At 48.7% G+C, this 72089-nt stretch overlaps 1 protein-coding gene across 1 annotated transcript; it reads left to right on the top strand.

The window, feature by feature from the left end:
• Window positions 1-36607: 36607 nt before the first annotated feature.
• Window positions 36608-54852, top strand: LOC309543923 (kazal-type serine protease inhibitor domain-containing protein 1-like). The gene is made up of 4 exons (XM_082276334.1): window positions 36608-37337; window positions 40002-40162; window positions 42454-42601; window positions 54274-54852. The coding sequence occupies exons 1-4, from the start codon at window positions 36887-36889 to the stop codon at window positions 54375-54377; spliced, it is 864 nt and encodes a 287-aa protein (XP_082132460.1). The 5' UTR covers window positions 36608-36886; the 3' UTR covers window positions 54378-54852.
• The last annotated feature ends 17237 nt before the right edge of the window (window positions 54853-72089 follow it).

Below are 72089 nucleotides of genomic sequence, written 5' to 3'. Positions count from 1 at the left end.
TTGAGGGTCATCCCAGTAATTGTCAGTGATGAACAGACTCATTACATTCGTCCCGCCATCTCTCTGCTCACACTCGTCTTTTATTGAATCTTCTGTGCTGAGTAATTGGATTATGTCTGTGTGTCCTGACTCTGTGTGATGAGGACCCCCCCCCCCCATCTCCCTGCTGCCAGCCGATGTCTCACGCCAACACTGGGCCTACCGAGCCACCCTCCCCCAATGTCCGTATCCCCCCAACACTGAGACATCCGAGCCAGCCCCCCAGCCTCCGTATCCCCCCAACACTGAACCCATGAGCCACCCTCCCCCAACGTCCGTATCCCCCCCAACACTGAACCCACGAGCCACTCCCCCAACGTCCGTATCCCCCCCAACACTGAACCCACCAGCCCACCTCCCCAACATCCATATCCTCCCAACACTGAACCCACCGAGCCACCCTCCCCCAATGTCCGTATCCCCCCAACACTGAGACATCCGAGCCAGCCCCCCAACGTCTGTATCCCCCCAACACTGAGACATCAGAGCCACCCCCCCAACGTCTGTATCCCCCCAACACTGAACCCACCGAGCCAGCCCCCCAGCGTCCGTATCCCCCCAACACTGAACCCACCGAGCCACCCCCCCCCCACGTCTGTATCCCCCTAACACTGAACCCACCGAGCCTCCCCCCCAACATCCATATCCCCCCAACACTGAACCCACCAAGGCATTCCCCCCCCCCACGTCTGTATCCCCCTAACACTGAACCCACCAAGCCACCCTCCCCCAACGTCCGTATCCCCCAACACTGAACCCACTGAGGCACTCCCCCCAACATCCTATCCCCCCAACGCTGAACCCACGAGCCACCCCCCCCAACGTCCGTATCCCCCCAACACTGAACCCACTGAGCCACCCCCCCAATGTCTGTATCCCCCCAACACTGAACCCACCGAGCCACCCCCCCAACGTCCGTATCCCCTAACACTGAACCCACGACCCACCTCCCCAACATCCATATCCCCCCAACACTGAACCCACCGAGCCACCCTCCCCCAAAATCCGTATTCTCCCCCAACACTGAACCCACCGAGCCACCCTCCCCAAACGTCCATATCCCCCAACACTGAACCCACTGAGGCACTCCCCCCAACGTCCGTATCCCCCCAACGCTGAACCCACGAGCCACCCCCCCAACGTCCATATCCCCCCAACACTGAACCCATCGAGCCACCCCCTAACATCCGTATCCCCCCAACACTGAACCCACCGAGCTAAACCCCCCAGCGTCCGTATCCCCCCAACACTGAACCCACTGAGCCACCCTCCCCCAACGTCCGTATCCCCCCAACACTGAACCCACTGAGCCACCCTCCCCCAATGTCCATATCCCCCAACACTGAACCCACCGAGCCACCCTCCCCCAACATCCGTATCCCCCCAACGCTGAACCCACGAGCCACCCCCCCAACGTTTGTATCCCCCCAACACTGAACCCACCGAGCCACCCTCCTCCAACGTCTGTATCCCCCCAATGCTGAACCCACGAGCCACCCCCCCAACGTCCGTATCCCCCCAACACTGAACCCACCGAGCCACCCCCCCAACGTCCGTATCCCCCCAACACTGAACCCACCGAGCCACCCCCCCCAACGTCCGTATCCCCCCAACGCTGAACCCACGAGCCACCCCCCCCCCAACGTCCGTATCCCCCAACACTGAACCCACCGAGCCACCCCCCCAACGTCTGTATCCCCCAACACTGAACCCACGAGCCACCCCCCCAACGTTTGTATCCCCCCAACACTGAACCCACCGAGCCACCCTCCTCCAACATCCGTATCCCCCAACACTGAACCCACATAGCCACCCCCCCCAACGTCCTTATCCCCCCAACGCTGAACCCACGAGTCACCCCCCCCCCATGTCCGTATCCCCCAACACTGAACCCACCGAGCCACCTCCCCAACATCCATATCCCCCCAACACTGAACCCACCGAGCCAGCCTCCCCCAAAATTCGTATTCTCCCCCAACACTGAACCCACCGAGCAAACCTTTCCATATCCCCCCCCCCCCATCTCCCTGCTGCCAGCCGATGTCTCACGCCAACACTGGGCCTACCGAGCAAACCTCCCCTGACGTCCATATCCCCCAACACTGAACCCACGAGCCACCCTCCTCCAACGTCTGTATCCCCCCAATGCTGAACCCACGAGCCACCCTCCTCCAACGTCTGTATCCCCCCAATGCTGAACCCACGAGCCACCCCCCCAACGTCCGTATCCCCTAACACTGAACCCACGACCCACCTCCCCAACATCCATATCCCCCCAACACTGAACCCACCGAGCCACCCTCCCCCAAAATCCGTATTCTCCCCCAACACTGAACCCACCGAGCCACCCTCCCCAAACGTCCATATTCCCCAACACTGAACCCACTGAGGCACTCCCCCCAACGTCCGTATCCCCCCAACGCTGAACCCACGAGCCACCCCCCCAACGTCCATATCCCCCCAACACTGAACCCATCGAGCCACCCCCTAACATCCGTATCCCCCCAACACTGAACCCACCGAGCTAAACCCCCCAGCGTCCGTATCCCCCCAACACTGAACCCACCGAGCCACCCCCCCAACGTCCGTATCCCCCCAACACTGAACCCACCGAGCCACCCCCCCCAACGTCCGTATCCCCCCAACGCTGAACCCACGAGCCACCCCCCCCCCCAACGTCCGTATCCCCCAACACTGAACCCACCGAGCCACCCCCCCAAGGTCTGTATCCCCCAACACTGAACGTACCAAGCCACCCTCCCCCAATGTCCATATCCCCCCAACACTGGCCCCACTGTGCAATCCTCCCCCGACATCTGAAACTCCCCAACAGTGCACCTACTGTGCCACCCCCCCTTAAAATCCGTATCCCCCCACACTGAGCCCAACAACCTCCCCCCCCCAACGTCCGTATCACTGAACCCACCGAGTCACTCTCCCCTCTCCATTTTCCTACCACCAACATCTGTACCCCCCATAACTGAACTCACCAAGCCATACTCCCCCCCTCCATCTCTCTAATAAATGTGTAGGAAAAATCAGGTGCGCTAACCCAAATATATAAATATAGATACAACATACAAAAATGTGTAACCACGTCACTTATAACTAAGTGAAATGTAAGGAAAATCAATTCAAAATCTTGGTGACAAAATGAAATCCAAAATATAACTAGTGAATCACCATTATATTTTGGATTTCATTTTGTCACCAAGATTTTGAATTGATTTTCCTTACATTTCACTTAGTTATAAGTGACGTGGTTACACATTTTTGTATGTTGTATCTATATTTATATATTTGGGTTAGCGCACCTGATTTTTCCTACACATTTATTACATTCACTCTAAGGTAGCAGCACACCCAAGCCGAATCAGCGCACTTTCCTACCTATCACATCTCTCTAATACCAATGTCCATGCCCACTGAGCTACCCTCCCCCCTCCATCTCCTTACTACCAACGTTCGTATCCCTCAACACTGAACCCACCAAGCCACCCCCCATCTCTCTACCACCAGTGTCTATACCCCCCATTACTGAGCCCACGAGTCACCCTCTCTGCTACCGACGTCCATACCCCCCCCCCAACATTGAACCCACCGAGCCATCCTTCCCCCTCCATCTCTCTGCTACCAAGGTCCATACCCCCCCCCCATTACTGAACTCACCAAACCACCCTCCCCCCTCCATCTACCTACTACCAACGTTCGTATCCCCCAACACTGAACCCACCGAGCCACCCTCCATCTCCCTACTACCAACGTTCATATCCCCCAACACTGAACCCACCGAGCCACCCTCCATCTCCCTACTACCAACGTCCGTATCCCCCAACACTGAACTGACCAAGCCACACCCCTCCCATCTCCCTACTACCAACGTTCGTACCCCCTATTACTGAACCCACCAAGCCACCCTCAATCTCCCTACTACCAACATCCGTACCCCCTACTACTGAACCCACCAAGCCACCCGCCATCTCCCTACTACCAACGTTCGTACCCCCCTATACTGAACCCACCAAGCCACCCTCCATCTCCCTACTACCAACGTTCGTACCCCCTACTACTGAACCCACCAAGCCACCCGCCATCTCCCTACTACCAACGTTCGTACCCCCCTATACTGAACCCACCAAGCCACCCTCCATCTCCCTACTACCAACGTTCGTACCCCCTACTACTGAACCCACCAAGCCACCCTCCATCTCCCTACTACCAACATCCGTACCCCCTACTACTGAACCCACCAAGCCACCCTCCATCTCCCTACTACCAACATCCGTACCCCCTACTACTGAACCCACCAAGCCACCCGCCATCTCCCTACTACCAACAATCGTACCCCCCTATACTGAACCCACCAAGCCACCCTCCATCTCCCTACTACCAACGTTCGTACCCCCCTATACTGAACCCACCAAGCCACCCTCCATCTCCCTACTACCAACATCCGTACCCCCTATTACTGAACCCACCAAGCCACCCTCCATCTCCCTACTACCAACGTTCGTACCCCCTATTACTGAACCCACCAAGCCACCCTCCATCTCCTTACTACCAACATCCGTACCCCCTATTACTGAACCCACCAAGCCTCCCTCAATCTCCCTACTACCAACGTTCGTACCCCCTATTACTGAACCCACCAAGCCACCCTCCATCTCCCTACTACCAACGTTCGTACCCCCCTATACTGAACCCACCAAGCCACCCTCCATCTCCCTACTACCAACATCCGTACCCCCTATTACTGAACCCACCAAGCCACCCTCCATCTCCCTACTACCAACGTTCGTACCCCCTATTACTGAACCCACCAAGCCACCCTCCATCTCCTTACTACCAACATCCGTACCCCCTATTACTGAACCCACCAAGCCTCCCTCAATCTCCCTACTACCAACGTTCGTACCCCCTATTACTGAACCCACCAAGCCACCCTCCATCTCCCTACTACCAACGTTCGTACCCCCCTATACTGAACCCACCAAGCCACCCTCCATCTCCCTACTACCAACATCCGTACCCCCTACTACTGAACCCACCAAGCCACCCGCCATCTCCCTACTACCAACGTTCGTACCCCCCTATACTGAAACCACCAAGCCACCCTCCATCTCCCTACTACCAACATCCGTACCCCCTACTACTGAACCCACCAAGCCACCCGCCATCTCCCTACTACCAACAATCGTACCCCCCTATACTGAACCCACCAAGCCACCCTCCATCTCCCTACTACCAACGTTCGTACCCCCCTATACTGAACCCACCAAGCCACCCTCCATCTCCCTACTACCAACATCCGTACCCCCTATTACTGAACCCACCAAGCCACCCTCCATCTCCCTACTACCAACGTTCGTACCCCCCTATACTGAACCCACCAAGCCACCCTCCATCTCCCTACTACCAACATCCGTACCCCCTATTACTGAACCCACCAAGCCACCCTCCATCTCCCTACTACCAACATCCGTACCCCCTACTACTGAACCCACCAAGCCTCCCTCAATCTCCCTACTAGGAACATCTGTACCCCCCACACCTGCACACTAATCCATATGGACATAGGACAGTGATCTCAGGACTGTACAGTGCCTTGCGAAAGTATTCAGCCCCCTTGAACTTTGCGACCTTTTGCCACATTTCAGGCTTCAAACATAAAGATATAAAACTGTAATTTTTTGTGAAGAATCAACAACAAGTGGGACACAATCATGAAGTGGAACAAAATTTATTGGATATTTCAAACTTTTTTAACAAATAAAAAACTGAAAAATTGGGCGTGCAAAATTATTCAGCCCCCTTAAGTTAATACTTTGTAGCGCCACCTTTTGCTGCGATTACAGCTGTAAGTCGCTTGGGGTATGTCTCTATCAGTTTTGCACATCGAGAGACTGAAATTTTTGCCCATTCCTCCTTGCAAAACAGCTCGAGCTCAGTGAGGTTGGATGGAGAGCGTTTGTGAACAGCAGTTTTCAGTTCTTTCCACAGATTCTCGATTGGATTCAGGTCTGGACTTTGACTTGGCCATTCTAACACCTGGATATGTTTATTTGTGAACCATTCCATTGTAGATTTTGCTTTATGTTTTGGATCATTGTCTTGTTGGAAGACAAATCTCCGTCCCAGTCTCAGGTCTTTTGCAGACTCCATCAGGTTTTCTTCCAGAATGGTCCTGTATTTGGCTCCATCCATCTTCCCATCAATTTTAACCATCTTCCCTGTCCCTGCTGAAGAAAAGCAGGCCCAAACCATGATGCTGCCACCACCATGTTTCACAGTGGGGGATGGTGTGTTCAGGGTGATGAGCTGTGTTGCTTTTACCCCAAACATAACGTTTTGCATTGTTACCAAAAAGTTTGATTTTGGTTTCATCTGAGCAGAGCCCCTTCTTCCACATGTTTGGTGTCTCCCAGGTGGCTTGTGGCAAACTTTAAACGACACTTTTTATGGATATCTTTAAGAAATGGCTTTCTTCTTGCCACTCTTCCATAAAGGGCAGATTTGTGCAGTATACGACTGATTGTTGTCCTATGGACAGAGTCTCCCACCTCAGCTGTAGATCTCTGCAGTTCATCCAGAGTGATCATGGGCCTCTTAGCTGCATCTCTGATAGGACAGTATATGGACATAGGACAGTGATCTAGGACTGTATATGGACATAGGACAGTGATCTAGGACTGTATATGGACATAGGACAGTGATCTAGGACTGTATATGGACATAGGACAGTGATCTAGGACAGTATATGGACATAGGACAGTGATCTAGGACTGTATATGGACATAGGACAGTGATCTAGGACAGTATATGGACATAGGACAGTGATCTAGGACTGTATATGGACATAGGACAGTGATCTAGGACAGTATATGGACATAGGACAGTGATCTAGGACTGTATATGGACATAGGACAGTGATCTAGGACTGTATATGGACATAGGACAGTGATCTAGGACAGTATATGGACATAGGACAGTGATCTAGGACTGTATATGGACATAGGACAGTGATCTAGGACTGTATATGGACATAGGACAGTGATCTAGGACTGTATATGGACATAGGACAGTGATCTAGGACAGTATATGGACATAGGACAGTGATCTAGGACTGTATATGGACATAGGACAGTGATCTAGGACAGTATATGGACATAGGACAGTGATCTAGGACTGTATATGGACATAGGACAGTGATCTAGGACAGTATATGGACATAGGACAGTGATCTAGGACTGTATATGGACATAGGACAGTGATCTAGGACAGTATATGGACATAGGACAGTGATCTAGGACTGTATATGGACATAGGACAGTGATCTAGGACAGTATATGGACATAGGACAGTGATCTAGGACTGTATATGGACATAGGACAGTGATCTAGGACTGTATATGGACATAGGACAGTGATCTAGGACAGTATATGGACATAGGACAGTGATCTAGGACTGTATATGGACATAGGACAGTGATCTAGGACTGTATATGGACATAGGACAGTGATCTAGGACAGTATATGGACATAGGACAGTGATCTAGGACTGTATATGGACATAGGACAGTGATCTAGGACAGTATATGGATGAATGATTAGAGGTGGAGAAGACTCGGAAAGGAGCCCAGTTGTTGGAGGAGTCGAAGGGCAGAGAGGAGGCCTCATCTCTCCATGGCAGAGTCTCCGTCAGGTTGGAGCCGGGATAATGAGTCTCAATGTCATTACGAAGGGAAGGGAGACTCTGTACAGAGAGATAATTAGAAGTAACGTCTCATTACTGCTCTAATTACCGCCTAATAGCTTGTTATCCGCAGCAAGTGATGCCTGGGGAGACCGTCCACTTAATGTCAGGATTAACATCTTCTTTGCTGGTGGGCTATGCAGCTCTGCCGGTCAGCAGCCATGGTGAGGGCCCCCTGTGTTCAGCAGCCATGGCGAGGGCCCCCCGTATTCGGCAGCCATGGCGAGGGCCCCCTGTGTTCAGCAGCCATGGCGGGGGGCCCCCTGTGTTCAGCAGCCATGGTTAGGACCCCTGTGTTCAGTAGCCATGGCGAGGGCCCCCCGTATTCAGCAGCCATGGCGAGGGCCCCCCGTGTTCAGCAGCCATGGTGAGGGTCCCCTGTGTTCAGTAGCCATGGTGAGGGTCCCCCTGTGTTCAGCAGCCATGGTGAGGGTCCCCTGTGTTCAGCAGCCATGGTGAGGGTCCCCCTGTGGTTAGTAACCATGGTGAGGGTCCCCCTGTGTTCAGTAGCCATGGTGAGGGTCCCCCTGTGTTCAGCAGCCATTGTGAGAGGCCCCCATTTTCAGTAGTCTGGGTGTAATTCTCCCTCTTACTGTGGAAGTCCCTGTACCATAAGGCAGGGTGGCGGAGCGGCATTGACAGCCTCCTGCTCTCAATGATCTAGGCCTAGTTCTCCTTCGGACTATGTGGAGAAGGATCTGGGGGAGACAATGATGGAGAAGGATCTGGGGGAGACAATGGTGGAGAAGGATCTGGGGGAGTCAATGGTTTGCGAAGGATCTGGGGGAGACAATGGTGGAGAAGGATCTGGGGGAGACAATGGTGGAGAAGGATCTGGGGGAGACAATGGTGGAGAAGGATCTGGGGGAGTCAATGGTTTGCGAAGGATCTGGGGGAGACAATGGTGGAGAAGGATCTGGGGGAATCAATGGTGGAGAAGGATCTGGGGGAGACAATGGTGTAGAAGGATCTGGGGGAGACAATGGTGGAGAAGGATCTGGGGGAGACAATGGTGTAGAAGGATCTGGGGGAGACAATGGTGGAGAAGGATCTGGGGGAGACAATGGTGTAGAAGGATCTGGGGGAGACAATGGTGGAGAAGGATCCGGGGGAGGCAATGGTGGAGAAGGATCCGGGGGAGACAATGGTGGAGAAGGATCTGGGGGAGTCAACGGTGGAGAAGGATCTTGGGGAGACAATGGCGGAGAAGGATCTGGGGAAGTCAATGGTGGAGAAGGATCCGGGGGAGGCAATGGTGGAGAAGGATCCGGGGGAGACAATGGTGGAGAAGGATCTGGGGGAGTCAACTGTGGAGAAGGATCTTGGGGAGACAATGGCGGAGAAGGATCTGGGGGAATCAATGGTGGAGAAGGATCTGGAGGAGACAGTGGTGAAGAAGGATCTGGGGGAGACAATGGTGTAGAAGGATCTGGGGGAGACAATGGTGTAGAAGGATCTGGGGGAGACAATGGTGTAGAAGGATCTGGGGGAGACAATGGTGGAGAAGGATCTGGGGGAGACAATGGTGGAGAAGGATCTGGGGGAGACAATGGTGTAGAAGGATCTGGGGGAGACAATGGTGGAGAAGGATCTGGAGGAGACAGTGGTGGAGAAGGATCTGGGGGAGACAATGGTGTAGAAGGATCTGGGGGAGACAATGGTGGAGAAGGATCTGGGGGAGTTAATGATGGAGAAGGATCTGGGGAAGTCAACGGTGGAGAAGGATCTGGGGGAGACAATGGTGGAGAAGGATCTGGGGGAGACAATGGTGGAGAAGGATCTGGGGGAGACAATGGTGGAGAAGGATCTGAGGGAGTCAACGGTGGAGAAGGATCTGGGGGAGTCAATGGTGGAGAAGGATCTGGAGGAGACAGTGGTGGAGAAGGATCTGGGGGAGACAATGTGTAAGGGTTCAGCAGCAACTAGGGAGACCAGACACATGTAGCTACAAACCAAAACAATATAGATAGCCTAAAAGTAAAATTTATTATAGTGAACCACAAAACAAACACACACAGCAACAGTGAACAAAGCAAATACCAGTAAACAAAAACCAACCCCAAAGACACAATAACTAAAGAACCAACTATCTACAAATATATACACTATACAGGACAAGGGGAGCAGGGTAGCAAGGAAGAGGGCAAACTAGACTGGATGACTGGATACTAGGCAGAGAGCAGGAGCAAGGGGTACAGGATAGATCAGGGTATGGATCAGGATCACAGACAACTGGTTCAGGCAGCAAGGAGGCATTCAAAATAGTGACGCGCCTGGGAAAGGGAGGAGCAGCCTTAAATAGCCACCTGGCAGCTGAACACAGTTTGGGTGATCATAGAAGCCTGCTTGCTTCTGGGAGACACCTGCTGGTGGACAATGGAAGTGCAGCATTCAGTCCAGGGCAACACAGTGTCACCAGCAGGGGAACTCAATCCTAACACAATGGTGTAGAAGGATCTGGGGGAGACAATGGTGGAGAAAGATCTGGGGGAGTCAATGATGGAGAAGGATCTGGGGGAGTCAATGGTGGAGAAGGATCTGGGGGAGACAATGGTGGAGAAGGATCTGGGGGAGACAATGGTGGAGAAGGATCTGGGGGAGACAATGGTGGAGAAGGATCTGGGGGAATCAACGGTGGAGAAGGATCTGGGGGAGACAATGGTGGAGAAGGATCTGGGGGAGACAATGGTGGAGAAGGATCTGGGGGAATCAATGGTGGAGAAGGATCTGGGGGAATCAATGGTGGAGAAGGATCTGGGGGAGACAATGGTGGAGAAGGATCTGGGGGAATCAATGGTGGAGAAGGATCTGGGGGAGTCAATGGTAGAGAAGGATCTGGGGGAATCAATGGTGGAGAAGGATCTGGGGGAATCAATGGTGGAGAAGGATCTGGGGGAGACAATGGTGGAGAAGGATCTGGGGGAGACAATGGCGGAGAAGGATCTGGGGGAGTCAATGGTGGAGAAGGATCTGGGGGAGACAATGGTGGAGAAGGATCTGGGGGAATCAATGGTGGAGAAGGATCTGGGGGAGACAGTGGTGGAGAAGGATCTGGGGGAGACAATGGCGGAGAAGGATCTGGGGGAGTCAATGGTGGAGAAGGATCTGGGGGAGACAATGGTGGAGAAGGATCTGGGGGAATCAATGGTGGAGAAGGATCTGGGGGAGACAGTGGTGGAGAAGGATCTGGGGGAGACAATGGTGGAGAAGGATCTGGGGGAGTCAATGATGGAGAAGGATCTGGGGGAGTCAACGGTGGAGAAGGATCTGGGGGAGACAATGGTGGAGAAGGATCTGGGGGAGACAATGGTGGAGAAGGATCTGGGGGAATCAATGGTGGAGAAGGATCTGGAGGAGACAGTGGTGGAGAAGGATCTGGGGGAGACAATGGTGTAGAAGGATCTGGGGGAGACAATGGTGGAGAAGGATCTGGGGAAGTCAACGGTGGAGAAGGATCTGGGGGAGACAATGGTGGAGAAGGATCTGGGGGAGACAATGGTGGAGAAGGATCTGGGGGAATCAATGGTGGAGAAGGATCTGGGGGAATCAATGGTGGAGAAGGATCTGGGGGAGACAATGGTGGAGAAGGATCTGGGGAAATCAATGGTGGAGAAGGATCTGGGGGAGTCAATGGTAGAGAAGGATCTGGGGGAATCAATGGTGGAGAAGGATCTGGGGGAATCAATGGTGGAGAAGGATCTGGGGGAGACAATGGTGGAGAAGGATCTGGGGGAGACAATGGCGGAGAAGGATCTGGGGGAGTCAATGGTGGAGAAGGATCTGGGGGAGACAATGGTGGAGAAGGATCTGGGGGAGACAGTGGTGGAGAAGGATCTGGGGGAGACAATGGTGGAGAAGGATCTGGGGGAATCAATGGTGGAGAAGGATCTGGGGGAGACAGTGGTGGAGAAGGATCTGGGGGAGACAATGGCGGAGAAGGATCTGGGGGAGTCAATGGTGGAGAAGGATCTGGGGGAGACAATGGTGGAGAAGGATCTGGGGGAATCAATGGTGGAGAAGGATCTGGGGGAGACAGTGGTGGAGAAGGATCTGGGGGAGACAATGGTGGAGAAGGATCTGGGGGAGTCAATGATGGAGAAGGATCTGGGGGAGTCAACGGTGGAGAAGGATCTGGGGGAGACAATGGTGGAGAAGGATCTGGGGGAGACAATGGTGGAGAAGGATCTGGGGGAATCAATGGTGGAGAAGGATCTGGAGGAGACAGTGGTGGAGAAGGATCTGGGGGAGACAATGGTGTAGAAGGATCTGGGGGAGACAATGGTGGAGAAGGATCTGGGGAAGTCAACGGTGGAGAAGGATCTGGGGGAGACAATGGTGGAGAAGGATCTGGGGGAGACAATGGTGGAGAAGGATCTGGGGGAATCAATGGTGGAGAAGGATCTGGGGGAATCAATGGTGGAGAAGGATCTGGGGGAGACAATGGTGGAGAAGGATCTGGGGAAATCAATGGTGGAGAAGGATCTGGGGGAGTCAATGGTAGAGAAGGATCTGGGGGAATCAATGGTGGAGAAGGATCTGGGGGAATCAATGGTGGAGAAGGATCTGGGGGAGACAATGGTGGAGAAGGATCTGGGGGAGACAATGGCGGAGAAGGATCTGGGGGAGTCAATGGTGGAGAAGGATCTGGGGGAGACAATGGTGGAGAAGGATCTGGGGAAGTCAACGGTGGAGAAGGATCTGGGGGAGACAATGGTGGAGAAGGATCTGGGGGAGACAATGGTGGAGAAGGATCTGGGGGAATCAATGGTGGAGAAGGATCTGGAGGAGACAGTGGTGGAGAAGGATCTGGGGGAGACAATGGTGGAGAAGGATCTGGGGGAGACAATGGTGGAGAAGGATCTGGGGAAGTCAACGGTGGAGAAGGATCTGGAGGAGACAGTGGTGGAGAAGGATCTGGGGGAGACAATGGTGGAGAAGGATCTGGGGGAGACAATGGTGGAGAAGGATCTGGGGAAGTCAACGGTGGAGAAGGATCTGGGGGAGACAATGGTGGAGAAGGATCTGGGGGAGACAATGGTGGAGAAGGATCTGGGGGAATCAATGGTGGAGAAGGATCTGGGGGAATCAATGGTGGAGAAGGATCTGGGGGAATCAATGGTGGAGAAGGATCTGGGGGAATCAATGGTGGAGAAGGATCTGGGGGAGACAATGGTGGAGAAGGATCTGGGGGAGACAATGGCGGAGAAGGATCTGGGGGATACAATGGTGGAGAAGGATCTGGGGGAGACAATGGTGGAGAAGGATCTGGGGGAGACAGTGGTGGAGAAGGATCTGGGGGAGACAATGGTGGAGAAGGATCTGGGTGTTCTGGTAGATCTTAGGCTTAATAATAGCATGCAATGCCAAGCTGCTGTTTTCTATCTTGTATAAGAGAGACATGGACTCCGGAGAGAGAGATATTCCCCCTCCCCCCCCCCCCCCTCTGTACAAATCATTAGTAAGACCTCATCTCAAATCCATGCATAATACCAAAGAATGGCGCCCTATATATAAGTTAGTGATATGTAGCGGCCCCTTTGAATAAGTAAATAAATCGCCTACAAATGTTAAAAACAATCAAAATAAAGAATGGCGTTCACAATGCTAAATACAGAGAATCCGGAAATATTCACAGCGCTTCACTTCTTCCACATTTTATGTTACAGCCGCATTCCAACATGGATTCCATTCATTATTTTCCTCAAAATTCTACAAACAGAAGAGGAGAGAAGTTTGTTTGAAATCTTTGCAAATTTATTAAAAATAAAAAAGGAAATAAATCCCATGTACATAAGTATTCACACCCTTTGCCATGTACATAAGTATTCACACCCTTTGCCATGACACTCAGAATTGAGCTCAGGTGCCTCCTGTTTCCACTGATCATCCTTGAGATGTTTCTACAACTTGATTGGAGTCCACCTGTGGTAAATTCAGTTGATTGGACATGATTTGGAAAGGCACACACCTGTCTATATAAGGTCCCACAGGTAACAGTGCATGTCAGAGCACAAACCAAGCCATGAAGGCCAAGGAATTGTCTGTAGAGCTCGGAGACAGGATTGTATGGAGGCACAGATCGGGGGAAGGGTGCAGAAACATTTCTGCAGCATTGAAGGTCCCAATGAGCACAGTGGCCTCCATCATCTGTAAATGGAAGAAGTTTGGAACCACCAGGACTCTTCCTAGAGCGGCCGCCCGGCCAAACTGAGGGATCGGGGGAGGGGGGCCTTAGTCAGGGAGGTGACCAAGAACCCGATGGTCACTCTGACAGAGCTCCAGAGAGAGGAGAACCTTCCAGAAGAACAACCATCTGTGCAGCACTCCACCAATCAGGCCTGTATGGGTGTGGCCAGATATATAATGAATTTGCAAAGATTTCAATCTTCTCTCACGTTGTCATTATGGGGGAGGGGTTTGTAGAATTGAGGAAAATAATGAATGGAATCCATGATGGAATGCGGCTGTAACATAAAATGTGGAAGAAGTGAAGCTCTGTGAATATTTCCGGATTCTCTGTATAATACCCCTGGAAACCTCTGGAGGAACTCTGGCTGAGGACAGACATTGATAACGATGTCAGTACAGAATGACAGAGAAGGAGATCTGGATGAACCCCCTCTCCAGTTTCCCCTTCACCCCTCCAATCAGAGGAAGGAGAACCTGTAGCAACCTCTCCAACACACATGAAACATGCGTGTGTTAAATCAGCGCACGGCACTGGCGCCGGTCACTTATAGGTATCGGTTGGGGTTGTCCTCCTGAGGTTGCGGTTGTCCTCCTGCGGTTGGGGTTGTCCTCCTGCTGTTGGGGTTGTCCTCCTGCGGTTGGGGTTGGGGTTGTCCTCCTGCGGTTGGGGTTGTCCTCCTGCGGTTGGGGTTGTCCTCCTGCTGTTGGGGTTGTCCTCCTGCGGTTGGGGTTGGGGTTGTCCTCCTGCGGTTGGGGTTGTCCTCCTGCTGTTGGGGTTGTCCTCCTGCGGTTGGGGTTGTCCTCCTGTGGTTGGGGTTGTCCTCCTGCGGTTGGGGTTGTCCTCCTGTGGTTGGGGTTGTCCTCCTGTGGTTGGGGTTGTCCTCCTGTGGTTGGGGTTGTCCTCCTGTGGTTGGGGTTGTCCTCCTGTGGTTGGGGTTGTCCTCCTGCGGTTGGGGTTGTCCTCCTGTGGTTGGGGTTGTCCTCCTGTGGTTGGGGTTGTCCTCCTGTGGTTGGGGTTGTCCTCCTGCGGTTGGGGTTGTCCTCCTGCTGTTGGGGTTGTCCTCCTGTGGTTGGGGTTGTCCTCCTGCTGTTGGGGTTGTCCTCCTGTGGTTGGGGTTGTCCTCCTGCTGTTGGGGTTGTCCTCCTGTGGTTGGGGTTGTCCTCCTGTGGTTGGAGTTGTCCTCCTGTGGTTGGGGTTGTCCTCCTGCTGTTGGGGTTGTCCTCCTGTGGTTGGGGTTGTCCTCCTGTGGTTGGGGTTGTCCTCCTGTGGTTGGGGTTGTCCTCCTGTGGTTGGGGTTGTCCTCCTGTGGTTGGGGTTGTCCTCCTGTGGTTGGAGTTGTCCTCCTGTGGTTGGGGTTGTCCTCCTGTGGTTGGAGTTGTCCTCCTGTGGTTGGGGTTGTCCTCCTGTGGTTGGGGTTGTCCTCCTGCGGTTGGGGTTGTCCTCCTGTGGTTGGGGTTGTCCTCCTGCGGTTGCCCCCACAAGGAATACATTATTATCAGGGATGAGAATTTCGCTCAGTGATCTCCTATGGAGAAGTTACTGATTTGAGGTTTTACAGTACAACAATAGGAATGAACATGACTCCAACTTGGGGCATAAGTGTCAGGGTTCTGGATACATGTACCCCTGTACCCCTCTACCCCTGTACCCCTGTGGTATCAAAGAAAAGCTTTACATCATGGGTGTCCTACCTTTTGGCTTCTCTGGGCCACATTGAGTGTAGAGAAATTTTCTCGGGCCGCATATAAAATATATACTATAGTTAACCACTTAAGCCCCGGAGGATTTGGCTGCTCAAAGACCAGGCCCTATTTTGCGATTCTGCACTGCGTGACTTTAACGGACGATTGTGCGGTCGTGCGACGCTGTAATTAAACGAAATTGATGTCCTTTTTTTCCCACAAACCGAGCTTTCTTTCGGTGGTATTTGATCACCTGTGCGATTTTTATTTTTTGCGCTATAAACAAAAAAAGAGCAACAATTCTGAAAAAATAACAATATTTTTCACATTTTTTTTTATATGAAATTCTCAAAAAAAAATGTAAAAATCAAAATTGTTTAATATTTTAGGCCAATTTGTTTTCTGCTACATATTTTTGGTAAAAAAAAATCACAATAAGCGTATTTTGATTGGTTTGCGCAAAAGTTATTGCGTTTACTAACTAAGGGAAAGATTTCTGTCATTTTTATTGTTTTTTTTTTTTAACTAGTAATGGCGGCGATCTGCGATTTTTTTTTTTTGCAGGACTGCGACATTGCCGGGACAGATCGGACCCTTGACTGACATTTTTGACACTTTTGGGGGTACCAATGACATTACTGCAGTAATCAGTGCTATATATATGCACTGTTACTGTAAAAATGACACTGGCAGGGAAGGGGTTAACTTTATTAGTGATCAGTGCATTAAATGTATCCCTAGGGGCGTGAATCTAACTGTGGGGGGGGGGGCGTGGCTTGTGGGGTAACCACAGAGACACACGATCCTACATAGCAGGATCGTATAGCCTCTGTACTTACACCAGGGAGAATGACAGGCGGCTGCGGGAGATTGCGAGTGGCCGGCAGACATCAGAGCAGCCAGTCACACTCGTGGAGATGCCTGTGGATGAGTGGGGGCGGGAGTGCACCTCCGGCAGCACGCACTCGCCCCCCTACATGCTCCTGGGCGAGTGACGTAGTACTACATCACTTTGCCCAAGAGCGGATGACTGCCACAGTAAATGTACTAGTGGCGGTCGGCAAGTGGTTAAGGTATGTAAGTAATAAAACGCTGCCACGCCCTTCCCACGCTGCTGCGCCCCCCCCCACCAGCACTAATTTAACACAACTAGTGGATGATCCCCTCTGAGGCAGCCTCTGCCTACAGTTAGTTGGAAGCTGCTGTGGCCTTGCCCCCAACTTCCTTCCTCCCCAGCAAAAACAAAATAAACAATTGTCAGGGTGCAGTGGGCCGCATTGCCTGCGGTTCCGGGCCGCAGGTTGGACATGCCTGCTTTAGAGTGTGGACAACCAGGTTAGGAGAAAATGTTATATCCTGTGGCCTAGGGGATCCACGGGACTAATATCGGGGTACCAGGAGTATGGACGTAACCCGTGGGGGTGCGGGTGAGTGAGCTAGATGAAGTTAAAAAGGGATAGTAAAAGCAGAAAAGAAAGGGGATAAGGAAGGAGGGGGGAGTTAGGAAGGAAAGAGGGAAGGGGAAAAGAGAAAAAAAAAAAAAAAAAGGGGGGGGGGTAGGGCTGGCGGGTGGAGAAGGGGGAGTCACTGATGGGGAAGGTAGTGCATGCACCAATTTACGCTATGACAGTAGAGACAACCCATATGAAGTGGTGCGGTCGTCAAGAACAGAATTGGGTGTATGGTCATCATCCTCCATGGGAGACTCATGTAGAGTGGGGAGACCCATTAGGCGGATTCAATGATTGATTTGTATAGATCAGTCTCTTTGGATCGGAGCCAGTCCAACCATTCGGTATTGGATATATTATCTCTTGAGATCAGTTCTTTGACCTCTTCGATCTTATTCAGCCTGTGGAACCATTCCAGAGTCGAGGGAATTGAAGTTGAGCGCCAATGGCATGGGACGCATAATTTAGCGGCGGTTGGCATATTAGGTGCCAGGACGGTTGTGAATGCGGAAGAGTAATTAAGTAGGATGCGTTCCGGAGAATACGGAAGTCACGCTAGATGTGACGGAAGTCTTGTGTACATTTTCCCAGAAGGGTTGTCCACCAAATATGTAGCATGGTACCGGTATCTGCATTGCATCTCCAACAGGTGTCAGATGCTTCCGGAGCAAATTTGTGAATTTCCGCAGGGGTCCTGTACCAGCAGGTTAATCATTCTCCTGAGCAGTGACATTAAGCGAAGCGCGATGAGGCGAGCGACAAATGGATTCCCAGTCATTATCAGACGTGGTCAGTTGCAGGTCTTTTCACCATGCCTGTGTGAACGTTGCTGAGGAGGCTGAAGGGTAAATTTTTGTGCATTTTATCGCTATTTGTGTAATTCCATTCAAAATTGTAATTGCTCTTTCTGTGTAAAAACATCAAATAACAGGAATAACGAGAAGTTGTTGTTTTGGCAGAAGAATGCCTCCTATATAGAGGAATGGAGTCTCTGTCACCCTCATGTGAAGCCCATTGTACCCTCAATAACACCACCAAATCCTTCATTTCCATTGATATTACCCAAAATGGCAAAATTTCACTGAAATCTCCCAATTTTCACCAAATTGTCAGACAATGAAAACTCCATTCTACTCATGCCAAATATTTGTAAATGATCGGCCCACTGCCATCACCTGCATTGTCCTTCTCCTGGGAATGAGAAGATCTGGATAATGAGCGTTGTTGGTAATCTTGTCAGGGGGTCTCTCTGGGCTGATTGCTTCATCAGAGGGGTAATTGAGCCCAGCAGGGGTAATTATCATACCTTGTGTGTATGCTGCTCCTCTCTGACCCTCACTTTGTATCACAATACCAGAATAAACATCAACCCCTGCTGTGTGTCGCCTTTCATAGGCTAAACTGAGTAATTATAGGAGCCCTGAGACCCCTCCAGCCCCCTGTGATACAACAATGTTCACCCCCGGAGGTGTCACCTCTGACCAATAAACATTTTATTGTCCTTAATACAAGCTGAGAGCCGGAGTGTGGATTTAGGAGCCGGTGGGGGCACTAAATACAGACATGATGAGACCTGATCCTTGGCCCCACAAGGGTCATCTACCTACAGATGGGTGAGACAGATCTGTATTCCCACAAGGGTCACCTACCTACAGACGGGTGAGACAGATGAGGGCCCCCACAAGGGTCATCTACCTACAGATGGGTGAGACAGATCCTTGGCCCCACAAGGGTCATCTACCTACAGACGGGTGAGACAGATCCTTGGCCCCACAAGGGTCATCTACCTACAGACAGATCTGTGTCCCCACAAGGGTCACCTACCTACAGACGGGTGAGACAGATCTGTGTCCCCACAAGGGTCACCTACCTACAGACGGGTGAGACAGATCTGTGTCCCCACAAGGGTCATCTACCTACAGACGGGTGAGACAGATCTGTGTCCCCACAAGGGTCATCTACCTACAGACGGGTGAGACAGATCCTTGGCCCCACAAGGGTCATCTACCTACAGACGGGTCAGACAGATCTGTGTCCCCACAAGGGTCACCTACCTACAGACGGGTGAGACAGATCTGTGTCCCCACAAGGGTCATCTACCTACAGACGGGTGAGACAGATCTGTGTCCCCACAAGGGTCACCTACCTACAGACGGGTGAGACAGATCCTTGGCCCCACAAGGGTCATCTACCTACAGACGGGTGAGACAGATCTCTGTCCCCACATGGGTCACCTACCTACAGACGGGTGAGACAGATCTGTGTCCCCACAAGGGTCACCTACCTACAGACGGGTGAGACAGATCCTTGGCCCCACAAGGGTCATCTACCTACAGGCGGGTGAGAGATCTGTGTCCCCACAAGGGTCACCTACCTACAGACGGGTGAGACAGATGAGGGCCCCCACAAGGGTCATCTACCTACAGATGGGTGAGACAGATCCTTGGCCCCACAAGGGTCATCTACCTACAGACGGGTGAGACAGATCCTTGGCCCCACAAGGGTCATCTACCTACAGACGGGTGAGACAGATCTGTGTTCCCACAAGGGTCATCTACCTACAGACAGGTGAGACAGATCTGTGTCCCCACAAGGGTTATCTACCTACAGACGGGTGAGACAGATCTGTGTCCCCACAAGGGTCATCTACCTACAGATGGGTGAGACAGATCTGTGTCCCCACAAGGGTCATCTACCTACAGATGGGTGAGACAGATCCTTGGCCCCACAAGGGTCATCTACCTACAGATGGGTGAGACAGATCCTTGGCCCCACAAGGGTCATCTACCTACAGACGGGTGAGACAGATCTGTTTCCCCACAAGGGTCATCTACCTACAGATGGGTGAGACAGATCCTTGGCCCCACAAGGGTCATCTACCTACAGATGGGTGAGACAGATCCTTGGCCCCACAAGTGTCACCTACCTACAGATGGGTGAGACAGATCTGTGTCCCCACAAGGGTCATCTACCTACAGCCGGGTGAGACAGATCTGTGTCCCCACAAGGGTTATCTACCTACAGACGGGTGAGACAGATCTGTGTCCCCACAAGGGTCATCTACCTACAGACGGGTGAGACAGATCTGGGGTCCCCACAAGGGTCATCTACCTACAGATGGGTGAGACAGATCCTTGGCCCCACAAGGGTCATCTACCTACAGATGGGTGAGACAGATCCTTGGCCCCACAAGGGTCATCTACCTACAGACGGGTGAGACAGATCTGTGTCCCCACAAGGGTCATCTACCTACAGATGGGTGAGACAGATCCTTGGCCCCACAAGGGTCATCTACCTACAGATGGGTGAGACAGATCCTTGGCCCCACAAGGGTCATCTACCTACAGACGGGTGAGACAGATCCTTGGCCCCACAAGGGTCATCTACCTACAGACGGGTGAGACAGATCTGTGTCCCCACAAGGGTCATCTACCTACAGACGGGTGAGACAGATCTGTGTCCCACAAGGGTCATCTACCTACAGACGGGTGAGACAGATCTGTGTCCCCACAAGGTTCACCTACCTACAGACGGGTGAGACAGATCTGTGTCCCCACAAGGGTCATCTACCTACAGACGGGTGAGACAGATCTGTGTCCCCACAAGGGTCATCTACCTACAGACGGGTGAGACAGATCTGTGTCCCCACAAGGGTCACCTACCTACAGACGGGTGAGACAGATCTGTGTCCCCACAAGGGTCATCTACCTACAGACGGGTGAGACAGATCTGTGTCCCCACAAGGGTCACCTACCTACAGACGGGTGAGACAGATCCTTGGCCCCACAAGGGTCATCTACCTACAGGCGGGTGAGAGATCTGTGTCCCCACAAGGGTCACCTACCTACAGACGGGTGAGACAGATGAGGGCCCCCACAAGGGTCATCTACCTACAGATGGGTGAGACAGATCCTTGGCCCCACAAGGGTCATCTACCTACAGACGGGTGAGACAGATCCTTGGCCCCACAAGGGTCATCTACCTACAGACGGGTGAGACAGATCCTTGGCCCCACAAGGGTCATCTACCTACAGACGGGTGAGACAGATCTGTGTCCCCACAAGGGTCATCTACCTACAGACGGGTGAGACAGATCTGTGTCCCCACAAGGGTCATCTACCTACAGACGGGTGAGACAGATCTGTGTCCCCACAAGGGTCATCTACCTACAGACGGGTGAGACAGATCTGTGTCCCCACAAGGGTCACCTACCTACAGACGGGTGAGACAGATCTGTGTCCCTACAAGGGTCATCTACCTACAGACGGGTGAGACAGATCTGTGTCCCCACAAGGGTCACCTACCTACAGACGGGTGAGACAGATCCTTGGCCCCACAAGGGTCATCTACCTACAGACGGGTGAGACAGATCTGTGTCCCACAAGGGTCATCTACCTACAGACGGGTGAGACAGATCTGTGTCCCCACAAGGGTCATCTACCTACAGACGGGTGAGACAGATCTGTGTCCCCACAAGGGTCACCTACCTACAGACGGGTGAGACAGATCCTTGGCCCCACAAGGGTCACCTACCTACAGACGGGTGAGACAGATCCTTGGCCCCACAAGGGTCATCTACCTACAGACGGGTGAGACAGATCTGTGTCCCCACAAGGGTCACCTACCTACAGACGGGTGAGACAGATCCTTGGCCCCACAAGGGTCATCTACCTACAGACGGGTGAGACAGATCTGTGTCCCCACAAGGGTCACCTACCTACAGACGGGTGAGACAGATCTATGTCCCCACAAGGGTCACCTACCTACATAGTTACATAGTTAGTGAGGTTGAAAAAAGACATCAGTCCATCCAGTTCAACCTATGATGTGTGTGTGTGTTTGCTTTTAACCGTACATTGTATACCCCTGTATGTTGTACATTGTATACCCCTGTATGTTGTACATTGTATACCCCTGTATGTTGTGGTCTTTAAGGTGTCCATCCAATAGTTTTTTGAAACTATCAATGCTCCCTGCTGATACGACTGCTTGTGGAAGAGAATTCCACATCTTTACCGCTCTTACCGTGAAGAACCCCTTACGCACTTTAAGGTTAAACTGCCTTTCCTCTAGTTTTAGTGAGTGGCCACGTGTCTTATTGTATCTCATATCCCCCCTCAATCGTCTCTACTCCAGAGAGAATAAGTTCAGTGCTTGTAGTCTTTCCTCATAGCTGATGTCCTCCATTCCCCTAATTATTTTTGTTGCCCTTCTCTGGATTCTCTCCAGTTCCAGCACATCCTTCCTGAGGACCGGTGCCCAGAACTGGACAGCATACTCCAGATGTGGCCGGACCAGAGTCTTGTAGAGTGGGAGAATAATCTCTTTATTTCTGGAGTGAATCCCCTTTTTTATACATCCCAGTATTCTGTTGGCTTTGCTTGCAGCGGCTTGGCATTGCATGCCACTGCCAAGCCTGTTGTCTACCAGTACCCCCAGGTCCCTTTCCATCCTAGACTCACCCAGAGGTTCCCCCCCCCCCCTAGTGAGTAGCTTGCTTTCTGGTTTCTGGCCCCCAAGTGCATTACTTTACATTTTTCAACATTAAACCTCATCTGCCATGTAGTTGCCCCCCCACCCCGTTATTTTGTTCAGGTCTGCTTGCAAGATTTCCACATCCTGCATAGAAGATATTGGCATGCCTAATTTAGTATCATCTGCAAATACTGAGATTGTACTCGATATCCCCTCCTCTAGATCATTTATGAATAAATTAAACAGGATTGGTCCCAGGACAGAACCCTGGGGGACCCCACTTTCCACACCCGCCCAATCCGAGTACTCCCCATTAATCACCACCCTCTGTACTCTCCCCTGGAGCCAGTTCTCTATCCAGGTACTCACCTTATGGTCCATACCTACCTTCCTTAGTTTGTACAGTAAGCGTTTGTGGGGAACGGTGTCAAAGGCCTTTGCAAAGTCCAGATACACCACATCCACAGGCCTTCCTTTATCCAGATACACCACATCCACAGGCTTACCTTTATCCAGATACACCACATCCACAGGCTTTCCTTTATCCAGATACACCACATCCACAGGCTTACCTTTATCTAGGTGGCAGCTCACTTCATCGTAGAAGGTTAATAGATTGGTTTGGCACGAACGATTTTTCATGAATCCATGCTGATTACTACTAATAATACAGTTTTCATTACTAAAGTCTTGTATGTGGTCCCTTAACATCCCCTCCAAAATTTTGCAGACTACTGATGTTAGGCTGACCGGCCTATAGTTACCCGGGATATATCTCGGCCCCTTTTTAAATATTGGTACCACGTTGGCTTTTTTCCAATCAGCTGGCACCATACCCGTCTGTAAACTATCCTTAAAGATCAAGAATAATGGTCTGGCAATCACCTGGCTGAGCTCTTTAAGAACCCTCGGGTGCAAGCCATCCGGTCCCGGGGATTTATTTATGTTAGGTTTCTCTAGTTTAGCTCCAAGTCTATCCTCTGTTAGCCATGGCGGCACTTCCTGAGGTGTATTATTTAGTTCGGCCTTACAAGCAAGGTTCGTGTAGCCCCCCGATTCCTTTGTGAAGACTGAAGAAAAGAAATTATTTAACACTTCCGCCTTTTCTCTGTCCTCTGTGGCCATTTTTCCTTTATCATCTTTTATGGGGCCAATGTGTTCTGGCCTCGCTTTCTTACTGTTTATATACTTAAAGAACTTCTTGGGGTTCTTTTTACTCTCCTCCGCTATATGTCTCTCGTGTTCTATTTTAGCCGCCCTGATTTCATCTTTACATTTCTTATTACACTCTTTGTAATGCTTAAATGCTGCCAATGACCCCTCAGTCTTGTATTTTTTGAAGGCCTTTTCTTTAGTATTAATATGCATTTTTATGTTGGAGTTTAGCCACCCAGGGTTTAGTTTTGCTCTTTTAAATTCATTTCCCTTTGGAATGCACTGGCCAATCCCTTTGTTTAGTATGCTTTTGAAGCACTCCCATTTTTCCTCCGTGTTCTTTGTTCCCAGGGTTCTATCCCATTTGTTATTTTCTAGCAGCGAGCGCAGTTTAGGGAAATTGGCTCTTTTGAATTTCAGTGTCCATATATTACCCTTGTGTTTCCTATTACTATGATTAATACTGAAACTTATTGACCTATGGTCACTGTTTCCTAAGTTGTCCCGTATTTCTATATCTGTGATCAGGTCTGTATTGTTGGTAATCAGTAGGTCAAGTACCGCATTGTTTCTTGTCGGTGCATTCACCACCTGACCCATGAAATTGTCCTGCAAAACATTTAGGAACTGCCTAGCCTTGGCTGAGTGCACGGTTCCTTCTGCCCAGTCTATATCTGGATAATTAAAGTCCCCCATTATAATGACATTTCCCATCCTTGCTGCCAATCCTATCTGTAACATGAGGTCCGCCTCCCCCTCCTCCCTCTGGTTGGGGGGTCTATAGCATACGCCCAATATTACCTTCCCTATAGTGCCTTCCCTTTGAAGCTCTACCCATAGGGATTCTGCCTCGTCCTTAGCTCCATTATTAATATCATCCCTCATATTTACCTGTATACTGTTCTTAATATACAGACATACCCCTCCCCCTTTTTTACCCTCTCTATCTCTGCGATAAAGGGAATACCCTTGAATGGTCGCCATCCAGTCATGAGAGCTGTCAAACCAAGTCTCAGTTATCCCCACAAAATCTAAGTCCCCCTCAAACATCAGCAGCTCCAGCTCTCCCATCTTGTTGGCCAGGCTTCTGGCATTGGTATATAAGCCTCGTAATTTTGATGTTTTTAGGCTGCTCTCTTGATTTTTCCCCGTACCCACCCTGGGTATAGGAGCTCCGAACACCCTACCGCTAATGCCCCCATTTCTGCCCTCTGAAACTTGCTTTCCACTGGCTAATTCTACATCTGTACCCTCCCCCCCATTCCCTAGTTTAAAAGCCCCTCTAACTTTTTGGCCATCCTCGCACCCAGTACGGCTGCACCCACCCCATTTAGGTGCAATCCGTCCCTACCAAAGAGCCGGTGACCGACTGAGAAGTCGGCCCAGTTCTCCAGGAACCCGAAACCGTCCTTACTACACCAGCTCCTCAGCCACTCGTTAACTTCCCTAATCTCCCGCTGCCTCTCTGGTGTGGCTCGAGGTACAGGTAGTATTTCGGAAAATACTACCTTGGAGGTCCTAGTCCTCAACTTAGCGCCTAAGTCCCTGAAATCGTTTAGGACTCTTCATCTTCCTCTGCCTATGTCATTGGTACCCACGTGTACCATGACAGCTGGGTCTTCCCCAGCAACCTACAGACGGGTGAGACAGATCTGTGGCCCCACAAGGGTCATCTACCTACAGACGGGTGAGACAGATCTGTGCCCCCACAAGGGTCATCTACCTACAGACGGGTGAGACAGATCTGTGTCCCCACAAGGGTCATCTACCTACAGATAACGGAGACAGATCCGTGCCACCACAGGGACCATCTTCCTGCAGATGTTTCCCCACAAGGGTCACCTTTCCACAGATGTCCCCTCTCCCCAGCACTCCCATCTCAATGATGCCTTTGCTGCGCTCCCATCTATTGCACATGTTCATAACATTTCAGCTCAGATGTCCGCGCACAGTGATTGGACGGTCATACAACTCTTTCTTATGGCACCAAGATTCTGACACAAGGCTGATAAGGCCATACATAGAGGACCGCAGACCTGCAGACCCTCCGTGTATTGGATGTAAATAACATTTATTGGATTTGGAGTCATTATGAGCGCTGGGTAATCCAATAACAGGATGAGCGTCCCCGGGGCCCCGTCCTCATTATTGTACACCAATGATATTCTCCCCCCAGCTGTGACCCCCCCATACTGTGTGATAGGAAAACATCATAAACTTCTGTTTCCTCAGCTGATGGAAAACACCAATAAAGTGAGTGGTGGGAGAAGGGGGCACTCCGGGGTCTCATTGTGTCTCTGCTCCTCCCACCCCTTCCCCCGCTGTGTGTATTCACAAGAAGCTGTAATTATACCAGCTATTCCCACAGTCTGTGCCGGGGACTGGGCCACAGAGCTAACAGTCTACATGGCTTTCTGAACCTTCCTGTATCATTGTGGTGGCACTGAGTTCCCGGGTCTGTACACCTGCTGTGCCCATTATGAGGGGTTCCCCCATCCCTGTGCTGAGTTCCCGAGTCTATACCCCCGCTGTGCCCATTATGAGGGGTTCCCATCATCCCTGTGCTGAGTCCCCAGGTCTGTACCCCCGCTGTGCCCATTATGAGGGGTTCCCCCCATCCCTGTGCTGAGTTCCCAGGTCTGAACACCCGCTGTGCCCATTATGAGGGGTTCCCCCATCCCTGTGCTGAGTTCCCGGGTCTGTACACCCGCTGTGCCCATTATGAGGGGTTCCCCCCATCCCTGTGCTGAGTTCCCAGGTCTGAACACCCGCTGTGCCCATTATGAGGGGTTCCCCCATCCCTGTGCTGAGTTCCCGGGTCTGTACACCTGCTGTGCCCATTATGAGGGGTTCCCTCCATCCCTGTGCTGAGTTCCCGGGTCTGTACACCCGCTGTGCCCATTATGAGGGGTTCCCATCATCCCTGTGCTGAGTTCCCGGGTCTGTACACCCGCTGTGCCCATTATGAGGGGTTCCCCCCATCCCTGTGCTGAGTTCCTGGGTCTGTACACCCGCTGTGCCCATTATGAGGGGTTAATTTTGTTTATTGGAAATTCTTACAAACAATCAACTTATATACAATAAAACCATAATAAATAAATAATAAATAACATATTTACAAAATAATTGAATATAACGATACAAAACAAGAACATAATAAATAAACCAAATTGCACACAGCATAAACCCTACGAGAGAGCCGGACTAAGAAACTTCACCATGCATGGAACCTTTTATCAAAAATTATATTTTAGGACTGATTTTCAGCTGATAACATTATTGGTTGCCACTTTTAACAGATAATTGAGGCAGCCGTTTCTTAGGCTGACTACTCTCTCCCCCTGGAGAACCAGTGCGCTTCACTGCACCCTGCGACTCATCATCCATAGAAGACGCTATACTCAACAAATCCCATTCATCATCATCATCTGACAGGACCCCAAACTTATTTGTCAAAGGCAAAACCTCAGGACTGTGGGTAGCTGAACACTTTTTTTTCCTTCTTTTGCCCTTCCTCCTTTTCTCCTCCAACCATTCCACATCCCCCTTGGACAAATTGGAAATAACAGTTTCCCCACTCTCACCCTCCCCTTCACCCCCACTCTCCCTTACCTGATCTACCACCAGGCCAGCCTCTTCACCATTCTCCCCACTCCTCTGCACCCCATGGTCCCTAATAGAAGCCCTGCAATGTCTTGGGGGGGGGGGGGGACTGGCACTGCACTTGATGCCCCTGCCTCAGCACCTCTTGCTGCCTCTGCAATTTTGGAAGACATAGACACAGAAGGATTGGACACATTCTCAGTAACCGATACCTTAGACACAGACTGGGAAGACACAAGCACTCTAGGTAAACGCACAGACTGGGGCACAACAGACTGGGAAGACACTGACACACTGGGTATTGGTACAGTCTCGGAGGGAATCGCAGGCACCCTAGCTGCTGAGCTCTGAGCATCCTCCATGTCCAGACGGAAGAACTCTCTCATGAGCTCAGGCTGGTTGTGCATTGCCTCAGGACACTGGCTATAAGGATGCCCAACCGCATTGCACAAGTTGCACCTTATAATGTTGCAATCTTTTGCCAAATGCCCTAAATCCTGACACAGAGAGCATTTCATTACTGGACAGGAGGATGCAAAGTGCCCTTTATCCCCACACTTATTGCACAGCTTTGGCTGGCCTGGATAGAAGATGGTCAGCCTGTCCCTCCCCAGGAAAGCTGAGGATGGCAGATGCTGGATGACATTATCAATGATTCTTAGTTTTAGCTGCACAGACCATCCCCCCGTCCATATTCCTCGATCATCCAAAATTTTCTGTAAGGGGCTCAGGATGTCTCCATATATCCTCAGCCACACAGATAAATCCCCTTGTAGTATGGACAAATTGCGGACAAGAATTGTCACCATTTTAATGAGTGGCTGACGTGACACAACCTTGGGGATGAGCCCTTTCCAGTCCGGCAGGCTCCTACACACATGTTCATATCTCTCCCAAAATATGTCCAAAGACTCAGTATAGATAAAGGACAAATCATACTCATAGGAGCCGGTCGGACTGATCAGGGCAAAGATATCTGCAGGTCTAAACCCCATCTGCAGAATCCTATCCACCACTGCTCTCCTATGTTGAGGAATACCCTCACCCTCCCATCAAAGCTGCACAACATTCCTCCTTTTAAATAATGAGGAAGATAAAACATTTACATGCTCCTTCCCTGCTTGCTCCCCCCCTCCCAGATCCTGCAGCAGCACCAGCATATGTTTTCCTCCCAGACACACAACCAGCAATTACAGCATTGTCTTTAGACACAACCACACCTGCTGAAAAGAAGCCAGAAACAACCTTTGCAGTCATTGGAGCAGCAGAGACAAGACCCACCCCCTCCCCCTGCTCTGACCACTCAGCTGCTTTCCTGGGTTCAATCACAGTCTTGTCTACTGCAGACTCGCAGACAATTGTGGTACTACTGCTCCCAGCATCTCCTCCACCATTTTCAGGAACAGCAGCTTTATCTGGTCTAGGCAAAGCCTCTGCAATGTCCGTGCCGCTCCACTCTGCAGACTCTTCCACCAGAAGCTCACAGTTATTTACAGTTTTCCCGCCAATTGCATTTGAAGTTTTTCCAGCAGGTGCATCAGGTTGCACTGCATGCTGCACATGGTCTATGGGTGTGGGCTGAGAGCCCATAGCACTACAACACTCAGCAAGCACATTGTCATTATTAAAAGTCACATCACCACATTGCACACACACTGTACCTGCTTGCTGTGTTGTTACCTCTGCTGTGTCATGGCTGATGGTGGGATCAAGCTTCCTCCTGGTTGTTGCAGACTTTATGGTGAATCTTCCTTTCTCCACAGGTCTCTCTTTCACAGGGCGAGGAATGCAGACATCTCAAGTCTCCCGCAAGTTGCGGGAGACTCCCGCATTTCACCCTGCACTCACGGACACCCGCGAGCACAGGGCGATATCCCAGCAAGGCGGCAGCAGCGCAGCAGCAGAGCTGTCATGACTCAGAACAGAGCCGCTATTCGCTCCATAGTCCCGGCTCACAGGCGGAGTGATATGAAGTGCACTCCGCCTGTGAGAGGAGGAGCCCTACAGAGGAAGCACATGGCTTTGCTCTCTACTGCAGTCGTGTGCTTCCTCTGTATGGCTCCTCCTCTCACAGGCGGATTGCACTTCATATCACTCCGCCTGTGAGCCGGGACTACGGGAGCGAATAGCGGCTCTGTTCTCTTTCATCATGACAGCTCTGACACACACTGCCCTACTTGCCAGGATATCATCCTCAGCATACCACAGAGCCCAGCACCGCAGAGCCCAGCGTACCACAGAGCCCAGCATACCACAGAGCCCAACACCACAGAGCCCAGCATACCACGGAGCCCAGTACCACAGAGCCCAGCACCGCAGAGCCCAGCGTACCACAGAGCCCAGCATACCACAGAGCCCAACACCACAGAGCCCAGCATACCATGGAGCCCAGTACCACAGAGCCCAGCATACCACAGAGCCCAACACCACAGAGCCCAGCATACCACGGAGCCCAACACCACAGAGCCCAGCATACCACGGAGCCCAGTACCACAGAGCCCAGCACCGCAGAGCCCAGCGTACCACAGAGCCCAGCATACCACAGAGCCCAGCATACCACAGAGCCCAACACCACGGAGCCCAGCATACCACGGAGCCCAGCATACAACGGAGCCCAGAATACCACAGAGCCCAACACCACAGAGCCAAGCATACCACAGAGTCCAGCATACCACGGAGCCCAGTACCACAGAGCCCAGCACCGCAGAGCCCAGAGTACCACAGAGCCCAGCACCGCAGAGCCCAGCATACCAAGGAGCCCAGCATGCCACAGAGCCCAGCATACCACGGAGCCCAACACCACAGAGCCCAGCATACCATGGAGCCCAGAATACCAGAGAGCCCAGCATACAATGGAGCCCAACACCACAGAGCCCAGCATACCACTGAGCCCAGCATACCACGGAGCCCAACACCACAGAGCCCAGCATACCATGGAGCCCAGAATACCACATAGCCCAGCACACCACAGAGCCCAGCACACCACGGAGCCCAGCATACCACGGAGCCCAGAATAGCACAGAGCCCAGAATACCACAGAGCCCAGCATACCACAGAGCCCAGCATACCACAGAGCCCAGCACCGCAGAGCCCAGCATACCACGGAGCCCAGCACCACGGAGCCCAGCATACCACAGAGCCCAGCATACCACGGAGCCCAGCATGCCACAGAGCCCAGCATACCACGGAGCCCAACACCACAGAGCCCAGCATACCATGGAGCCCAGAATACCTGAGAGCCCAGCATACAATGGAGCCCAGCATACCACTGATCCCAGCATACCACGGAGCCCAACACCACAGAGCCCAGCATACCATGGAGCCCAGAATACCACAGAGCCCAGCACACCACAGAGCCCAGCACACCACAGAGCCCAGCACACCACGGAGCCCAGCATACCACAGAGCCCAGAATACCACAGAGCCCAGAATACCACAGAGCCCAGCATACCATGGAGCCCAACACCACAGAGCCCAGCATACCACAGAGCCCAGCATACCACAGAGCCCAGCACCACAGAGCCCAGCATACCACGGAACCCAGCATACCATGGAACCCAACACCACAGAGCCCAGCATACCATGGAGCCCAGAATACTACAGAGCCCAGCATACCACGGAGCCCAACACCACAGAGCCCAGCATACCACGGAGCCCAGCAAACCATGGAGCCCAACACCACAGAGCCCAGCATACCACGGAGCCCAGCATACCATGGAGCCCAACACCACAGAGCCCAGCATACCACTGAGCCCAGCATACCACGGAGCCCAGCATACCACGGAGCCCAGCATACCACGGAGCCCGCATTGTAGATTGTGAAGCCGCACACAGGTAGATGAAAACAAAGGTGTCTTTATTCTTCAAAAATCATCAAGGACAAACAGACAGTGTGGGAACAGATGAGTCCAAGGTAGACGCGTTTCACAGCACAAACGGCCGCTTACTCATTACCACGGTGAAGGATAACGGAAATCGGTCAATATTTAAGGATGAACAAACCAGGAAGTTAATTGATGCGATTGCTCGCAACTGTGTGTCATTGACTAATCATCACATAAAAAATCCGATCTCTCCGTGATCCAACACCTGGGACATATCAAAACACACATGAAACAACTTGACATAAAAGTGCAGAGACAAATACATTTGTAAAATCAATACATTCAAAATAGATCTGCAAGTGAATGTATATAAAAACAAATAAAGATAGCGCAGAAAAAGTTGGAGCACACATGCCGATTCGATGGAAAGGAAAAGCACAAGATTGAAGCGCGAATGAAACCACCAATATTGGTATATCATCCATCGGTATATGCCTCAACTTGTGCAATATATAAACTGGAGATCACCTCAATTTTAGAAAAAGACTTATATGTGCACGTGTGTGTGTGAATTTTCATTGTGTTGGAATGTGTATGTGCCATATAATCAAAAATTGAAAGGATCGTGAGTTGAATAAAAATAAGAATAAAAAATATATAATATAAAAGTGGGGTAGAAGTACATATATAAATATATGATATAGCAATGAAATAAAACTGAAAAAATATAAAATTCTAAAGTGGCGTGATTTGTAAATATAATATGATAGTGGAAAAATATATCAGTGGCAAGAAAATAAAAATAATAATGAATGAACATCAAGTGTATAAAATCGGATCTAAAAATATATCCAGATAATTCTGAAATATGTAAAAAGTGAATAGCCAGATTTTCATTGAAAAACATCATATAAGTGTATCCATATCAAGATTTAAATGTCTGTGAATATAACCATAGGTTTAACAGTAATACAAAAATTATATGTATAATGGTCTGCAGACATTAAATCCAAAAAACACTTTTGAAACATGTATGTGCATACTCCAAGTGCGCGATGTGTGCATACTCTTGAGGAAAGGTCCCAGACCCGATCAAAACCCCATAGAATGATAATGACCAAGGATATTGCTAATGTAAATGATTATACTTATTATATAATGGGTGGTAAAAAAACCTACAAATGTCCATATATAGATCAAGGGCATTCCAAAGCGTATTTCAAATAATGCTATAGATGATGCTATGAAAGGCCAAGGGAAGACCTTACCTAAACATGGTCAATGGGGTGCGTGATGATAATGATCAATGAAACAAAAAAGAAGAAAAAAGACAATCACTTCAATTGATCAGATACGGGACCAAATCCAAAACGAGAAAGCAATGAAAAACCCTCATCAAAATAGTCGGAACAATAATCAATATAAATGATGAAAATTCATACAAATACAGATGTGAACATGAACGTAAATATATATATATATATATATAATAATACATCTGATCTGTAGTGTAGAGGATCAGATATGCAATAGATGCGGAAACTAGTAAAATACAGAATCCGCAAAAATTGCAATGGACCAGGTACACACATGATTAAGCATAATTTATATAAAAACGGATAAACATCAACAAATGAGAAAAACCAGATGATAGTAGCATGAACCTTCCAGAGCTCCATAAATGATGGTGGCAAACTGGGAGAGACGTCACTCATAAAAGTGAGTGACATCCCATTCCCAGTGCAAACCATGGGGCATCCGAGTATGGAGCCTGAAGATCCACAGAACTTCTCTTTTACATAATAATCGAAAGACATCCCCACCTCTGGTGGGCCTAGTGATATGGTCGATGACTTGGACCTGTACCAAGGACCTGTCGCCGTCATGACTGTTGTTAAAATGTTTCCCTATATTAGTCGATTTGAGAGTATGTATGTCGCTGAGATGCTCCCTAAATCGGTCTTTTAGTTTTCGAGTAGTTCTACCCACATATTGAATAGAACATGCTTTGCATGTAATTAGATAAATCAAATATTTGGTGTTGCAGTTAAAGAAATCTTTTATATTGTAAACTTTACTGTCATAAGTAGAGACAAATGTGTCTCTAGGGATGATGTGAGGACAGGTGATGCAATCTGTCATGCCACACCTGAAATTTCCCTTGCAATATAGCCATGTTTTAGATGTATTAGATTTTGTAGAAGTATATAAACTGGGTGATAGGGAATTGCCTAGGGTGGCAGCCCTCTTGGCCACTATATTTACCCCATTTTCAAGAATGTTGGCACAGATATCATCCGTGTATAAAGTTGGTAAATATTTATGGATGATATTTTTTATTTTATTAAATTCCAGGCTATAGGGCAAAGACAGTGTGACCAAGGGGGTCTTATTGTCAGGATTTTTGGAAATAGTTTTTTTGTTACGTTTAAACGTGTTTTTGTTGTGATTTCTATTTTGACGAGGACACCCAGCATACCACGGAGCCCAGCATACCACGGAGCCCAGCATACCACGGAGCCCAGCATACCACGGAGCCCAGCATACCATGGAGCCCAGCATACCACGGAGCCCAGCATACCACGGAGCCCAGCATACCACGGAGCCCAGCATACCATGGAGCCCAGCATACCACGGAGCCCAGCATACCACAGAGCCCAGCATACCACAGAGCCCAGCATACCACGGAGCCCAGCATACCACAGAGCCCAGCATACCACGGAGCCCAGCATACCACGGAGCCCAGCATACCACAGAGCCCAGCATACCACGGAGCCCAGCATACCACAGAGCCCAGCATACCACGGAGCCCAGCATACCACAGAGCCCAGCATACCACAGAGCCCAGCATACCACGGAGCCCAGCATACCACAGAGCCCAGCATACCACGGAGCCCAGCATACCACGGAGCCCAGCATACCACAGAGCCCAGCATACCACGGAGCCCAGCATACCACGGAGCCCAGCATACCACAGAGCCCAGCACCACAAAGACCAGCATAGTCTGCAAAATATGTAAAAAGTTATGTGCATTAGCATGTCTAATTATTGCAATATGTTCTTTAATATCTAGTTGTGTTCTGTCTTTATAAAATGTCATGTGCTTGTTCATACATGTATGAAGAAGGACATTACATTTTCTGTCTGTCTAAGTCACATGTGCTAGGGGTGCAACTATCCCCCCGCACATAACTGTAACTATCCCAGCATGTGCAGTGTTTCTGACTCCTCCCACCATCACCACTGCAAATCACTGAGGTGGTCATGATGGTTAGAGTGTTCCTTTAATATCTCTCACAAGAAGTAAACCTCTGTATACTGATTCCATTTCATTTCATCCTTCTATAGTTGTGTTAGATTGGGGGGGCGCTCCGGGTGGCGTGCGCGCGCGTGGGGGGTGACGTCGTTGCGGCGGCGCGGAGTGCCACCTCCCTGAAATGAGTTTTTGCAGGTTGGGATGTCTGGGAAGGGTATGCATCTTGTCATCCTCATCTGAGGAATCTGCAGAGAAATGGAACTTTCTTCCATCCAGAGGGGATTCCAGCTCAGCGATGAACCCCAGCATCCCAGTACCCCCCTCAACCTCCTGCTCAGAGGTTCCACATTGCTGCTGCGGAGGGAGGGAGACAGAGGCCTCCGCCATTGGGGGCTCAGCAGATGTCTGAGGTGTTGAAGAGCTGGACTCATCCTCCGGGCCCACTTTCTCACTCTCTGCTGACTCTGTCGGTACCTGAATCTCCTCACTGACTGGGTCACTCTCCATGCTGGAAACGGCTCCTCTCCTCATACGGCTGAAACGTTCCTCATTCCTGTATTTCTCCTTAAATGCTCCGCTACTTTCCTTCAGAGAGCTCACCAGCTCTTTCTGCTTCCTCAAAGTTTGCTCTAAGTCCTTCAACTCAGGCCTCAGAGCCGGTCTCTTCTTACTGTACAGTTTGGCACAAAACAACTTTTTCTTTTTGAATTCAGCTTTTAAAGCTGCCAATTTTTCCTCCTCTTTCTCAATCCGTGTCAGCTTGTCCACAATCCTCCGTCTAAAGGTAGACAGGGACTCATCTCTCCTTGGGCCAGGCCCAATGTCTTCCATAGACTGAGGCCTAGTCTCAGGCCTATCCAGGGGGCCCCCGCCCCCTCCTGGGGCAGAGAAGCTACTCTAGCCCCCGGCTTCTGAAAGCACACAAGCAAAGAACCAGCAACCTCACACCTCACTGTCAAGAAGTAGAATGGCAGTTTCCCACCATCCCTGTGCAGAGTTCCCAGGACTATAAACTTGCTGTGTCCATTATGAGGGGTTATCACCATCCCTGTACTAAGTTCCCAGTTCTGTACACTTGCTGTGCTCATTACGAGGGGGTTCCCACCATCCCTGTGCTGTGCCCATTATGAGGGGTTCCCATCATCCCAGTGCTGTGCCCATTATGAGGGGTTCCCATCATCCCTGTGCTGAGTTCCTGGGTCACTTTGGGAGTTTTGCCTTCAGTGCTAAATGACCACTGCATGGCAGGTTGCTTCGTCATGACATGTTGGCCAGATGAGGTGATCATTATCCATGGTGTGCTGTGTCATTTTGTATAATACTGTATATGATATATTATATTTATTTATATATTTCCATTTATATTTGTGTTTAGGCATTTATTTTATATTTTATTATTATCAATATTTTTATATATTTGTTATTTATTTATATGATTTTTTTTATAAATGTTTACAATTTATATTTATTTATTTATTTATAAATACCGGTATGTATTTTATATATATATTGATCTTGTTCTGAATATATTTATAATTTTATTTATAAAATCTCAAATGATTTATTATTATAATAACTGTATTCCTTTGTTTATATTTATTTATATCGCATTCATAATCTTTGTAATTTTATTTATTTGTATTAAAAATGTATTATGTTAATACTATTATATTAGATTCTTATTATTTATTATTGTTGATATTTCGCTATTTTCTTTATATTTATTTATTTATTATTTATTTTATATTTATTGATCTATTTATTGATATTTGTATTCTTTATTTATTACAATAACACTGGTATGTTAGATTGATGTTATGCATTGGTTTGTTCAACATTGGCCAATACCATATAATATCATAACATATCTTTCTATATTATCTTTTAATATATGTATAGATTTATTTATATTATCTTATTTTAAATATTAATATAATATTTTTTTTTCCTTTTTCATACGTATTTATTAGATTTGGAATTGTATTTTTTGTATTAAATATTTTTTATTTTAATACTTTGATATTAGATTCATATTATCTTTGATATTGTATATATTTTCTGTATTATTATTATTATTTTTTTATTGATCTATTTATTGATATTTGTATTATTTATTTATTATATTAATGCTGGTATATTAGGTTTATGTTATGTATTCTTGTGTTCTCCGTTGGCCATTCCCATATAACATGAGGTGTTCTCCTCTGATGGGAGTCCCAGCCTCTGGACCTGGAATTCAGCCGGTTGTAAATCTTGTGTAAATGAGGAGGCCACAGGTAATCAGGAGGAGGTCGGGGGAAGGGAGAAGATGCCTGTCCCAGCAGGGGGTTACAGGACACTTCCAGCCATGAATACAGGCCCCTCCAGGTGTGAGGGGGTTAATGTATTTACCCCTTGAATATATAAAGAGAGGAGTGAGCCGTCCTCTCTTCCATTGTGGTCTCAGCTCTCCTCCAAGATGTTCCAGATTCTGTTCCTTGGGTTCTCCCTCCTGTCCTTCCCTTCTCTGGCTTTGCTCAGGATTCTGCCCATGAGAGGCTGGACCAATGAGGTGGAGGCCACCCAAAGCTGTGCGCCGTGCCAGGAAGAGCGCTGTCCTCCAGCACCCCAGCGCTGCCCGGCCGGAAGGTTGAAGGATCACTGTGGCTGCTGTTGGGAGTGTGCCAACGTGGAGGGGCAGATGTGTGACCTGCCCTGGATGAAGCATCATTTTGGGACCTGTGGAGAGGATCTGAGGTGCCAAGTAAAAGTCGGGTACAGCGAGGAACCCCAGTGCGTCTGCCCCAGCCAGGGAAGCGTTTGTGGCACCGACCGCAGGACCTACAAAAACATCTGCCGCTTACAGGAGGCCGCCAGGACCAGGCTGAGGACAGAGCTGAAGCTCCAACACACAGGACCCTGCCAGGAAGGTGAGTCTCTATGGGTGCCACAAGGAGGGGAGGGGAGCTTTGGCCATTGGATGGTTGAAAGGCCAACCACAGATCTAGGAACTGTAGCAGTTAAGTTGTGGGTTGATGAAGTGGCAGCTTCCATCAAGGGCTCTGTTCCTGCAAGGTTAAGGGATACTTAGACAATGCAATGTGTATTGTATGTGACCAGCCTTGGTCTGCACCTGGCAGAACAGAGAACATCAGGATATTACAAGTACCGTGCCACCCTAGGGAAGAATAAACTGTGGCTGAGGCCAGCTATTATTATAAAACCTGAAACTGGCCGGGACCATAGAACTCAAGGCTGACAGGGACCATAGAACCTTAGACTGGCCTGGACCATAGATCTCAAGGCTAGCCGGGACCAAAGGAACCTTAGACTGATCTGTGCCATATAATTGAGGCTCTGCAGAGCCATAGAACCTGATGCTCTTCAGAGTCAAATATACTGTGGCTGGACGGGACCGTAGAACCTGAGACAGACCTGCACCATATAATTAAGGCAGGCTGATCCCATAGAACCTAAAGCTGCCAGTACCATAGAAACTGGGGCCCGTGTCTGTGAACCTTGTCTAAAAACCATGTCTGAGATCTGGGCCTGAGAACCATGTCTGAGATCTGGGTCTGAGAACCATGTCTGAGACTTGTGTATGAGAACCATTTCTGAGATCTGGGTCTGAGAACCATGTCTGAGATCTGGGCCTGAGAACCATGTCTGAGATCTGGGTCTGAGAACCATGTCTGAGATCTGGGTCTGAGAACCATGTCTGAGATCTGGGTCTGAGAACCATTTCTGAGATTTGGGCCTGAGAACCATGTCTGAGATCTGGGTCTGAGAACCATGTCTGAGATCTGGGCCTGAGAACCATGTCTGAGATTTGGGCCTGAGAACCATGTCTGAGATCTGGGCCTGAGAACCATTTCTGAGATTTGGGCCTGAGAACCATGTCTGAGATCTGGGTCTGAGAACCATGTCTGAGATCTGGGTCTGAGAACCATGTCTGAGATTTGGGCCTGAGAACCATGTCTGAGATCTGGGCCTGAGAACCATGTCTGAGATCTGGGTCTGAGAACCATGTCTGAGATCTGGGCCTGAGAACCATGTCTGAGTTCTGGGCCTGAGAACCATGTCTGAGATCTGGGCCTGAGAACCATGTCTGAGACTTGTGTATGAGAACCATGTCTGAGATCTGGGCCTGAGAACCATGTCTGAGATCTGGGTCTGAGAACCATTTCTGAGATCTGGGTCTGAGAACCATGTCTGAGATCTGGGCCTGAGAACCATTTCTGAGATTTGGGCCTGAGAACCATTTCTGAGATCTGGGTCTGAGAACCATGTCTGAGATCTGGGCCTGAGAACCATTTCTGAGATCTGGGCCTGAGAACCATTTCTGAGATCTGGGTCTGAGAACCATGTCTGAGATCTGGGCCTGAGAACCATTTCTGAGATCTGGGTCTGAGAACCATGTCTGAGATCTGGGCCTGAGAACCATTTCTGAGATTTGGGCCTGAGAACCATGTCTGAGATCTGGGTCTGAGAACCATGTCTGAGATCTGGGTCTGAGAACCATGTCTGAGATCTGGGTCTGAGAACCATGTCTGAGATCTGGGCCTGAGAACCATGTCTGAGCTCTGGGCCTGAGAACCATTTCTGAGATCTGGGTCTGAGAACCATGTCTGAGCTCTGGGCCTGAGAACCATTTCTGAGATCTGGGTCTGAGAACCATGTCTGAGATCTGGGTCTGAGAACCATGTCTGAGACTTGTGTATGAGAACCATGTCTGAGATCTGGGCCTGAGAACCATGTCTGAGATCTGGGCCTGAGAACCATGTCTGAGATCTGGGCCTGAGAACCATTTCTGAGATTTGGGCCTGAGAACCATGTCTGAGATCTGGGTCTGAGAACCATTTCTGAGATCTGGGTCTGAGAACCATGTCTGAGATCTGGGTCTGAGAACCATGTCTGAGACTTGTGTATGAGAACCATGTCTGAGATCTGGGTCTGAGAACCATGTTTAAGAAAAGCAGTTTCGAGTCCCATATCTGAGGTCCGTGTCTGAGAATGGTGCCTGAGTTTGATTTATGAAATCTGTATCCGGGAACCGTGTCTGAGACTTGTATCTGAGAAGAATATAGCTGAAGAATTTTGCTGCAAAATAAAAATAAACAGCTGAGGGCCACTAAGAACCAGGGGCAGGAGGGCCACTAAGAACCAGGGGCAGGAGGGCCACTAAGAAGCAGGGGCAGGAGGGCCACTAAGAACCAGGGGCAGGAGGGCCACTAAGAACCAGGGGCAGGAGGGCCACTAAGAACCAGGGGCAGGAGGGCCACTAAGAACCAGGGGCAGGAGGGCCACAAGCGGCCCATAAAACACCGGATCGCCATGTCTTCTCTAAGAGGAAAAGAAGTTGCTGACACTGATTGGTGATAGAGAATCTCCCACCTGGCCGGTATATTCTCAGTATAATAGGGATCTGTAGCTTGTCAACTGGATTCAGAGATATTCGCCCCAGCAATAATCGTCCTTCATATGGCCCAGAATATGAGTGACATGTTTCAGGTGGTGGGTTAGCGAGGATAGGAGGAGGGGAATGTGTGTTTTGCTCTCTCTCTATAATATGGCATGGTGTCATCTCTCTCCAGCCCCCCGTCTCCTCAGCTCCCCACGGGACACGGCCGCTGCGATTGGTCAGACAGTGATTCTGGGGTGTGAGGTGTCGGCTCAGCCAATGGCAGAGGTGGAATGGAGGAAGGAAGGCATCGAGGGATCCCTTCCAGGTGACAGCGGCCACATCATTGTCCAGGTACTAAAATCACAAAATGTCCAGGAATCCCCTCATATACACAGGAATCCCCCATATACACAGGAATCCCCTCATATACACAGGAATCCCCCATATACACAGGAATCCCCCCATATACACAGGAATCCCCCCATATACACAGGAATCCCCCCATATACACAGGAATCCCCCCATATACACAGGAATCCCCCCATATACACAGGAATCCCCCCATTTACACAGGAACCCCCCCATATACACAGAACCCCCCCCCCCCATATACACAGAAATCCCCCCGTATACACAGGAATCCCCCATATACACAGGAATCCCCCCATATACACAGGAATCCCCCCATATACACAGGAATCCCACCATATACACAGGAATCCCCCCATATACACAGGAATCCCCCCATATACACAGGAATCCCCCCATTTACACAGGAACCCCCCCATATACACAGAACCCCCCCCCCATATACACAGAAATCCCCCCGTATACACAGGAATCCCCCATATACACAGGAATCCCCCCATATACACAGGAATCCTACGATATACACAGGAATCACCCCCCCCCCATATACACAGGAACCCCCCCCCCCATATACACAGGAATCCCCCCATATACACAGGAATCCCCTCATATACACAGAAATCTCCCCATATAAACAGAAATCCCCCCATATACACAGAACCCCCCCCCCCATATACACAGAAATCCCCCCGTATACACAGGAATCCCACCATATACACAGGAATCCCACCATATACACAGAAATCCCCCCGTATACACAGCAATCCCCCATATACACAGGAATCCCCCCATATACACAGGAATCCCACCATATACACAGGAATCCCCCCATATACACAGGAATCCCACCATATACACAGGAATCCCCCCATTTACACAGGAACCCCCCCATATACACAGAACCCCCCCCCATATACACAGAAATCCCCCCATATACACAGGAATCCCACCATATACACAGGAATCCCCCCCATATACACAGAAATCCCCCCATATACACAGGAATCCCCCCCATATACACAGAAATCCCCCCATATACACAGGAATCCCACCATATACACAGGAATCCCACCATATACACAGGAATCCCCTCATATACACAGAAATCCCCCCCTATACACAGGAATCCCCTCATATACACAGGAATTCTACCCCATATACACAGAAATCCCCCCATATACACAGAAATCCCCTCATATACACAGGAACCCCCCCCCCCCCATATACACAGGGACCCTCATATACACAGGTTTCTCCCCATATACACAGAAATCCCCCCATAAACACAGGAATCCCCCCATATACACAGAAATCCCCCATATACAGAGGAATCCCCCCATATACACAGAAATCCCCCATATACAGAGGAATCCCCCCATATACACAGGAATCTCCTCATATACACAGGAATCCCACCATATACACAGGAATACCCCCCATATACACAGGAATACCCCCCATATACACAGGAATCCCCACCTATACACAGGAACCCCCCCCCCCCCATATACACAGGAATCCCCCCATGTATACACAGAAATCCCACCATATACACAGGAACACCCCCATATACACAGGAACCCCCCCTATACACAGGACCCCCCCATGTACACAGAAATCTCCCCATATACACAGGAATACCCCCCATATACACAGGAATACCCCCCATATACACAGGAATCCCCACCTATACACAGGAACCCCCCCCCCCATATACACAGGAATCCCCCCATGTATACACAGAAATCCCACCATATACACAGGAACACCCCCATATACACAGGAACCCCCCCTATACACAGGACCCCCCCATATACACAGGAATCCCCCCATATATACACAGGAACCCCCCCCCCATATACACAGGAATCCCCCCTATACACAGGAATCCCACCATATACACAGGAATCCCCCCTATACACAGGAACCCCCCCCCCTATACACAGGAACCCCCCATATACACAGGAATCCCCCCTATACACAGGAACCCCCCCTATACACAGGACCCCCCCCATATACACAGGAATCCCCCCTATACACAGGAACCCCCCCCATATACACAGGAATCCCCCCTATACAAAGGAACCCCCCCCCATATACACAGGAAACCCCCCTATACACAGGACCCCCCCCATATACACAGGAACCCCCCATATACACAGAAATCCCCCCCCCCCCTATACACAGGAACCCCCCATATACACAGGAACCCCTATACATGATAAGGAGCCCCCCTTGTACTCATCAGACCCCCCACTCTTTTCTCTCTGCAGTCTCGGGGGGGTCCTCAGAGACATCATGTGACCAGCTGGCTGCAGATACACAACGTACGTCAGCGGGACGCCGGGTCATATACCTGTCATGGCCGAAACATGTATGGAGAGGTGACCACATCCGCCCAACTCACCGTCATCTCACCCGGTAAGTGGCCTGACCTCCTTCTCTATCACCCTATAGTGGGAGGGGCCAGCTGAGATCATCTTTCTGTCTGTATCACCCTGCAGTGGGATGTGTCAACTTGAAGCACCCTATGTCTGCATCACCCTGCAGTGGGATGGGCCAACTTCGAGCACCCTATGTCTTTATTACCCTGAAGTGGGAGGGGCCAACTTGGAGCACCCTATCTCTGTATCACCCTGCAGTGGGATGGGCCAACTTCGAGCACCCTATGTCTTTATCACTCTGCAGTAGGATGGGCCAACATGGAGCACTCTTTTTCTGTATCACCCTGCAGTGAGAGAGGCACACTTGGAGCACCCTTCCATATGTACCCAGGCACCCAAATCCCCCCTGGCCTACCATCTCCCTATCCCTCTCTGTATGATCTCTGCTCTTCCTGGACAATGTCCCCCCTGACCCACCATCTCCCCATCTCTCTCTGTATGATCTCTGCTCTTCCTGTACAATGTCCCCCCTGACCTACCATCTCCCCATCCCTCTCTGTATGATCTCTGCTCCTCCTGTACAATGTCCCCCCTGACCTACCATCTCCCCATCCCTCTCTGTATGATCTCTGCTCTTCCTGTACAATGTCCCCCCTGACCTACCATCTCCTCATCCCTCTCTGTATGATCTCTGCTCTTCCTGTACAATGTCCCCCCTGACCTACCATCTCCCCATCCCTCTCTGTATGATCTCTGCTCCTCCTGTACAATGTCCCCCCTGACCTACCATCTCCCCATCCCTCTCTGTATGATCTCTGCTCTTCCTGTACAATGTCCCCCCTGACCTACCATCTCCTCATCCCTCTCTGTATGATCTCTGCTCCTCCTGTACAATGTCCCCTCTGACCCACCATCTCCTCATCCCTCTCTGTATGATCTCTGCTCTTCCTGTACAATGTCCCCCCTGACCTACCATCTCCCCATCCCTCTCTGTATGATCTCTGCTCCTCCTGTACAATGTCCCCCCTGACCCACCATCTCCTCATCCCTCTCTGTATGATCTCTGCTCCTCCTGTACAATGTCCCCCCTGACCTACCATCTCCTCATCCCTCTCTGTATGATCTCTGCTCTTCCTGTACAATGTCCCCCCTGACCTACCATCTCCCCATCCCTCTCTGTATGATCTCTGCTCCTCCTGTACAATGTCCCCCCTGACCCACCATCTCCTCATCCCTCTCTGTATGATCTCTGCTCTTCCTGTACAATGTCCCCCCTGACCTACCATCTCCCCATCCCTCTCTGTATGATCTCTGCTCCTCCTGTACAATGTCCCCCCTGACCTACCATCTCCCCATCCCTCTCTGTATGATCTCTGCTCTTCCTGTACAATGTCCCCCCTGACCCACCATCTCCTCATCCCTCTCTGTATGATCTCTGCTCCTCCTGTACAATGTCCCCCCTGACTCACCATCTCCTCATCCCTCTCTGTATGATCTCTGCTCTTCCTGTACAATGTCCCCCCTGACTCACCATCTCCTTACCCCTCTCTGTATGATCTCTGCTCTTCCTAGACAATGTCCCCTCTGACCCACCATCTCCTCATCCCTCTCTGTATGATCTCTGCTCTTCCTGTACAATGTCCCCCCTGACCCACCATCTCCTCATCCCTCTCTGTATGATCTCTGCTCTTCCTGTACAATGTCCCCCCTGACCCACCATCTCCCCATCCCTCTCTGTATGATCTCTGCTCTTCCTGTACAATGTCCCCCCTGACTCACCATCTCCTTACCCCTCTCTGTATGATCTCTGCTCCTCCTGGACAATGTCCCCCCTGACCCACCATCTCCTCATCCCTCTCTGTATGATCTCTGCTCTTCCTGTACAATGTCCCCTCTGACTCACCATCTCCCCATCCCTCTCTGTATGATCTCTGCTCTTCCTAGACAATGTCCCCCCTGACCCACCATCTCCCCATCCCTCTCTGTATGATCTCTGCTCTTCCTGTACAATGTCCCCCCTGACCCACCATCTCCTCATCCCTCTCTGTATGATCTCTGCTCTTCCTGTACAATGTCCCCTCTGACTCACCATCTCCCCATCCCTCTCTGTATGATCTCTGCTCTTCCTGTACAATGTCCCCCCTGACTCACCATCTCCTCATCCCTCTCTGTATGATCTCTGCTCTTCCTGTACAATGTCCCCCCTGACCCACCATCTCCCCATCTCTCTCTGTATGATCTCTGCTCTTCCTGTACAATGTCCCCCCTGACTCACCATCTCCTCATCCCTCTCTGTATGATCTCTGCTCTTCCTGTACAATGTCCCCTCTGACCCACCATCTCCCCATCCCTCTCTGTATGATCTCTGCTCTTCCTGTACAATGTCCCCCCTGACCCACCATCTCCTCATCCCTCTCTGTATGATCTCTGCTCTTCCTGTACAATGTCCCCTCTGACTCACCATCTCCCCATCCCTCTCTGTATGATCTCTGCTCCTCCTGTACAATGTCCCCCCTGACCCACCATCTCCCCATCTCTCTCTGTATGATCTCTGCTCTTCCTGTACAATGTCCCCCCTGACCCACCATCTCCCCATCTCTCTCTGTATGATCTCTGCTCTTCCTGTACAATGTCCCCCCTGACTCACCATCTCCCCATCCCTCTCTGTATGATCTCTGCTCTTCCTGGACAATGTCCCCCCTGACCCACCATCTCCTCATCCCTCTCTGTATGATCTCTGCTCTTCCTGTACAATGTCCCCCCTGACTCACCATCTCCTCATCCCTCTCTGTATGATCTCTGCTCTTCCTGTACAATGTCCCCCCTGACCCACCATGTCCCCATCCCTCTCTGTATGATCTCTGCTCTTCCTGTACAATGTCCCCCCTGACCCACCATCTCCTCATCCCTCTCTGTATGATCTCTGCTCTTCCTGTACAATGTCCCCCCTGACCCACCATCTCCTCATCCCTCTCTGTATGATCTCTGCTCTTCCTGTACAATGTCCCCCCTGACTCACCATCTCCCCATCCCTCTCTGTATGATCTCTGCTCTTCCTGTACAATGTCCCCCCTGACCCACCATCTCCCCATCCCTCTCTGTATGATCTCTGCTCTTCCTGGACAATGTCCCCCCTGACCCACCATCTCCCCATCTCTCTCTGTATGATCTCTGCTCTTCCTGTACAATGTCCCCCCTGACTCACCATCTCCTCATCCCTCTCTGTATGATCTCTGCTCTTCCTGTACAATGTCCCCCCTGACCCACCATGTCCCCATCCCTCTCTGTATGATCTCTGCTCTTCCTGTACAATGTCCCCCCTGACCCACCATCTCCCCATCCCTCTCTGTATGATCTCTGCTCTTCCTGTACAATGTCCCCCCTGACTCACCATCTCCCCATCCCTCTCTGTATGATCTCTGCTCCTCCTGTACAATGTCCCCCCTGACTCACCATCTCCCCATCTCTCTCTGTATGATCTCTGCTCTTCCTGTACAATGTCCCCCCTGACTCACCATCTCCCCATCCCTCTCTGTATGATCTCTGCTCTTCCTGTACAATGTCCCCCCTGACCCACCATGTCCCCATCCCTCTCTGTATGATCTCTGCTCTTCCTGTACAATGTCCCCCCTGACTCACCATCTCCCCATCCCTCTCTGTATGATCTCTGCTCTTCCTGTACAATGTCCCCCCTGACCCACCATGTCCCCATCCCTCTCTGTATGATCTCTGCTCTTCCTGTACAATGTCCCCCCTGACCCACCATCTCCCCATCCCTCTCTGTATGATCTCTGCTCTTCCTGTACAATGTCCCCCCTGACCCACCATCTCCCCATCCCTCTCTGTATGATCTCTGCTCTTCCTGGACAATGTCCCCCCTGACCCACCATCTCCCCATCCCTCTCTGTATGATCTCTGCTCTTCCTGGACAATGTCCCCCCTGACCCACCATCTCCTCATCCCTCTCTGTATGATCTCTGCTCCTCCTTGACAATGTCCCCTCTGACCCACCATCTCCCCATCCCTCTCTGTATGATCTCTGCTCTTCCTGTACAATGTCCCCCCTGACCCACCATGTCCCCATCCCTCTCTGTATGATCTCTGCTCTTCCTGTACAATGTCCCCCCTGACCTACCATCTCCCCATCCCTCTCTGTATGATCTCTGCTCTTCCTGTACAATGTCCCCCCTGACCCACCATCTCCCCATCCCTCTCTGTATGATCTCTGCTCTTCCTGTACAATGTCCCCCCTGACCCACCATCTCCTCATCCCTCTCTGTATGATCTCTGCTCTTCCTGGACAATGTCCCCCCCTGACCCACCATCTCCCCATCCCTCTCTGTATGATCTCTGCTCTTCCTGTACAATGTCCCCCCCTGACCTACCATCTCCCCATCCCTCTCTGTATGATCTCTGCTCTTCCTGGACAATGTCCCCCCTGACCTACCATCTCCCCATCCCTCTCTGTATGATCTCTGCTCTTCCTGTACAATGTCCCCCCTGACCTACCATCTCCCCATCCCTCTCTGTATGATCTCTGCTCTTCCTGGACAATGTCCCCCCCTGACTCACCATCTCCTCATCCCTCTCTGTATGATCTCTGCTCTTCCTAGACAATGTCCCCCCTGACTCACCATGTCCCCATCCCTCTCTGTATGATCTCTGCTCTTCCTGTACAATGTCCCCCCCTGACCTACCATCTCCCCATCCCTCTCTGTATGATCTCTGCTCTTCCTGGACAATGTCCCCCCTGACCTACCATCTCCCCATCCCTCTCTGTATGATCTCTGCTCTTCCTGTACAATGTCCCCCCTGACCTACCATCTCCCCATCCTTCTCTGTAAGATCTCTGCTCCTCCTTGACAATGTCCCCCCTGACCTACCATCTCCCCATCCCTCTCTGTATGATCTCTGCTCTTCCTGTACAATGTCCCCCCTGACTCACCATCTCCCCATCCCTCTCTGTATGATCTCTGCTCTTCCTGTACAATGTCCCCCCTGACTCACCATCTCCTCATCCCTCTCTGTATGATCTCTGCTCTTCCTAGACAATGTCCCCCCTGACTCACCATCTCCCCATCCCTCTCTGTATGATCTCTGCTCCTCCTGAACAATGTCCCCTCTGACCTACCATCTCCCCATCCCTCTCTGTATGATCTCTGCTCTTCCTGTACAATGTCCCCCCCTGACCTACCATCTCCCCATCCCTCTCTGTATGATCTCTGCTCTTCCTGGACAATGTCCCCCCTGACCTACCATCTCCCCATCCCTCTCTGTATGATCTCTGCTCTTCCTGTACAATGTCCCCCCTGACCTACCATCTCCCCATCCTTCTCTGTAAGATCTCTGCTCCTCCTTGACAATGTCCCCCCTGACCTACCATCTCCCCATCCCTCTCTGTATGATCTCTGCTCCTCCTGTACAATGTCCCCTCTGACCCACCATCTCCTCATCCCTCTCTGTATGATCTCTGCTCCTCCTGTACAATGTCCCCTCTGACCCACCATCTCCTCATCCCTCTCTGTATGATCTCTGCTCCTCCTGTACAATGTCCCCCCTGACCTACCATCTCCTTACCCCTCTCTGTATGATCTCTGCTCTTCCTGGACAATGTCTCCCCTGACCTACCATCTCCTCATCCCTCTCTGTATGATCTCTGCTCTTCCTGTACAATGTCCCCTCTGACTCACCATCTCCCCATCCCTCTCTGTATGATCTCTGCTCTTCCTGTACAATGTCCCCTCTGACCTACCATCTCCCCATCCCTCTCTGTATGATCTCTGCTCTTCCTGTACAATGTCCCCCCTGACTCACCATCTCCTCATCCCTCTCTGTATGATCTCTGCTCCTCCTGGACAATGTCCCCCCTGACCTACCATCTCCTCATCCCTCTCTGTATGATCTCTGCTTTTCCTGTACAATGTCCCCCCTGACCCACCATCTCCCCATCCCTCTCTGTATGATCTCTGCTCTTCCTGTACAATGTCCCCTCTGACCTACCATCTCCCCATCCCTCTCTGTATGATCTCTGCTCTTCCTGTACAATGTCCCCCCTGACTCACCATCTCCCCATCCCTCTCTGTATGATCTCTGCTCTTCCTGGACAATGTCCCCCCTGACTCACCATCTCCTCATCCCTCTCTGTATGATCTCTGCTCTTCCTGTACAATGTCCCCCCTGACCCACCATGTCCCCATCCCTCTCTGTATGATCTCTGCTCTTCCTGGACAATGTCCCCCCTGACCCACCATGTCCCCATCCCTCTCTGTATGATCTCTGCTCTTCCTGGACAATGTCCCCCCTGACCCACCATCTCCCCATCCCTCTCTGTATGATCTCTGCTCTTCCTGGACAATGTCCCCCCTGACCCACCATCTCCTCATCCCTCTCTGTATGATCTCTGCTCTTCCTGTACAATGTCCCCCCCTGACTTACCATCTCCCCGTCCCTATCTGTATGATCACTGCTCTTCCTGTACAATGTCCCCCCTGACCCACCATCTCCCCATCCCTCTCTGTATGATCTCTGCTCTTCCTGTACAATGTCCCCCCTGACCCACCATCTCCTCATCCCTCTCTGTATGATCTCTGCTCTTCCTGGACAATGTCCCCCCCTGACTCACCATCTCCCCATCCCTCTCTGTATGATCTCTGCTCTTCCTGTACAATGTCCCCCCCTGACTCACCATCTCCCCATCCTTCTCTGTAAGATCTCTGCTCCTCCTTGACAATGTCCCCCCTGACCCACCATCTCCCCATCCTTCTCTGTAAGATCTCTGCTCCTCCTTGACAATGTCCCCCCTGACCTACCATCTCCCCATCCCTCTCTGTATGATCTCTGCTCTTCCTGTACAATGTCCCCCCTGACTCACCATCTCCCCATCCCTCTCTGTATGATCTCTGCTCTTCCTGTACAATGTCCCCCCTGACTCACCATCTCCTCATCCCTCTCTGTATGATCTCTGCTCTTCCTAGACAATGTCCCCCCTGACTCACCATCTCCCCATCCCTCTCTGTATGATCTCTGCTCCTCCTGAACAATGTCCCCTCTGACCTACCATCTCCCCATCCCTCTCTGTATGATCTCTGCTCTTCCTGTACAATGTCCCCCCCTGACCTACCATCTCCTCATCCCTCTCTGTATGATCTCTGCTCTTCCTGTACAATGTCCCCCCTGACCCACCATCTCCCCATCCTTCTCTGTAAGATCTCTACTCCTCCTTGACAATGTCCCCCCTGACCTACCATCTCCCCATCCCTCTCTGTATGATCTCTGCTCCTCCTGTACAATGTCCCCTCTGACCCACCATCTCCTCATCCCTCTCTGTATGATCTCTGCTCCTCCTGTACAATGTCCCCTCTGACCCACCATCTCCTCATCCCTCTCTGTATGATCTCTGCTCCTCCTGGACAATGTCCCCCCTGACCTACCATCTCCCCATCCCTCTCTGTATGATCTCTGCTCCTCCTGTACAATGTCCCCTCTGACCCACCATCTCCTCATCCCTCTCTGTATGATCTCTGCTCCTCCTGTACAATGTCCCCCCTGACCTACCATCTCCTTACCCCTCTCTGTATGATCTCTGCTCTTCCTGGACAATGTCTCCCCTGACCTACCATCTCCTCATCCCTCTCTGTATGATCTCTGCTCTTCCTGTACAATGTCCCCTCTGACTCACCATCTCCCCATCCCTCTCTGTATGATCTCTGCTCTTCCTGTACAATGTCCCCTCTGACCTACCATCTCCCCATCCCTCTCTGTATGATCTCTGCTCTTCCTGTACAATGTCCCCCCTGACTCACCATCTCCTCATCCCTCTCTGTATGATCTCTGCTCCTCCTGGACAATGTCCCCCCTGACCTACCATCTCCTCATCCCTCTCTGTATGATCTCTGCTTTTCCTGTACAATGTCCCCCCTGACCCACCATCTCCCCATCCCTCTCTGTATGATCTCTGCTCTTCCTGTACAATGTCCCCCCTGACCCACCATCTCCCCATCCCTCTCTGTATGATCTCTGCTCTTCCTGTACAATGTCCCCCCTGACTCACCATCTCCCCATCCCTCTCTGTATGATCTCTGCTCTTCCTGTACAATGTCCCCCCTGACTCACCATCTCCTCATCCCTCTCTGTATGATCTCTGCTCTTCCTGTACAATGTCCCCCCTGACCTACCATCTCCCCATCCCTCTCTGTATGATCTCTGCTCTTCCTGGACAATTTCCCCCCTGACCTACCATCTCCTCATCCCTATCTGTATTTTACATAGTTACATAGTTAGTGAGGCTGAAAAAAGACACAAGTCCATCCAGTTCAACCTATGTGTGTGTGTTTGCTTTTAACCGTACATTATATACCCCTGTATGTTGTACATTGTATACCCCTGTATGTTGTACATTGTATACCCCTGTATGTTGTACATTGTATACCCCTGTATGTTGTACATTGTATACCCCTGTATGTTGTGGTCTTTAAGGTGTCCATCCAATAGTTTTTTGAAACTATCAATGCTCCCTGCTGATACGACTGCTTGCGGAAGAGAATTCCACATCCTTACCGCTCTTACAGTGAAGAACCCCTTACGCACTTTAAGGTTAAACCGCCTTTCCTCTAGTTTTAGTGAGTGGCCATGTGTCTTATTGTATTCCCTTACTCTAAATAGTTTGTTCCTTATGCTAGGGTCGCCAGTACAGTATTTGTACATTGATATCATATCCCCCCTCAATCGTCTCTTCTCCAGAGAGAATAGGTTCAGTGCTTGTAGTCTTTCCTCATAGCTGATGTCCTCCATTCCCCTAATTATTTTTGTTGCCCTTCTCTGGACTTTCTCCAGTTCCAGCACATCCTTTCTGAGGACCGGTGCCCAGAACTGGACAGCATACTCCAGATGTGGCCGGACCAGAGTCTTGTAGAGAGGGAGAATAATCTCTTTATTTCTGTTGTGAATCCCCTTTTTTATACATCCCAGTATTCTGTTGGCTTTGCTTGCAGCGGCTTGGCATTGCATGCCACTGCCAAGCCTGTTGTCTACCAGTACCCCCAGGTCCCTTTCCATCCTAGACTCACCCAGAGGTTCCCCCCCTAGTGAGTAGCTTGCTTTCTGGTTTCTGGCCCCCAAGTGCATTACTTTACATTTTTCTACATTAAATCTCATCTGCCATGTAGTTGCCCACCCCGTTATTTTGTTCAGGTCTGCTTGCAAGATTTCCACATCCTGCATAGAAGATATTGGCATGCCTAATTTAGTATCATCTGCAAATACTGAGATTGTACTAGATATCCCCTCCTCTAGATCATTTATGAATAAATTAAACAGGATTGGTCCCAGGACAGAACCCTGGGGGACCCCACTTTCCACACCCGCCCAATCCGAGTACTCCCCATTAATCACCACCCTCTGTACTCTCCCCTGGAGCCAGTTCTCTATCCAGGTACTCACCTTATGGTCCATACCTACCTTCCTTAGTTTGTACAGTAAGCGTTTGTGGGGAACGGTGTCAAAGGCCTTTGCAAAGTCCAGATACACCACATCCACAGACCTTCCTTTATCCAGATACACCACATCCACAGGCTTACCTTTATCTAAGTGGCAGCTCACTTCATCGTAGAAGGTTAATAGATTGGTTTGGCATGAACGATTTTTCATGAATCCATGCTGATTACTACTTATAATACCGTTTTCATTACTAAAGTCTTGTATGTGGTCCCTTATCATCCCCTCCAAAATTTTGCAGACTACAGATGTTAGGCTGACCGGCCTATAGTTACCCGGGATATACCTCGGCCCCTTTTTAAATATTGGTACCACGTTGGCTTTTTTCCAATCAGCTGGCACCATACCTGTCTGTAAACTATCCTTAAAGATCAAGAATAATGGTCTGGCAATCACCTGACTGAGCTCATTTAGAACCCTTGGGTGCAAGCCATCCGGTCCCGGGGATTTATTTATGTTAAGTTTCTCTAGTTTAGCTCTAAGTCTATCCTCTGTTAGCCATGGCGGCACTTCCTGAGGTGTGTTGTTTAGTTCGGCCTTACAATTCGTGTAGCCCCCCGATTCCTTTGTGAAGACTGAAGAAAAGAAATTATTTAACACTTCCGCCTTTTCTCTGTCCTCAGTGGCCATTTTTCCTTTATCATCTTTTATGGGGCCAATGTGTTCTGGCCTCGCTTTCTTACTGTTTATATACTTAAAGAATTTCTTGGGGTTCTTTTTACTCTCCTCCACTATATGTCTCTCGTGTTCTATTTTAGCCGCCCTGATTTCATCTTTACATTTCTTATTACACTCTTTGTAATGCTTAAATGCTGCCAATGACCCCTCAGTCTTGTATTTTTTGAAGGCCTTTTCTTTAGCTCTAATATACATTTTTATGTTGGAGTTTAGCCACCCAGGGTTTAGTTTTGCTCTTTTAAATTTATTTCCCTGTGGAATGCACTGGCCCACCCCCTTGTTAAGTATGCTCTTGAAGCACTCCCATTTTTCCTCCGTGTTCTTTGTTCCCAGGGTTCTATCCCATTTGATATTTTCTAGCAGCGAGCGCAGTTTAGGGAAATTGGCTCTTTTGAAATTCAGTGTCCTTATATTACCCTTGTGTTTCCTATTACTGTAATTAATACTGAAACCAATTGACCTATGGTCACTGTTCCCTAAGTTGTCCCGTATTTCTATATCCGTGAGCAGGTCTGTATTGTTGGTAATCAGTAGGTCAAGTACCGCATTGCTTCTTGTCGGTGCATTCACCATCTGACCCATGAAATTGTCCTGCAAAACATTTAGGAACTGCCGAGCCTTGGCTGAATGCGCGGTTCCTTCTGCCCAGTCTATATCAGGATAATTAAAGTCCCCCATTATAATGACATTTCCCATCCTTGCTGCCAATCCTATCTGTAACATGAGGTCCACCTCACCCTCCTCCCTCTGGTTTGGGGGCCTATAGCATACGCCCAATATTACCTTCCCCACCGTGCCTTTCCTTTGAAGCTCTACCCATAGGGATTCTGCCTCGTCCATAGCTCCATTATTAATATCATCCCTCATATTTACCTGTATACTGTTCTTAATATACAAACATACCCCTCCCCCTTTTTTACCCTCTCTATCTCTGCGATAAAGGGAATACCCCTGAATGGTCGCCATCCAGTCATGAGAGCTGTCAAACCAAGTCTCAGTTATCCCCACAAAATCTAAGTCCTCCTCAAACATCAGCAGCTCCAGCTCTCCCATCTTGTTGGCCAGGCTTCTGGCATTGGTATATAAGCCTCGTAATTTTGATGTTTTTAGGCTGCTCTCTTGATTTTTCCCCGTACCCACCCTGGGTATAGGGGCTCCGAACACCCTACCGCTAATGCCCCCATTTCTGCCCTCTGAAACTTGCTTTCCACTGGCTAATTCTACATCTGTATCTCTGCTTTTCCTGTACAATGTCCCCCCTGACCTACCATCTCCCCATCCCTCTCTGTATAATCTCTGCTCTTCCTGGACAATGTCCCCCCTGACTCACCATCTCCTCATCCCTATCTGTATGATCTTTCCTCTTCTGGTACCATATTTTCCCCCAACTTTCCATCTCTTCCTCCCTCTCTGTATGAACTCTCCTTTCCCTGCACCATGTACGCCACCCCTCCAGCTTTCTCCCCCTCTGTATGAACCTTGCTCTTTTTCTGTCATGTCCCCAGCCTGACTCACTTTCTGTTCTATATCATTCTACAGACTCTCCGCTGGCCCCTGAATTATCGGGTCACCTCATTGGCGTCTTTGATGTGACAGATGATGAAGATTACTTGAGAGAAGGGCCATCAGGGTCCCATGAGTGAGGTCCGTGACCACCTGGAGATGATTCATCCTGATGTCTTTTTTGCCTGTTTTGGAAGTATTAGGAAGTCCTGTGCCTATGAGGAGATGCAGAAAGCTGGCAGAGCAGAACCACCATGAATGAACCCAGTTGTGTCCTGCAGTGGCAATAGATCTGACTGTTGATCAGTCCTGATGACAATTCTGTTGTGCAATTCTCAGCCTTCTGTAGATCAGGACAGTGTGCATTGCTATGGACCCAAAAATAGTCCTCAGTAGAACCCACAGTAGACCGGGGATAACCCGTTGTCTTCTGCACCTCCAGCTCCATTTAATGTTATTGTCACTGTGTGACATTCAAATGTGTTGACCTTATCTGCGCTGTCCACATCCATGTCCCCCTCTAGAAGAATTGTGTACAGTGTATCAGACTGGAATATAATGAGAAAACCTGCTTTATGTAGGATGGAGAGTGTAATCGTCCCAATTCCCATGTAATACTTTCCTGATAGAGCACTGTGTCTTCCTGTGTCCGTCCAGCCTTCAGTCCATGGCTTTCGGGGGAGATTTGTAAATAAGACCCAAAATGAAACCTGCAGAGTACGACAGCATAGGGTAGTAACATCTTTAATTATCATAAGGGAACCCTTGTACATATCAGCAGTGTGTTCTGACTCCCGTTCCCAGCACCTTGTGGCCCCTGGCCCTGAGATCAAGTTATTAAAGGGGCTCCTGCACTATGCTGTTGAGTTCCGAGGTTATCATTTGTGTGTTATAGTAAGGGATCTCTCCTCTCTTCGAATGCTCAGCTACAAGGAGGAGTTGTGAAGATCCTCATTGACAGACTCATCTTATCACTGGATCTTTGTGGTCTTTGCTTCTGTATTTCTGTTGCTAATTCTAAGTGTTCGCTGGGACCTGTTGTAGCTATTTAATTACATAACTAGATGCTTCATACATTGTTGCAGTCTTTCTATGGTGTAGATCCGGTCCAGGTGATCACATTTGTGTTGCTATCTGTAATTGATTTTGTAAATAAGAATTTTATGAAGAGGCGATCTGGCATTTTAAATAAATAACTTGAATGAACTTGGGGTCACTAAAGAGCCCATTGCAGTCCCTTAAAATTGTAAATAAAATTTACTATAGAAGAGATTGTGTGCTGGGATCATACGGAGCCAAATGCTGTCCCTTAAATCTGTAAATTAAGGTTACTATGAAAGTGAGTGTGTGCTGGGGTCAATGCAAAGCACATATCTGTCCCTTAAATCTGGAAATTAAGGTTACTATAGAAGAGATTGTGTTCTGGGGTCACTGCAAACCCCATCACTGTCCCTTAAATCTGGAAATTAAGGTTACTATAGAAGAGATTGTGTTCTGGTGTCACTGCAAACCCCATCACTGTCCCTTAAATATGGAAATGAAGGTTACTATAGAAGAGATTTTGTTCTGGGGTCACTGCAAACCCCATCTCTGCCCCTTAATCTGGAAATTAAGGTTACTATAGAAGAGATTTTGTTCTGGGGTCACTTCAAACCCCATCTCTGTCCCTTAAATCTGGAAATTAAGGTTACTATAGAAGAGATTTTGTTCTGGGGTCACTGCAAACCCCATCTCCGTCCCTTAAATCTGGAAATTAAGGATACTATAGAAGAGATTTTGTTCTGGGGTCACTGCAAACCCCATCACTGTCCCTTAAATATAGATTGGTGTCCTCTCAGCTCCCTCGGTGAGTTACATTGATCAGTGTCCCCCCTATCTTCTGTGTATCACATTGGTCAGTGTCTCCTCAGTCTCCTCTGTATTACACTGATCAGTGTCCCCTCTGTCTCCTGTGCGTCACATTGATTAGTGTCCCCCCTTCACCCATGTCCCACACTGATCAGTATCCCCTCTGTCACCTGTGTGTCACATTGATCAGTGTCCCCCCATCACCTGTGTCTCACATTATTCAGCATCCCCCATCACCTGTGAGTCACATTGATCAGTGTCCCCCCATCACCTGTGTCTCACATTATTCAGCATCCCCCATCACCTGTGAGTCACATTGATCAGTGTCCCCCCATCACCTGTGTGTCACATTGATCATTGTCCCACCTGTCTCCCGTGACACATTGATCAGTGGCCTCCTGTCATCTGTGTCTGACACTAATCAGCATCCCCCCTGGCCCCTGTGTGCCACATTGATCAGTATTCCCTCCATCACCTGTGTGTCACATTGTGAATAACAAATTTAAACCCGCACTAAAAATTGTGACTAAATAATTATTGTGTATAAAAAGGATTGAAATTATATGTAAAGGTGCGTGCAGCTGCTGCAGACACTAAGTAAATCTTAGGAAAATATTACAAAACAAATTTATGCAGCGCTAGCATCAGTGTTGTTGTTTAGGTGAAAATATATAACATTCAATTATTCACACTCAAATTTTATACTCTAAAAGTGCTCAAGTGCTGTGAATTATGAAAATAAGTCCAAATAAACAATAAATGCCAAGTGCATATAAAAGTCCTTAGTTGTGATCCAAAATAAGGTGCTGGTGTGCCAAAATAAATATAAGGTGCTTCAAAGTGATAAGGTGCCCCTCTCGGTTCCCCACTCACCAAATTGCCAATATATAAAGACCTTGTATGATATTGCACAGTAGCCCAGGATCTTTAGGGAACTTTCTCCAATATGACCTCCGATATGTATGTATGTATGTATATGTGGAAGCGGAAGCGGACCCATATACATATCGGAGGTCATATTGGAGAAAGTTCCCTAAAGATCCTGGGCTACTGTGCAATATCATACAAGGTCTTTATATATTGGCAATTTGGTGAGTGGGGAACCGAGAGGGGCACCTTATCACTTTGAAGCACCTTATATTTATTTTGGCACACCAGCACCTTATTTTGGATCACAACTAAGGACTTTTATATGCACTTGGCATTTATTGTTTATTTGGACTTATTTTGATAATTCACAGCACTTGAGCACTTTATTTTTAGAGTATAAAATTTGAGTGTGAATAATTGAATGTTATATATTTTCCCCTAAACAACAACACTGATGCTAGCGCTGCATAAATTTGTTTTGTAATGTGTGTCACATTGATCATTGTCCCACCTGTCTCCTGTGTGTCACATTAATCAGTGTCCCCCAATCACCTGTGTGTCACATTGATAAGCATCCCCCCATCACCTGTGTTTCACAATAATCAGTGTCCCCCAAGCCCCCATCACCTGTGTGTCACATTGATAAGCATCCCCCCATCACCTGTGTGTCCCATTGATCATTGTCCCACCTGTCTCCTGTGTCACATTAATCAGTGTCCCCCAATCACCTGTGTATCACATTGATCGGTGCCCTCCTGTCATCTGTGTCTGACACTGATGAGTATCCCTCCTGGCCCCTGTGTGTCACATTGATCAGTGTCCCCCCATCACCTGTGTGTCACATTGATCAGTGTCCCCCCATCACCTGTGTCACATTAATCAGTGTCCCCCAATCACCTGTGTGTCACATCGATCACTGTCCCCCCATCACCTGTGTGTCACATTAATCAGTGTCCCCCAATCACCTGTGTATCACATTGATAAGCATCCCCCATCACCTGTGTGTCACATTGATCAGTGCCCCCCCTTCACCTGTGTGTCACATTGATCAGTGCCCCCCATCACCTGTGTGTCACATTGATCAGTGTCCCCCCATCACCTGTGTGCCACATTGATCATTGTCCCCCCATCACCTGTGTGCCACATTGATCAGTGTCCCCCCCATCACCTGTGTGTCACGTTGATCAGTGTCCCTCCATCACCTGTGTGTCACATTGATCATTGTCCCCCCATCACCTGTGTGCCACATTGATCAGTGTCCCCCCCATCACCTGTGTGCCACATTGATCAGTGTCCCCCCCATCACCTGTGTGCCACATTGATCAGTGTCCCCCCATCACCTGTGTGTCACATTGATCAGTGTCCCCCCATCACCTGTGTGTCACATTGATTGATGCCACTCCAGGCAACTTCATGGCAGCCTTGGCCACTTACCTTCTGAGATCCACCACAGGACAGGTAAGATATCAACCATTCCTCACCCGGCCGATTCACTTACATGACCTGGAATCCCCAGCAGATGGGGGAGGGGGAGAACATCATTGCCTAAATATGGCCATTGTTGGGCAATACCATGGCCATGGGCATATTTGGGCAATGATGTCATCACTTTTCCCGCCCCTTCCCTTATATAACCAATGACAGCTTGGGGAGCTGCTAGTTGTAGCGTTGGGATTGGCCGCGTGTGCCGAGTCATTGGATCTTCTGTTTGCAGAACGTCTGATTTACAACGGGGGAATTTTCTGGGGGATTCTCCTGTTTTATAAAGGATTTGTCCCAGGTTTGGGGGTCGTTATTTCTAGGTGGTCTTTATTTTTTTCTGAGTAAGGATAATTTGTAACCAATACCTATTCACATGGGGGGGCAGTATCTAGAGGCCCCCCTAATACTAAAGGGGTGTTCTAGATTCTGATACACCCCCCCCTGCAGACCCCCTCAACCACTGGCCAGGGTTGTAGGGAAGAGGCCCTTGTGCTTCTCTACTTCCGGACAAGCTGCTTTGCAAGGGGGATCCCCCCTCCCCAGACAGGGTACGCCTCCAGGGCATGTGACCCAGTATAGTTTGGGGGAACACATGCTTGTCCCCCCTTTTCTGGCCAGCCAGCCTGCATGCTCAGATTAAGGGTCTGGTATGGATTTTTAGGGGGACCTCACCAGACTCAAATAGTCAGCTATAAATTTGGAGGAGGGGGGAGGGGGGCTATTTGATTTTTTTTTTCATTCTTGCTGAAGAATGAACAACAGAAAAAGTAACAGAGAAAACAAATGACACAAATCCCCAACAAATGATACAAATCCCCAACAAATGACACAAATCCCCAACAAATGATACAAATCCCCAACAAATGATACAAATCCCCAACAAATGACACAAATCCCCAACAAATGATACAAATCCCCAACAAATGATACAAATCCCCAACTAATGATACAAATCCCCAACTAATGATACAAATCCCCAACAAATGATACAAATCCCCAACAAATGATACAAATCCCCAACAAATGATACAAATCGCCCACAAATGATACAAATCCCAAACTAATGATACAAATCGCCAACAAATGATTCAAATCCTTAACAAATGATACAAATCCCCAACAAATGATACAAATCCCCAACAAATTATACAAATCGCAACAAATGATACAAATCCCCAACAAATGATACAAATCCCCAACAAATGATACAAATCCCCAACAAATGACACAAATCGCAACAAATGATACAAATCGCCAACAAATGATACAAATCCCCAACAAATGATACAAATCCCCAACAAATGATACAAATCCCCAACAAATTATACAAATCCCCAACAAATGATACAAATCCCCAACAAATGATACAAATCCTCAACAAATGATACAAATCCCCAACAAATGATACAAATCCCCAACAAATGATACAAATCGCAACAAATGATACAAATCCCCAACAAATGATACAAATCCCCAACAAATGATACAAATCCCCAACAAATAATACAAATCCCCAACAAATGATACAAATCACCAACAAATGATACAAATCCTCAACAAATGATACAAATCCCCAACAAATGATACAAATCGCAACAAATGATACAAATCCCCAACAAATGATACAAATCCCCAACAAATGATACAAATCCCCAACAAATGATACAAATCCCCAACAAATGATACAAATCGCAACAAATGATACAAATCCCCAACAAATGATACAAATCCCCAACAAATGATACAAATCGCCAACAAATGATATAAATCACCAACCAATGATACAAATCGCCCACAAATGATACAAATCGCCAACAAATGACATTTTATTGCCGGAGAGAAGGTGGGAGGGAAATGATATTTGCTGGCAATGTAAAGCATTTTCCCCAGGCAGTATCCCCCCTCCCATTTTCCCCAGGCAGTATCCCCCCCATTTTCCATAGCGCAGTATCCCCCCCCCCCATTTTCTACAGGGCAGTATCCCCCCCCCATTTTCCCCAGGGCAGTATCCCCCCATTTCCCCCAGGGCAGTATCCCCCCATTTTCCCCAGGGCAGTATCCCCCCCATTTTCCCCGGGGCAGTACCCCCCCCCCATTTTCCCCGGGGCAGTACCCCCCTTTTCCCCAGGGCAGGCTTCTTTAAAAAAAGGAGAAGAAGGTGGGAGGAAAATTTTATTTGCTGCCAATGTAAAGCATTTCCCCCCGGGAAGTATCCCGCCCCCCCCATTTTCCCCAGGGCAGCATCCCCCCCCATTTTCTCCGGGGCAGTATCCCCCCCCATTTTCCCAGGCAGTATCCCCCTCCCATTTTCCCCAGCCAGTATCCCCCTCCCAGTTTCCCCATAGCTCCATCCATCCATCCTTCTATCCATCCATCCATCCATCCCTCCATCAATCCCTCCATCCATCCGTCCATCCATCCATCCCTTCATCCATCCTTCCTTTTATCCATCCTTCCATCTCTCCATCTATCCATCCATCCTTCCTTCTATCCATCAATCCATCCCTCCATCCATCCTTTCTTCTATCCATCCATCCTTCTATTCATCCATCCATCAATCCTTCTATCCATCCCCCCATCCATCCATCCATCCCTCCATCCCTCCATCCATCCATCCTTCCCTCCATCCATCCATCCATCCTTCCATCCATCCATCCATCCATCCATCCATCTTTCTATCCATCCATCCTTCCTTCCATCCCTCCATCCAACCTTCCTTCTATCCATCCTTCCATCCCTCCATCTATCCCTCCATCCATCCTTCTATCCATCCTTCCATCTCTCAATCCATCCATCCTTCTATCCATCCATTCTTCCTTCTATCCATCCCTCCATCCATCCATCCTTTCTTCTATCCATCCATCCATCCTTCTATCCATCCTTCTATCCATCCCTCCATCCATCAATCTATCCATCCCTCCATCCATGCATCATTCTATCCATCCATCCATCCATCCATCCATACTTCCATCCATCCATGCATCCTTCTATCCATCCCTCCATCCATCAATCTATCCATCCCTCCATCCATGCATCCTTCTATCCATCCATCCATACTTCCATCCATCCATCCTTCCTTCCATCCCTCCATCCATCCATCCTTCCTTCTATCCATCCTTCCATCCCTCCATCCATCCTTCCATCCCTCCATCCATCCATTCTTCCTTCTATCCATTCATCCATCCATCCCTCCATCCTTCCCTACCTCAGTCCACACTCATCCTTCCATACTTCCATCCTCCCTCCATCCCTACATCCATCCATCCCTACATCCATTAGTGATGAGCCGAACATTTTCCGTTTCGGTTCGCACAGAACACCGCGAACATCGGAAATGTTCACCGAACTCCAACTTTCAAACTCCATTGAAGTCTATGGGAATTCGAACTTCTAAAATCAAAAGAATTAATTTTACACCATTAAATGTAAGTTTTTCCCCCAAAAAAAGGGTGTGAGGAGCTGAGTAACGCCCCAAAGAACAAATATCAATGGGAAAAAAAAAACATTTCTAAAGGAGCAGCAATTTTAATGATATTTAAAGTGAAACAATAAAAATGAAAAATTATTTAAAATATTGTGCCTGGGGCTTCCTCGCAATCTGACTGAAAAGTTTTGGATCTGTAGCATGGATAGATCTTTCTACAGCAAAAAATACATTTCTAAGGGAAAAAAATGGAATTTAAACAAACCCTAACCCTAACTCTAACTCTAACCCTAACCCTAACCCTAACTCTAACACTAACCCTAACTCTAACCTTAACTCTAACCCTAACTCTAACCCTAACCCTAACTCTAACCTTAACTCTAACCCTAACCCTAACCCTAACTCTAACCCGAACCCTAACCCTAACCCTAACTCTAACCCTAACTCAAACCCTTATTCTAACCCTAACCCTAACACTAACTCTAACCTTAACTCTAACCCTAACTCTAACCCTAATTCTAACCCTAACTCTAACACTAACCCTAACTCTAACCTTAACTCTAACTGTAACCCTAACCCTAACTCTAACCTTAACCCTAACTCTAACCCTAAGTCTAACCATACCTCGAACCCTAAGCTTAACCCTAACTCTAACCCTAACCCGAACCCTAACTCTAACCCTAACTCTAACCCTAACTCTAACCTTAACCCTAACTCTAACCCTAAGTCTAACCATACCTCGAACCCTAACCCTAAGCTTAACCCCAACTCTAACCCTAACCTGAACCCTAACTCTAACCTTAACCCTAACTCTAACTCTAACCCGAACCCTAACCCTGACTCTAACCTTAACCCTAACTCTAATCCTAACCCTAACTCTAACGCTAACCCTAACTCTAACTTTAACTCTAACCCTAACTCTAACTCTAACCCTAACCCTAACTCTAACACTAACCCTAACCCTAACCCTAACTCTAACCCTAACTCTAACCCTAACTCTAATCCTAACCCTAACTCTAACCCTAACTCTAACCCTAACTAACTCTAACCCAACTCTAACCCTAACCCGAACCCTAACTCTAACCCGAACCCTAACTCTAACGCTAACTAACTCTAACCCTAACCCAAACTCTAACCCTAATTCTAACTCTAACCCGAACCCTGACTCTAACCTTAACCCTAACGCTAACCCTAACTCCAACTCTAACTCTAACCCTAACCCTAACTCTAACCCTAACTCTAACTCTAACCCTAACCCTAACTCTAACCCTAACCCTAACTCTAACCCTAACCCTAACCCTAAAACTAACCCTAACCCTAACCCTAACACTAACCCTAACCCTAACCCTAACTCTAACTCTAACCCTAACTCTAACCCTAACCCTAACCCTAACTCTAACCCTAACCCTAACTCTAACCCTAATTCCAACCATAACTCTAACCCTAACTAACCCTAACCCGAACCCTAACCCGAAGTTATAGCTGTGTGTGGAATGGAAAGTCCTAATAATAGAGCAGCGAGAAGAGTGAGACCTCCTGTCAGCAGAGATCATACTGGGGAGATACAGTAATAGAGGAGGGGGAGGGGGGACCCCCCCCATTATGGAGTCTCCTCTCCCAGACAGGCGGCTCCGCTCAAACCTCACTAATTCCATTAGAAGATTAACCCCTTCCTGGAGAGATGCCAGATGTGACCGCACTCCCCGTCCCAGTACTACCCCCACCTGCTGATATCCATCCATCCATCCACCCACCCATCTATCCTTCTATCCATCCATCCATCCCTCCTTCTATCCATCCTTCTATCCATCCATCCATCCCTCCATCCATCCTTCCATCCATCTATCCATCCTTCCATCCCTCCATCCACCATCTATCCTTCTATCCATCCATCCATCCCTCCATCCATCCTTCCCTCCATCCATCCTTCTATCCATCCATCCCTCCATCCATCCCTCCCTCCATCCATCCATCCATCCTTCCATCCGTCCATCCATCCTTCTATCCATCCATCCATCCCTCCATCTATCTCTCCATCCATCCATCCTTCCATCCCTCCATCCTTCCATCCCTCCATCCATCCCTCCATCCGTCCATCCTTCTATCCATCCCTCCATCCGTCCATCCCTCCATCCCTCCATCCACCCATCCTTCCATTCCTCCATCCTTCTATCCATCCATTCTTCCATCCATCCCTCCATCCACCCATCCATTCATCCATCCCTCCATCCATCCCTCCATCCATCCCTCCATCCATCCATCCTTCTATCCATCCCTCCATCCATCCATTCATCCATCCCTCCATCCATCCATACCTCCAGCCATCCATCCTTCCATCCCTCAATCCATCCTTCTATCCATCCATCCCTCCATCCATCCATCCATCCATTCATCCTTCCATCCCTCAATCCATCCTTCCATCCACCCATCCTTCTATCCAACCATCCATCCTTCCTTCTATCCATCCATCCATCCTTCTATCCATCCATCCCTCCATCCACCCATCCATTCATCCATCCATCCCTCCATCCATTCTTCTATCCATCCCTCCATCCATCCATTCATCCATCCCTCCATCCATCCATACCTCCATTCATTCATCCATCCTTCCATCCCTCAATCCATCCTTCTATCCATCCATCCCTCCATCCATCCATCCATCCATCCATCCCTTCATCCATTCATCCTTCCATCCCTCAATCCATCCTTACATCCACCCATCCTTCTATCCAACCATCCATCCTTCCTTCTATCCATCCATCCATCCTTCTATCCATCCATCCCTCCATCCATCCATCCATCCTTCTATCCATCCATCCCTCCATCCCTCCATCCATCCATCCTTCCTTCTATCCATCCATCCCTCCATCCAGCCATCCATCCATCCTTCTATCCATCCATCCCTCCATCCGTCCATCCTTCTATCCATCCCTCCATCCTTCCATCCCTCCATTCCCCATCCTTCCATTCCTCCATCCTTCTATCCATCCATTCTTCCATCCATCCATCCCTCCATCCACCCATCCATTCATCCATCCCTCCATCCATCCATCCACCCATCCATCCATCCATCCATCCATCCATCCATCCTTCTATCCATCCCTCCATCCATCCATTCATCCATCCCTCCATCCATCCATACCTCCATCCATCCATCCTTCCATCCCTCAATCCATCCTTCTATCCATCCATCCCTCCATCCATCCATCAATCCATCCTTCCATCCCTCAATCCATCCTTCCATCCACCCATCCTTCTATCCAACCATCCATCTTTCCTTCTATCCATCCATCCATCCTTCTATCCATCCATCCCTCCATCCACCCATCCATTCATCCATCCCTCCATCCATCCCTCCATCCATCCATCCTTCTATCCATCCCTCCATCCATCCATCCCTCCATCCATCCATACCTCCATCCATCCATCCTTCCATCCCACAATCCATCCTTCTATCCATCCCTCCATCTATCCATCCATCCCTCCATCCATTCATCCTTCCATCCCTCAATCCATCCTTCCATCCACCCATTCTTCTATTCAACCATCCATCCTTCTATCCATCCATCCCTCCATCCATCCATCCATCCATCCTTCTATCCATCCATCCCTCCATCCTTCTATCCATCCATCCATCTCTCCATCCATCCTTCTATCCATCCATCCCTCCATCCATCCATCCTTCCTTCTATCCATCCATCCCTCCATCCATTCATCCATCCATCCATCCATCCATCCATCCTTCTATCCATCCCTCAATCCTTCTATCCATCCATCCATCTCTCCATCCATCCTTCTATCCATCCCTCCATCCATCCATCCTTCCTTCTATCCATCCATCCATCCATCCATCCTTCTATCCATCCATCCATCCATCCTTCTATCCATCCATCCTTCTATCCATCCCTCCATCCACCCATCCATCCCTCCATCCATCCATCCATCTATCCATCCTTCTATCCATCCATCCCTCCATCCATCCCTCCATCCATCCCTCCATCCATCCCTCCATCCATCCATTCATCCATCCTCCCTTCCCTCCATCTATCTGTCCATTCCTCTATCCATCCTTCCCTCCCTCAGTCCACACTCATCCTTCCATACTTTCATCCTCCCTCCCTCCATCCCTACATCCATCCATCCCTACATCCATTAGTGATGAGCCGAACATTTCCCTTTTCGGTTCGCACAGAACACCGCGAACATCGGAAATGTTCACCGAACTCCAACTTTCAAACTCCATTAAAGTCTATGGGAATTCAAACTTCTAAAATCAAAAGAATGAATTTTACACCATTAAATGTAAGTTTTTCCCCCAAAAAAGGGTGTGAGGAGCTGAGAAACGCCCTAAAGAACAAATATCAATGGAAAAAAAACATTTCTAAAGGAGCAGCGATTTTAATGATATTTAACCGCTTGCCGACTGCGCACAGTATATTTACTGCGGCAGTCAGCCCCGGCCAGGCAGAGTGACGTAGGTCTACGTCGCTAGCCTGTCACCGGGTATTGAGCCAATAGCGGGCGAGCGCGCGCCCACCTCGGCTCGTTCACAGAGGAGTCTGGGCGTGTGACCGGCAGACCCCGATGTCCGCCGGTCACACTACGATCGCCGGTAGAGGAGGAGAAAGGCGGACGGCTTATGTAAACAAGCCGCCTGTCATTCTTCCCTGTGTAAAAATGGAGATCAGACGGTTCTACTATGTAGGATCATTGATCTCTGTTTTTACACCAATAGCATTGTCCCACTACAATTAGAAGCACGCCCCTAGGACACACTTAACCCCTCCCTCTCCAATACAGTTAACCCCTTCCCTGCCAGTGTAATTTTTACAGTATGTCACTGGTACCCCCAAAAGTGTCAAAAATGTCAGTCAAGGGTCCGATCTGTCCGCCGCAATGTCGCAGTCCCGCAAAATATATCGCAGATCGCCGCCATTACTTTCCCTTTGTTAGTAAAAGCGATAACTTTTGCGCAAACCAATCAAAATAAGCTTTTTGCGATTTTTTTTACCAAACATAGGTAGCATAAAACAAATTGGCCAAAAATTTTAAAAAATTTAGATTTTTACATTTTTTTGGGGGGGAATTTCATATAAAAAAATGTGAAAAATATTGTTATTTTTGCAAAATTTACGCTTTTTTTTGTTTATAGCGCATGATCAAAAAATCGCACAGGTGATCAAATACCACCAAAAGAAAGCTCTGTTTGTGGGGAAAAAAGAACGTCAAATTTGTTTAGGTACAGCGTCGCACGACCGCGCAATTGTCCATTAAAGTCACGCAGTAAAAAATCGCAAAAAAAACCCTGGTCAGGAAGGGGGTAAAATCTTCCAGGGCTTAAGTGGTTAAAGTGAAACAATAAAAATGAAAAATTCTTTAAAATAAAATATTGTGCCTGGGGGGTCCCCGCAATCTGACTGAAAAGTTTTGTATCTGTAGCATGGATAGATCTTTCTACAGCAAAAAGTACATTTCTAAGGGAAAAAATGTAATTTAAACAAATCCTAACCCTAACTCTAACCCTAACTCTAACTCTAACCCTAACTCTAACCCTAACTCTAACCCTAACTCTAACTCTAACCCTAACTCTAACTCTAACCCTAACTCGAACTCTAACCCTAACCCTAACTCTAACCTTAACCCTAACTCTAACCCTAACCCTAACTCTAACTCTAACTCTAACCCTAACTCTAACCCTAACCCTAACCCTAACTCTAACCCTAACCCTAACTCTAACTCTAACTCTAACTCTAACCCTAACCCTAACCCTAACCCTAACTCTAACTCTAACTCTAACCCTAACTCTAACCCTAACCCTAACTCTAACCCTAACTCTAACCCTAACTCTAACTCTAACCCTAACTCTAACTCTAACCCTAACTCTAACTCTAACCCTAACTCTAACACTAACCCTAACCCTAACTCTAACTCTAACTCTAACCCTAACTCTAACTCTAACCCTAACTCTAACCCTAACTCTAACCCTAACTCTAACTCTAACCCTAACTCTAACTCTAATCCTAACCCTAATTCTAACCTTAACCCTAACTCTAACCCTAACCCTAACTCTAACTATAACTCTAACTCTAGCCCTAACCCGAATCCTAACCCTAACTCTAACCCTAACTCTAACCCTAACTCTAACTCTAACCCTAACCCTAACTCTAACCTTAACCCTAACTCTAACCCTAACCCTAACTCTAACTATAACTCTAACTCTAACCCTAACCTTAACTCTAACCCTAACCCTAACCCTAACTCTAACCCTAACTCTAACTCTAACCCTAACTCTAACTCTAACCCTAACCCTAACCCTAACTCTAACCTTAACCCTAACTCTAACCCTAACCCTAACTCTAACCCTAACTCTAACTATAACTCTAACTCTAACCCTAACCTTAACTCTAACCCTAACCCTAACCCTAACCCTAACTCTAACCATAACTCTAACTCTAACCCTAACCCTAACTCTAACTATAACTCTAACCCTAACCCGTACCCTAACTCTAACTCTAACCCTAACTCTAACTCTAACTCTAACCCTAACTCTAACTCTAACCCTAACTCTAACTATAACTCTAACTCTAACCCTAACCCGAACCCTAACTCTAACTCTAACCCTAACTCTAACCCTAACCCGAACCCTAACCCTAACTCAAACCCTAATTCTAACCCTAACCCTAACTCTAACCCTAACCTTAACCCTAACTCTAACCCTAAGTCTAACCCTAACTCTAACCCGAATCCTAACCCTAACTCTAACCATAACCCTAACTCTAACCCTAAGTCTAACCCTAACTCTAACCCTAAGCTTAACCCTAACTCTAACCCTAACCCGAACTCTAACCCGAACCCTAACTCTAACCCTAACCCTAACTCTAAACCTAACTAACTCTAACCCTAACCCTAACCCTAACTCTAACCTTAACCCTAACTCTAACCCTAACCCCAATTCTAACCCTAACTCTAACCCGAACCCTAACCCTGACTCTAACCTTAACCCTAACTCTAACCCTAACCCTAACTCTAACTCTAACTTTAACCCTAACTCTAACCCAAACCCTAACCCTAACTCTAACTCTAACCCTAACCCTAACTCTAACCCTAACCCTAACTCTAACCTTAACTCTAACTCTAACCTTAACTCTAACCCTAACTCTAACCCTAACTCTAACTCTAACCCTAACCCTATCTCTAACCCTAACTCTAACCTTAACTCTAACTCTAACCCTAACCCTAACTCTAACTCTAACTCTAACTCTAACTTTAACCCTAACTCTAACCCTAACTCTAACCCTAACCCTAACTCTAACTCTAACTCTAACTCTAACCCTAACCCTAACCCTAACCCTAACTCTAACTCTAACCCTAACTCTAACCTTAACTCTAACTCTAACCTTAACTCTAACCCTAACTCTAACCCTAACTCTAACTCTAACCCTAACCCTAACTCTAACCCTAACCCTATCTCTAACTCTAACCCTAACTCTAACCTTAACTCTAACCCTAACTCTAACCCTAACTCTAACTCTAACCCTAACCCTAACTCTAACCCTAACTCTAACCTTAACTCTAACCCTAACCCTAACTCTAACTCTAACCCAAACTCTAACTCTAACCTTAACTCTAACCCTAACCCTAACCCTAACTCTAACCCTAACTCTAACTCTAACCCTAACCCTAACTCTAACTATAACTCTAACTCTAACCCTAACCCGAACCCTAACTCTAACTCTAACCCTAACTCTAACCCGAACCCTAACCCTAACTCTAACCCTAACTCAAACCCTAATTCTAACCCTAACCCTAACTCTAACCCTAACCTTAACCCTAACTCTAACCCTAAGTCTAAGCCTAACTCTAACCCGAATCCTAACCCTAACTCTAACCTTAACCCTAACTCTAACCCTAAGTCTAACCCTAACTCTAACCCTAAGCTTAACCCTAACTCTAACCCTAACCCGAACTCTAACCCGAACCCTAACTCTAACCCTAACCCTAACTCTAAACCTTACTAACTCTAACCCTAACCCGAACCCTAACCCTAACTCTAACCTTAACCCTAACTCTAACCCTAACCCTAATTCTAACCCTAACTCTAACCCGAACCCTGACTCTAACCTTAACCCTAACTCTAACCCTAACCCTAACTCTAACTTTAACCCTAACTCTAACCCTAACCCTAACCCTAACTCTAACTCTAACCCTAACTCTAACCCTAACCCTAACTCTAACCCTAACCCTAACCCTAACTCTAACCCTAACTCTAACCCTAACCCTAACTCTAACACTAACCCTAACCCTAAGTCTAAGTCTAACTCTAACTCTAACCCTAACTCTAACCCTAACTCTAACTAACTCTAACTCAACTCTAACCATAACTCTAACCCTAACCCTCACCCTAACTCTAACCCTAACCCTAACTCTAACCCTAACCCTAACCCTAACTCTAACCCTAACACTAACTCTAACCCTAATCAATAACCCTAACCCAAACTCTAACCCTAACTCTAACTCCAACCCTAACCCGAACCCTAACCCTAACCCTAACCTTAACCCTAACTCTAACCCTAAGTCTAACCCTAACTCTAACCCTAACCCTAAGCTTAACCCTAACTCTAACCCTAACCCCAACTCTAACCCTAACCCGAACCCTAACTCTAACCCTAACCCTAACTCTAACCTTAACTAACCCTAACCCGAACCCTAACCCTAACTCTAACCTTAACCCTAACTCTAACCCTAACCCTAATTCTAACCCTAACTCTAACCCGAACCCTGACTCTAACCTTAACCCTAACTCTAACCCTAACCCTAACTCTAACTTTAACCCTAACTCTAACCCTAACCCTAACTCTAACTCTAACCCTAACCCTAACTCTAACCCTAACTCTAACCCTAACCCTAACTCTAACTCTAACCCTAACCCTAACTCTAACTCTAACCCTAACCCTAACTCTAACCTTAACCCTAACTCTAACCCTAACCCTAACTCTAACTATAACTCTAACTCTAACCCTAACCTTAACTCTAACCCTAACCCTAACCCTAACTCTAACCCTAACTCTAACTCTAACCCTAACTCTAACTCTAACCCTAACCCTAACCCTAACTCTAACCTTAACCCTAACTCTAACCCTAACCCTAACTCTAACCCTAACTCTAACTATAACTCTAACTCTAACCCTAACCTTAACTCTAACCCTAACCCTAACCCTAACCCTAACTCTAACCATAACTCTAACTCTAACCCTAACCCTAACTCTAACTATAACTCTAACCCTAACCCGTACCCTAACTCTAACTCTAACCCTAACTCTAACTCTAACTCTAACCCTAACTCTAACTCTAACCCTAACTCTAACTATAACTCTAACTCTAACCCTAACCCGAACCCTAACTCTAACTCTAACCCTAACTCTAACCCTAACCCGAACCCTAACCCTAACTCAAACCCTAATTCTAACCCTAACCCTAACTCTAACCCTAACCTTAACCCTAACTCTAACCCTAAGTCTAACCCTAACTCTAACCCGAATCCTAACCCTAACTCTAACCTTAACCCTAACTCTAACCCTAAGTCTAACCCTAACTCTAACCCTAAGCTTAACCCTAACTCTAACCCTAACCCGAACTCTAACCCGAACCCTAACTCTAACCCTAACCCTAACTCTAAACCTAACTAACTCTAACCCTAACCCTAACCCTAACTCTAACCTTAACCCTAACTCTAACCCTAACCCCAATTCTAACCCTAACTCTAACCCGAACCCTAACCCTGACTCTAACCTTAACCCTAACTCTAACCCTAACCCTAACCCTAACTCTAACTCTAACTTTAACCCTAACTCTAATCCAAACCCTAACCCTAACTCTAACTCTAACCCTAACCCTAACTCTAACCCTAACCCTAACTCTAACCTTAACTCTAACTCTAACCTTAACTCTAACCCTAACTCTAACCCTAACTCTAACTCTAACCCTAACCCTATCTCTAACCCTAACTCTAACCTTAACTCTAACTCTAACCCTAACCCTAACTCTAACTCTAACTCTAACTCTAACTTTAACCCTAACTCTAACCCTAACTCTAACCCTAACCCTAACTCTAACTCTAACTCTAACTCTAACTCTAACCCTAACCCTAACCCTAACCCTAACTCTAACTCTAACCCTAACTCTAACCTTAACTCTAACTCTAACCTTAACTCTAACCCTAACTCTAACC

This window comes from Pelophylax lessonae (assembly GCF_965119305.1).
Source record: "Pelophylax lessonae genome assembly, contig: HAP1_SCAFFOLD_519, whole genome shotgun sequence".
Classification (NCBI taxonomy): Eukaryota; Metazoa; Chordata; class Amphibia; order Anura; family Ranidae; genus Pelophylax; species Pelophylax lessonae.
Note: the sequence above shows the minus strand (reverse complement) of the source record. Positions and strands in the feature narration are given on the sequence as shown.

Excerpts from the sequence above, each read along its gene's own strand:
- LOC309543923 (XM_082276334.1), top strand. The coding sequence starts at position 36,887 with ATGTTCCAGATTCTGTTCCTTGGGTTCTCCCTCCTGTCCTTCCCTTCT. Across the intron at positions 37,338-40,001 it reads CACAGGACCCTGCCAGGAAG|CCCCCCGTCTCCTCAGCTCC; the intron begins GTGAGTCTCTAT and ends ATCTCTCTCCAG. Across the intron at positions 40,163-42,453 it reads GCGGCCACATCATTGTCCAG|TCTCGGGGGGGTCCTCAGAG; the intron begins GTACTAAAATCA and ends TTCTCTCTGCAG.